The 62,085-nt window shown below is 64.0% G+C and overlaps 1 protein-coding gene across 2 annotated transcripts; it reads right to left on the minus strand.

Moving 5' to 3' along the window:
* Positions 1–2,518: 2,518 nt before the first annotated feature.
* On the minus strand, positions 2,519–58,255 carry Nup210 (nucleoporin 210). Of its 2 annotated transcripts, none has more exons than XM_046458692.2 (40): positions 58,077–58,255; positions 48,603–48,739; positions 46,994–47,125; positions 43,218–43,314; positions 42,092–42,242; positions 41,246–41,378; positions 40,390–40,548; positions 39,914–39,982; positions 38,882–38,988; positions 38,119–38,259; positions 37,472–37,609; positions 35,825–35,980; positions 34,125–34,323; positions 30,572–30,717; positions 30,029–30,250; positions 28,374–28,547; positions 27,569–27,761; positions 27,056–27,162; positions 26,733–26,837; positions 26,547–26,648; positions 20,302–20,430; positions 18,770–18,897; positions 18,524–18,659; positions 18,079–18,141; positions 17,734–17,913; positions 15,765–15,845; positions 14,837–14,968; positions 14,312–14,470; positions 12,962–13,053; positions 11,469–11,643; positions 10,220–10,395; positions 9,439–9,659; positions 8,907–9,043; positions 7,133–7,256; positions 6,748–6,894; positions 6,258–6,508; positions 5,690–5,906; positions 4,850–4,945; positions 4,673–4,756; positions 2,519–3,654 (listed from the first exon to the last, which is right to left on the minus strand). In XM_046458692.2, the coding sequence occupies exons 1-40, from the start codon at positions 58,238–58,240 to the stop codon at positions 3,554–3,556; spliced, it is 5,661 nt and encodes a 1,886-aa protein (XP_046314648.1). In that variant the 5' UTR covers positions 58,241–58,255; the 3' UTR covers positions 2,519–3,553. The 2 variants fall into 2 exon arrangements, with proteins under 2 accessions (XP_046314648.1, XP_046314650.1); XM_046458694.2 differs by lacking the exon at positions 58,077–58,255 and adding an exon at positions 56,271–56,291.
* Between the last annotated feature and the right edge of the window lie 3,830 nt (positions 58,256–62,085).

Consider the following 62,085-nt stretch of genomic DNA (forward strand, 5'->3'; position numbering starts at 1 on the left):
CCTAAAACAACTCAGCGAGACCCTGTCTGTAAATAAAATGCAAAATAGGGCTGGGGCTCCGTGGTCGAGGGCCCCTGAGTTCAATCCCTGGTGCCAATATATATATAAATCCATAAACCAGGAAGAGATGCCAATCCACGAGAGCCCTGACCTTGAGTCTTCACCCACCTTCAGCACCATCTACCTGTGACACTATAGCTCCTCACAGGTGGCCTCTGTCCCTCCAACCTTTGGTTCTGGATTCAGACGCATGGCTCGCGTTGTCCAGTTGAATGAAGGGCTTCACTGTGAATGAGGACAACATGCCCCTCCCGGCCTCACCCTCCAGAGGCGACCAGTGTTTCCACACATTCTCTGGCACCTGGGTTGTCACCATGGGAAAGACAGGAGGAGGAGGGACACACGGGCAAGGTGCTCTCAGCTGAAACTTGGCCTGAATGTCAGCTGACACCAGATATTGATTTGGGGGAGACATTTGTTACACAGCGATAGTTAACTGATACATCGAATGCTAAGCTGTTTTACATCTCTCTTTGGCTCTGACAAAGAAATAGCTTAAAAAAAATAAACATTTGGATGGAGAGCAGATAGCGCTCAGAGGGAAACAGGAATGATCAATAAACAAATAAAAGCTCATCCCTTTTTGTACCATCAAGGAATTTAAATCACTCATAAAATTCTAATTTCCATCTACCAAACCAGTAAAGATAAACACACACATATGGCGATATTGTGTGTTGGCAAGAGTGGTAGAAACAAAATCTCATCCCCAGCTGGTGGGTGTGCAGACTGATACAATGCTTTGCAAATATGGTAGCATCTACCAAATTGGTAATGGGCATGTGCCGTGACCCAGTAATTCTACTTCTAGAGAAACTCCCGCCTCTGCACCTCTATTAGTCAGCTTTGCATTACTGTAATGGATTACCTGAGAAAACTGACTTATAAAGAAAAAAGGTTTATTTGGGCCCATGGTTCTGGAGGGCCCAGTCCAAGATGGAATGGTTTCCTGGTTACATCATGAGCTCAAAAGCAAAGAGAGAGGATAGGCAGAGTCCCACAGTCCCTTTTTAAAAAATTATTTTAATTGTAGTTGGATGCAATACCTTTAATTAATTTATTTATTTTTATGTGGTGCTGAGGATTGAACCCAGGGCCTCGCATGGGCTAGGCGAGCGCTCTACCGCTTAGCCGCAGCCCCAGCCCTATAAAATAATTTTATGGGAAAATTCTCTTAGAAATTATTTTCTTGCTGGGCGTGGGGGGCGCACGCCTGTCACCCCAGCAACTCGGGAGGCTGAGGCAGGAGGATTGAAAGCTCAGCAACTTAGCGAGGCTCTGTCTCAAAATTGAAAAAAAATAAATAAAAAGGGGCTGGGGAGGTGGCCGTGACGTGAGAGCATTGTTTCTTAGGAAAATAATTTTTCTTTTTCTTTTATTTTTTTGGTCCCAGGGATTGAACCCAGGGGTGCTTAGCCCCTGAGCCCCATCCCCAGCCCTTTTAATATATTTACAGACAGGGTTTCTCTGAGTTGCCTCAGGGCCTCACTAAGTGGCTGAGGCTGGCTTTGAACTTGGGACCCTCCTGCCTCAGCCTCCGGGCCACTGGGATGACAGGTGAGTGTCACCTGACGAAATAATTTTTCTTATAAAAACTTTGGGGCTGGGGCTGTGACTCAGAGGCAGAGCGCTTGCCTCGCAGGTGTGAGGCACTTGGCCTGGGCTCGAGGCTGGGCTGCTGACCAGGCCTCCCCGCCTCCTCAGGCACGAGGCACTTCCTGGGCCGGCCCTGTGCCAGGTCAAGGTGGGAACCTCCCGCCTGGAGGGGATGTGGGGTGGCGAGTGCAGGCGGGCAGAGGGGCAGCCCTGCTGGTCCCTCAGAGCCTCCAGCTGGCTGCTTGGCCTGGGCGCTTGCCCACTCTGACCCTCAGTCTTCTCCTCTGTGAAATGGGCCCAGGGAGGCAGTGGGGCAGCACTCAGCCCGGGGACAGACCCAGCCCAGGAGGAGGATGGTGGCGCCCCAGCCGCTGTTCTGAAGGAGGCCGTGGGGAGGTCAGAGGGGGATCCTGGGACTGGCTGCCAGGTGGGCACCAGGTGAGGACACCATCTTTCCGCCAGATGTCCACGGTCACTTCTGCTCACCGTGACCACCACGTGGTCACCTGTCGATGCCTAGCAGCAAAGAGGGTGGGGAACCAGGTGTCCTGGGGACTCTTGGCCCAGCTCCAAGGCAGGTGGAGCTCAGACCCTTGGGAAGAAATAGGGACAGCGTGGCCGGGGGTGTCCAGGCTGCTGAGTTTAGCAGGGGCCAAGCAGGCGGGGGCCATGGCGAGGGGACGTGGTCAGTTGACAGCGGAGGACGTGGTGGCAGAAGAGCAGGCCCGTCCCCCGGCGCTGAGCCGCTGGCTCCTGTCCCCAGCTGGGCTCCCTGAGGGAAGGGACCCGGGCCACAGCGGCCTGGGCTCGCCTGGGCTTCGGCGACAGGACGCGGGCAGCCCCGCAGTGACCACAGCCCTCGTGAGAACAACCACAGAACTTTATTGACTACACCAGGAGCCGGGCTCCGCGACATCCAGGTCGTCGGTGTGAGCTCAAGTATCAGGCAAGGCACAAAGGTCCCCGTCCCCAGCTGCAGAGCAGTCAGTGCTGTGCCCAGCCCCACGGTGGGCCCCCGCTGGACCCACAGAGGCTGAGCACTCAGCAGACACGTGGCCTGCAGGTGTGGCTGGCTCCAGGCGCACGGTGCACAGCCTGGATCCAGGGCCTGCCCTCCCCGGCCCCAGACCTGGAGGAGGCGCTGGGCACAGCGGGGTCTGAGCTGTCCTCTGATGGAGTCCCCTCCTGGAGGGCAGGTCCTGGGCGGCCGCCCAGCCTCCTCGAGGCCAGGGTGGGCTCGGGGCCCCCAGGAGGCTGCCCGGCCGTGCAGGGCGGGGGAGGGGATCTCAGGCAGGAGGGGACACCGCGGCGGGGGGACACTGCAGCTGGGGAACACTGTGGCTGTGTCTGGCTCAGGTGGGCCGAGGTATTGAGCGCGGCACAGGAGCAGCAGGGACGCTGGGTCTCTGTGCTAAAGGGACAGCAGAAGGCCCCACGGGGGCTCAAGGACACTCCAGGGACAGGCTCAGGGTGTCCTGGGGGGGGCAGAGGTCACGCGGAACCAGGAGTTTCTACAAAGACGCAGAGCCCGACTGTCACAGTGGCCCCCAGAGGGGACAGAGCTGCCCCGGGTGCCTGGCTCTGGGCTCTGGTGTCCAACTGGCTGGGCTCCTGGTGGCGGCTGGGGACAGTTCCTGAGGTGGGCGGGGCTGGCCCAGGCTGTCCCCGGCCTGTCATAGCAGCAGCCACAGGGAGAGTCTTCACGGGGAGGAGACACACAGGCCAGGCGCCCCACAAGCCCCAGCGTCACAGGGGGCCCTTCCCTGAGACCACGAGGGTGACAACAAACACGAGGGTGTCCGGGCTCCTGGTGGCCACACAGAGTGGGCCGCAGGGCTCGAAGGAGGAGGGACACAGCACACTGACCGCGGGCTCCTATCCACTGGGCACTCGGGAGCTAGTGGGAGGCGTAGGCTGGGCTCCAGAGCCCCGAGGGGGGGCTGCCTCTGCGACCAGGAGGCAGGGCATTGAAGGAGGCCGGAGAGGAGGCTGCTGGATCTAGGGAGGAGGGAGAGAGAGAGTGAGCAAGGGACCCTCTGGGGAGTAGACGTGACTCCAACACTCTTAAGCCAAAAGAAGCATTTATGAAGCGCCTGCTGCATGCCTAGGACGCTTTCCTGATGAGGCCCGAGGCCTCCAGGAGGCAGCAAAGGGAGATCCTCAGGGGTATGATGTGGAGAGGGCGGATGTTGAGATTGTGCAGTGCCCAACCTGTGCAGCTGTGTAGGGCGCCCCTGTGTCTCCTGTTCCTACTCAGGGGCTCACCCCCTGTAAAGGGAGCCCCTGGGTTATTTCCCCACTAACCCTCTGGGGTGTGGACAGGCTTCCAGGGGTCCCTGGGTTTTTGGAAGAGGATGTACTTCTGTAGATAGAAAAACTCTTCCAGGTGGGAAGGGGTGAGCCCACTGCAGGCTCGGCTATAAGGGAATCGTGTCACCGAGAGAGAGAGCGCGGCGTCTCCTAGGTCCCGTGTCACAGGTGAGAGGCGCGGCAGGGGCCAGGACATGTGTGGCTTCTTATTTCCAAGGAAAATGCTTCTCTCTATGAAACTCTGCCCTCGTTCAAAAAGTCCACTCCCCAGCCCTTGCCCGTGGCTGCCCAGGGCCAGGCCCCGCAGAGTCTGGCTGGGGGCCCCTGGGTGGCGGAGGGGAGCCTGCACCCAGAAAGGGCCACCATGAACAGCTGCACAGGTTGGGCACTGCAACCCCATTAGATGGTGCTCCCAGAGGAACGTGCCTCTGCAGGCCTGTGGGGTCACCAGGCCTGTAGGGCCACCAGGTCTCAGGTCCCTCGGAGACGGAGGGGTTGTCAAAGGAATAGGCTTTGCCTTTTCTCCCTCTGGGGGACCCCTCAGGACTGCCCGGACCCCTGGCCTGACTTGGGGCCTACGAGGCAGTCCCAGAGTGGACACCTGGGCCAGCGTGGGCAGGAGCCCGGGGCTGTCCCCCCACACCCCCACAACCCGGCCCCGGGGCCCAGGGACCCCCCAGCTCTGCCCGTGGCAGGGGCTACTCACAGTGGGGACTGTGCCCAGGGCTGGCTCGGGGCGTGAGGACCACGGGGCCGGCGAGCTCCCGGGGCGCGTAGACCGCGTGGTAGGCTGTGAGGGTGGGTGGGTCAGCGTGGTCAGTATGGTCAGCGAGGGTAGGGCAGGCGGCACCCCCGCGACACCCCATGGCACCCCCCGGCTCACCTATGACGGTGACGGCCGTCCCGGCCAGCAGGGTGAAGAGCGAGAAGAACAGGGCCTGGTAGGAGTCCAGGAGGTGCTGGAAGAGGCTGGCCCCGTCTGCGCGGGGACACCGTCAGCAAGGCCAGGCCAGGGCCACCCCAGGCCCCGCCAGCCCCGCCCATCTGAGCCACCAGGGCAGGGGACCCGCTCAGAGTCCACCCTGTGTCCCCTCCAGGTGGGAGGTTTCCCATGGTGACCTGGGCCAGGGCCGGCCCAGGACGCACCTCGTGGCTGAGGAGGCAGGGAGGCAGGGAGGCCAGGAGCCCAGCCTCGAGGCCCGGCCAAGTGCCCGCCGGCCAGCTGGGGAGGCCCCGTGAGAACCCGAGCCATCGTCACGCTGCCCGTGACAGGCGGCTCTGGCAATGGTGCCCGGGGACAAGAGGGTCGAGGGGTTTGGGAGCCAGAAACAGCTCAGGAGGTTGGGTCCCAGGAGGGGAGGACGCTGGCCAGGGCCCCCCGGGAGGAGGACGCTGTGGCTGGAGTGGGGGCCGTGGGGGGTCACAGGTGGACAAGAAGCCAGGGCCTGTGGGGGCCTGTGGCCACTGAGGGGACCCAGGCCTACCAAGGGCCTCAGCGGGTCCAGGCACCTAGTGACCCCGACTCTGGATAAAACACTGGGGGGGGCGCAGGGGCCGGAGTTCAGTCCTCGGTACCCAAAAAAGGTGACTGTCACCTCCAGGGACACCCTGCACCTCCAAGTCGGCATCTGACCACAGGTTTCCACTGACCCCCGAGACCACGCTGGCCGGCCCTGCCCCTGCCCCCCAGGTCCCTCCCGTGACGTCCCGTTCCGACACTCACAAGGACCAGCCCCACGGCGATCCAGCACCAGGGCCACCGTCACCGGGATGGTGAGGGCCTGGTTAGTGGCAGGGCTGGAGAAGGTCAGGGCGGTGGACAGAGGGCCCTGGCTGCCCGCCCTGGGGTCCGAGACGCCGACCGTGTAGGTGACGAAACTGGGCAGCCCCAGGGACTTCTCCTTCACGAAGGCCACCACAGCGGGGGACCCGGACCTGACCTGGGAGAGACGTCAGGCTGCAGGGACGCTCCACAGAGCCGCCGGCCGGGGGACCCAGCACACGGACAGACAAACCAACAGACAAATGAGTAATAAATAAAAATTCTCTAAAACTCTGCAAAACCAAGCCGGGCGCAGTGGCCCACGCCCGTCCTCCCAGCAGCTCGGGAGGCTGAGGCAGGAGGATCACAAGGTGGAGGCCAGCCTCAGCAGCTTAGTGAGGCCCTGAGCAACTCAGTGAGACCCTGTCTCTAAATAAAGTATAAAAAGGGGCTGGGGACAGTCACCACACGGTTGGCCAACGTGAAGTCTGACTGTGGTCCCCGCGTCCGTCCTGACCCCACCGCTCACCTCCAAGCTGTCCAGGATCTCCGCGGCCCCGAAGACCTTGACCTCGCGGCTGGACAGGTGGTTGCTCAGGAGGATCTCGGCCTGGTCAGCGTAGAGCCCGGGGCTGAAGGGCACCTCGGCCCCCACCTGCTCCATGGAGGCCTGGCCCCCGGCCACCGAGGCCGTGACCACCAGGGGCGTCCTCCTCGAGCTCAGGTGCCTCAGCTGCCCGTCGGTCAGCCTGTGCATGGTGACCGAGCAGAGGTACTGGCCTGCGGAGACAGGGGTGTCCTGCTTGTCCCTGTCCCCTACCTGCGCTGACGCCCCGCCCTGTCCCTGACTCTCCTGCGGGTGCGGCAGTGGCTGGAGGCCAGCCTCTTGTGGGCACAGGAGTGACAGAGGCCAGGCCCTGGTGGCATTGCGCAGAACGGACTCCCAGGAGGCCCCTGAGCCAGGCCACGACCACCGGGCAGCCCAAGGCGGTGGGCAGAGCCCCTCAGCCCTGGCTCACCCAGTGTGACGTCGAAGTCCGGCTCGGCCGAGAACACGTCTGTCACCGGGAGGTCGAAGACGTCCTGCTGGAACCGAAGATGGCAGCCGAGGAGGGCCTCGGGGCGCAGAGCTGGGATGGCCGCCCTCTGGGCAGCGGAGCACTCGCCTGTGGACGGGCGGGGTCAAGAGACCTGGCCAGCGGCCACCACACCCAGCCACCCAAGGCAAGGGACAGGTGGGCCCCAGGGAGGCGAAGGTGTCGGCCAGGAGCAGAGTGTCCCCTGGGTGGGAACAGGTGGCCGGGCGCAGCTCGGAGGCAGAGCACCTGCCCAGCCGTGGGGTCCTGGGCTCTGGGTGGCCTCTGGGCTCAGGGACACCGGGAGCCACCTCCCCGCGGCACGGACCTCTCAGGTTAGAGCTTCTGTCTCCCACGGTGACGGTCACTCTGGAGGCTGTGGCCCCCTGGAAGCTGGCCTGGACCGTGTGGACGCGCCGGGCCACAATCCTCTGGGGGACACTGACCACGATCTGTGGAGGGCGAGGCAGCTGGTGAGGAGCCGCCCGCTGGCCGTCCATGCTGGGCCCCCGTGACCCCTCCTGAGCCTGCGGCCTGCGGACACCCGGCCCCAGGTGACAACAGGACCAAGGCCTGTCCACCCGGCCAGCACAGCGTACACTCAGTCCGCTGGACCTCATGACCCGGCCTGCGCCCCTCTCGACCTCATGGCACCTGTGACACCCAGATGGCCTTCCTGTCCAGGAGCGCCTGACCTGACCTCGCAGCCAAGAGGACCCACTTTAGTCTCCTGACCTTTACTCGGAGTCATCAACCCCCACTGCAGGCCACAGGCAGAGGCCACACTGACCCCAGAGCCCAGGCACTGCCTCCTTCCAGGTCCCCAGGGGCCAGCTGGGCAGGGCTGACCACCACGGCCCCGGACAGCACTCCTGGCCCTGGCTCCGCCCCAGTCCGTGTCCCGCTTGATGCCTGTGGCTGGGCCTCATCCCCAGCCCTGCGCCCAGCCCCCGTGTCCCGCCCACCCTCGGGGACATAGGAGGCCCAGGTTTCCTGACAGCCCCACGTGGAGGTGCGACCCCCACCTGGACCCCCTGGAACCCCCACTGTGCTGCCCACCCCCTGCCCCGGCTCCCCTCAGGAAGGGCCGTGGGCGCCTGGTCAGCCACGTGGACGGGGTCACCCCAGCCCTGCTCCCTGAGGCCACCTGCGCTCAGCCGCGGGACCAGCTGCCCAGACCTGACGCCTCTAGGATCTGACCAGAGACCGGCCAGGCCCAGGACGTGCAGCCCTCCTTCCAGCGGCCACCCAGGGCCCTGCGCCCCGGGACCTGCCTGCCCCCGACCACGGCTGGGCCCTTCCAGGAGGCAGGACACGCCCGGAGCACGGCACTGATATGCCACTGGGGTCCACGCTGACCCGTCCTCAGCCAGAAACACGGAGCCAAAGGGTTGCTGCCTCCAGAAGGCTCCAAAGGTGACCTGGTGGCTTCGATCTGTTGGTGACGTCACATCATTGAGCTTCCCTCGGGAAACACTGGTGGCTGCTGGGCCCTGGTGCATGGGTGCTGGCACCAACCCATGTGGTCACCTCCCGTCCCCTCCCTTCTCTAACATGGGGAGACGGAGGCTTGGGGACCATGGAGGCTTGGGGACCGTGGAGGCTTGGGGACCGTGGGAAGCTGTTTCCACCTCAGAGTCCGGGCGGCTGACCCAGCCTGTGGCACCCAGACCCCGCCTGCCACAGACGGCTCAGGTGGCCTTGGTGGCCTCAGGTGGCCTCGGTGGCCTCAGGCAGCTCAGGCGGCCTTGGTGGCCTGCGCGTCTTTCTCAGATTCCCCTGAGAGGAGCGGCCTCTGGGGAGGAGGCCCGGGGGTCTTGTCCCCCCTGAACAGCACAGCATGGTCACAGGGCACACAGTGCTTCCCTGCTGTCACCAGCCACCCAGGAACGACTCAGAGTGGACGCAGGGCCACACAGGCCACAGATCACACTGTGCCATAGCACGTGAGGGACCTGACTGAGCACCTGCAGGTTTGGGGACCCAGGTCCTGGCCGAGCCCTGGACACACGGTACTGATCTAAAGGACAGGCGTTCCCAGCCACAGGCCAGGGCGCTGCTGCCCGCGGAGGGTAGGCCAGGCCCGGCGCCCGCTGCCCTACCTCCTTGTAGGTCCTCAGGTGCCCAGGGACCTCGTAGTGCACCGTCACGGACCCCGCGTCCCGGGCCATGGCCACCCCCGTCTTGGGGTCGACCTGGAGGATGCTGTCGGCTGAAGAGCTCCAGGTTCCTGGGGCACCTGGGAGAAGAGGCCCCATGTCACCCTTCCCCCCCACAGAGGACCGGCCGCCTGCGACCTCGCTGGCCTCTTCCTGGCCCCTGCGCACAAGGGGCCTCGCGGTTCAGCCTCTCTGCCCGCCTCTGTGGCCACGTCCTGGTGGCCCCTTCTGGCACACCTGCTCTGCGGACTGTGGCTGCCCAGCAGACCGTCCCCAGGGGGACCATCCCCAAGGCCACCCTCCCCAGGCGCCCACTAGGGAGTGGCCCTGCTGCCCAGGCAGGTTCATCTCCAAAGCCGACATGGCCCACGTGGCCCTCTGGTGGCCGTTCCTGACCTCTTCAGGACACCCCGGGGTCCCCCTCCCACCCTGGCAGGCGCGGTGACCCCGAGACCACCCTGGTTGGCTCTCTCACCCTCGGGGCCGGTGAGCGCGGTGGCCAGGCAGAGGACATCCCCGACCACCACGGTGCCGGGCAGCTCTGGAGCGATGGCCGGCAGGACGGGCAGCGGCACGTAGTCAGAGAGGCCGGGGTGCTCGGGGTCCCACACGCGCAGCAGCGTCAGGCCCACGCTGACCGTGCGCAGGACGCAGGTGTTGTTGGTGGTGCCCTTGGTGACCTGCACGAAGTCCTCTCTGGGGACAGGGAGGCGCTCAGCTGGAGGGAGTCCCAGGGCCTCGCGGGCCTCCTCGTGCCTCACAGGACAGAGGCCACAGCCCCCGGCCACCCAGGGCCAGCACCGCCACCCCACACCCAGAAGGGAAACCGCGGCCAGGAGGAGTGACCCCCCAGAGAAGGCCTCTGCTGTGGGACAGCCTTGCCACGTCCCCTCTGTGCACCGGTGACACTGTGCCTGCCACGTGGCGTGACGGGTGCGCTAAACAGCTGGCGCTTAGAGAACAGCTGGTGCCCGTGTCTCCTAAGGCCCCGCTCTGCCAGCTCGGCCACCGGCCGTGGGAAGCACAGGCTGCAGTGGTCACCACCGGCCGGATGCTCCCTCTGCCGAGGCTCCCTCCCCCGGGCAAGGTGGCCCCTCCCTGGGAAACCACAAGTGACCCCAAAATAAAAACAGATTTGAATTGGACAGCACTGGGTCCTGTTGGTGGCTGAGCCCGAGTCCCCACCTGCCGCCGCGCCGGGTGGAACCAGGGGCACCCCGGGCAGGGCTGTGACAACAGTGTCACCCACACCCTACCTGTTGGTGGCAAAGCTGAGGACCGAACTGTGCGCGTGGAAGACGTCTCCAGAGTGGTCGTGAAAGTGGACGGTGAAGGTCACGGTCATCCCCAGGGGCAGGGCCGCCAGGGCCTCCTTGTCCTGGGTGTGCAGGACCGGGCTCATGGACATCCTCAGGTAGGAGATGGGGGACACCTGGAGGACAGGGGCAATACGATGACACCCCTGAGCCGGGGACGGGCCTCCAGAGCGCCAGGCTTATGACCCAGTTCCCGCCTCCAACCATGCAGGCCAAGTGCCCCGGGCACCACCCAGGACACCCACGTCAGGACCTGGAGTCACGGGAGCACTGTGCTCGTTGCTTAAGCACCACCGGCTGTCACCTGGCTCTTGGGGCACGTGAGGCGGGAACAATGCCCCTTGGGTCAGAGAGGAGCCCCAGGTGACGGAGGAACCCGAGTCCCATAAATCGCAACTCAACAAATCTCTCTGGATCTCAGGCAGAAATCTCCTGGCCACAAAGCCACCCCTCCCCAGTCCAAAGTCCCGGGAGGCAGTGGCTGGTATACAGTTAGCGCTCAGCATGTGCGTGCTGAAACAGGATGAGCACTTAGCCACTTTCATGAGGTTGACAAGTATCGTGGGGGGTCCCTGGCACGTGCACAGCGTTTGGTCAAGGATCGACCTCGCTCTTCCCTGGGTGGCCCCCGCAGGGGCTCCACTCGCGGGGGTGGCCCATGTTAGGGATCAGGCACGTCAGGCAGTGTACCCTTGGGCTGGGGGGACGGGGCACCAGCCCTGGGCCCCTGGGCTGATCCAGGCCCTCATTGGACTTGTTTCCCATCTATGAAACAAGGTGGGTGGAATCGGTGACCTCTCGGGGTCTTTGGCTCCAACGGCCACACACCTGCCCAGGATTTGTCCCTGGGTGACTCTTACGTAAATCCCTACCCACGGTTGGCAGCTGGAGAGTGAACACATTTTTTTTTTTGGTACCGGGAAACTGAACCCAGAAGTGCTTAACCCCTGAGCCCCATCCCCAGCCCTTTTTGTATTTTATTTAGAGACAGGGTCTCCCTGAGTCGCTCAGGGCCTTGCTAAGTGGCTGAGGCTGGCCTCCAACTGGCGATCCTCCTGCCTCAGGCCTCCTGAGCTCCCGGGATCACAGGTGTGCACCGCAGGCCCCCGGCTGGGTGAACCAGAAAGAGGAAAAACGTGCCTCTGAGCTTTAGATTTTGTTATCCAAAACAGGGCCAAGTGCCACCCACCTTCACGGCAATGATGATGGTCTGGTTGGCCCCGAAAGGCTCCTGAGCGGTCACTTCGACAGTGGACGTCCCGATCACAGAGCCGGACACCAGGAAGCCCCTCTCATCGGCATGCACGACAGGAACCTTCTCAGGCCCCTCCAGGACACGGTAGCAAAGAGCCGCGGCACCGTCCCTTGGGGAAGAAGACATCTGTTTCTGCAGATGGCTGCGGGGGTGGGGGACGGCCTCGGCGAGGGGCCCTGGTCGATGCCTCGAGATCGACCATCTGCCTGCAGTGCGGTGTGTGCCGTCGCCGTCTGCAGCCTCGTCAGCCACCCCCAGGAGACCTAAGCCAGAAAGCCTGTGGCTCTGAAGACAACGTGGCCACGCACTCCTCAGAGTGGCCGCGGGGTCAGCGGGCGGCGGGCGACAGACCCTGAGGACGGTTGCATCAGCGACACGGTCATTTATGGGTAAAGATGGCTTCTGCAGCTAACGGTCACTGAGGTCAGGCCGCCTGGTGCGGTGCAGAGTGCGGGGCGGGGGCAGGACTGGGGCGGGGACAGGACCCGGGTGGGGACAGGTCCGAGGTGGTCTAGAGCTTCCTCCGCCTCCTCTCTGGCCTCGGTTTCGTCAGCTCTGAAAGGGGAGGCCGAGTGCCCCGTCCTATTTCTGGGGCTGCTCACTGGACCCTGCGAGGGGTCACGGACACCGTCAGCAGGCACTGAGCCAGGGGACGTCCTGTGGTGTCCTGCGCCCTCTCCTCTGCGGCCAGCCTTCCAGGTGGTCTGGGCCGCGGCTCCCCTAAATCTGGGGGCCAGCGGCTCTTACTTGAGCCCTGGCTTGGCCGTGTGGCCCCTTTCTTGGGGGGCTCCTGCAGGATGTCTGCTGTCACCCGATGTCACCTCATGCCATCCACCTCTGCCTGCATTCTTGGGGCCTAGCACAGCGCTGGGCACTGAGTTACTTAGGGCTGAACACTCTCTGGGTGTGCGTTCATAAAACATGGAACTCGGCCCCCGGGCCCTTAGTAACCGCCACTCAAGCGCAAGTGCTCCTTAGGAAAAGTGTCCCTGTCCCTGTGAGGGGCAGGTGGGAATCACGTCTGCTCAGAGCCGTTAAAGATGCACTTTTCGGACGTTAATGTGCATGGCCACTGCCCAGGGACCTCATTACAGGGCAGCTTTGTCCTTGCGGGTCTGGGCAGGGCTGCGAGGCGCACTTGACCTGGTCCCAGGTGAGGCCGCTCTGGTTAATTCATGGGCTCCGCTGCTGAGTCATTTGAAATATTTAACAGTCCAAGTTGGAACTTGTTCCCCTTTTCAACCCCGAGCTTCCCCCGTGAGTGAAAGATGTTTCTAGGCTGCGGGAGGCGGGCGGCCCCGGAGGAGGCCAGAGATGGGCAGCGGCTGCCCAGGCCCGGCCCAGTGCCCAGAAGGCCCCCGGGGCATCCAGATGGGCATGGGGGGGCAGCTCCCAGCCCTGCTGTGAACAGGAACCGGGACACGTACCTGTTTGTCTGGAGCTTGATAAACGAGTTGGGGGACATTAATATTTGTTCTGCTTCTATCTCGGGGTTCAGCAGCCGCAGCTTCTCGAAAACCTGGGAAAGTGGGTGAGCTGGGTCTCCCACGGCACGCCCGAGGCCCCTTATCCACCAGTGGGGACTGGGGGCCAGGACGAGACCAATGGCAGACCACCTGCCCCATGGCCAGGGACACGATGGGGCTGGTGGCCCAGGAGCAGCAGCTGTCTGCACCCCGTGGGAGCTTGGCCACCCACCTCACTCTCAGCCTCGGCCCCCGTCACAGGAGACTCCACAGCAGGGAGATCAGGCCCGGCGTCCTGCTCAGGGGACCCCCGCCACTGAGACATCCTGTCCTCCCTGTCGCCATCTCAGAACAAGCCTCTCTCTCTGCTGTGGCCCATCTGGCTCCCTCCCCTCTGCCATGCTCGAGGGCTACCGGAGCACACAGGGGCAGCAGGACTCCTAAGGAGCCCACCACCTACATCCCCTCTCCCCACCACATAGGGCAGCTGGCTCCCTGCCCTCCAGGCAGCTGGTCCTGTGTCATGAGGCCCCACCCAAGGCCTGACCCCTGACCACAAGCAGAGCCCCTGACCACCTAAGCAGGCTCCACCCTCCCCTGAACCAGGCTCCACCCTCCCCTGAGCTAGGCTCCACCCTCCCCTGAGCAGGCCCCGCCCTCCCCTGAGCAGACTCCACCCTCCCCTGAGCCAGGCTCCACCCTCCCCTGAGCAGACTCCACCCTCCCCTGAGCCAGGCTCCGCCCTCCCTTGAGCAGGCCCCGCCCTCCCCTGAGCAGACCCCGCCCTCCCCTGAACCAGGCCCCACCCTCCCCTGAGCAGGCTCCGCCCTCCCCTGAGCAGGCTCCGCCCTCCCCTGAGCAGACTCCGCCCTCCCCTGAGCAGGCCCCGCCCTCCCCTGAGCAGGCTCCGCCCTCCCCTGAGCAGGCTCCGCCCTCCCCTGAGCAGGCCCCGCCCTCTCCTGAGCAGGCTCCGCCCTCCCCTGAGCAGGCTCCACCCTCCCCTGAGCAGGCCCCGCCCTCTCCTGAACTAGGCCCAGCTGCTGTTCCTGGAACCCACAGGCTGTTCCCGGTCACCAGGCCTTTGCTGCTCAGATCTGCAGCCAACCCTGCCACCGGCAGAGTCCCTCGGTGCAGTCTGGCGACACCACCCTTGGACTCCCCCCAGGGTGACACACACCCCCTCTGCCCGTCCTCCCCAGGCAGGCGCAGCCCCTCAGTGCAGCGAGGGTCCCCCACACCAGGGGCCCAGCCCTGAGCTCTGGGCCGGGCCCCTGCGCTGTCTGCTGCCCTCACGGCTTGTCCCGTCGGTACCTGGACCTGGATCTCGTCCGAGAGCTCCTTGGCAAGGCCGTGCAGCTGTCCCGCCGAGGGGTCCAGGGCCTTGACCACCACCCTCAGCCCCGTGCGGCCCTTCACCCGGCCCAGCAGGCTCATGGCGAAGTTGTACTGCGAGGGCAGCTGAATGGACGCCTGGAAGGCAGAGATCGGGCTCAGGGACAGGCCTGGGGGCACCCTCTTCCCCAAGGCCACTGCCCTCGGCCGGGGTCAGATCTGCTGACCCAGGGCCACACAGACAGCAGTCACCCACACAAGGCCACCGGCCACTCTGCATGGTGCCTGGGACGCGGGGTCACTGAGCGGGGCCTGGAGCCCTGTGTGTGCGTGGGAGTGTTATGTGGGGGCTGCTGGGTTTTGTGGGGTCCCCCGCAGGGCCCACTGCAGGACGTCTGTGATAAGCCACACTGTGTCCTGCAGCGGGCCCTGTGTCCCCTGCCCTGGGAGAGGCCCCCGGGGCGATGAGGCCGCCCGCCCTCCGGGAGGCAGGCTGGGCCCTACCTCATGGTGCCGCCCACGGAGCTCCAAGATGTCGCGCTTGGTGACCGACCAGTGGAAGGTCAGGCCTGGCACCGCGTTTGCAAAGGAGAAAGGGCTCTGGTTGTTGGTGATCCCGGTGACATAGACGGGCATCTGGGGGCGGGAGAGCCGGGCCTGTGACACCCATGCACCCAGGCTGGGGACCCTCCTCCAGGGGCTCTGCCTCTCTGTCCACGTCCACCCTGTGCGGACTCGGGCCGGACACAGGTTCTGGGAGCCCTGACCAAACACCAGATAATCCAACCACTGGGGACCGGCCCGTCCCTCCCTGCCAGGGGGCTGTGCACGACCAGGTGCACTTCTGGAAGGACCCCTGGGGCTGCAGGAGGCCTGCGGACACCCCCTGGCCACTCAGCCCACGCTGCCTGAGGTCCGCACCCTCCTGCTGACCCTCCCAGGCCAGCAGGGGCCTCTGCCTGTAGGGCGTGGGCACAGGCAGCCGGCCCCCAGCCCGACTCCAGGTGGCAGACTGGGGACGCGCGGTGCAAGCCACACCCGCAACCAGCTGTGAGGGCCTGAGAACTGTCCGACCTCGCCCTGGGGATGCTGGGGACACTGGGGACGACCCCAGGTGCCTGGGAGGACACACAGGCCCCTGCACCCACGGGGCGCTTCACACGAGGGACGTGGGCACACTTAGGTCTTGGTATTGGCAGGGATTCCGGGAACCAGGCCCCTCGGGTGCCAAGGGACAGCAGCCCTGGCTGTGCACAGGACTCAGGGTGTCCATGTCCATCCGCTGACTGGCCAACCTCACAGGGCCACCTGGCGCAGGTAGGGGGACAGGCTCTGGCACAGGGACAGGGGCAGGGGCTTTGGCGCAGGGAAGTGCCCTCACAGTGGCTTCGTGAGAACCAGAACATGGAGCCCCATCCCGACTGGTCCTCACCTGGGTGCCCGTCCTCATGCGCGTGATGGGAGCGCGGATCCTCACCGCCCGCAGCTGCACCACCTCTAGCTCCACCAGGTCCTGGGAAGAGACTGGGCTCAGGCTGCGGGCGCTTCGGAGTCCCCGCCTGGCCCCTGAGCCTAGCGGCCCAGCTGACCCATGTTAGCACGGCAGGCTTGCTGAGGCCTGCTCTGTCAGCGGGTGGCCCTTGCAGGACAGGTCTCTAGGTCCTCCCAGCCCCAAATCCAGCTCGTCCTTCTCCCTGACTCAGGACACAGGGAGGCACACAGGAGCCACAGGGTGCGGTGAGAACAGACCCCATATACTCCCACATTCTCAACTCCATGCTCCTGTTGATCTGATCAAAGGCCCACTTCAGTGGCCTGCTGACCTGCGCAGCTGACCTGGGCTGTGCTCAGGCTACTAACCCCTCCAGGCCTGCTGACAGGCTCCAGGGGACCCTGTGCCTCCTGACTGCTGTCAATCCTTGGCACTCAGCTGGTCCTGAAAAGCACTCACTCTCCCACCTGCCCCGGGTCCTCCTTCTCTGGCCCATTTCCACTAAGAGGCCTGGGCCACCCGGCAGGACCACCCAGCAGGTTGGGGTGCTGATTCTGAGCTGGGGTTGGACAGCTGGTCCTGGAAGCTTTGACCAGACACAGCTCGACGTGGACGTGGGTCCAGGGGGCGAGGGGGCCAGCAAGGCCAGGCCACAGGGAGGAAGGGAAGAGGGGAGGGGACAGGGCTGCCGTCCTCTGCCTGGCCCCAGAGAGGAGGAGCCAGGTCCCCCCCAGAGAGAGAAGCCAGCAAGGCGCCCGGGGCCTCTGGACCCCGTGGAAGTTTCCGGGCGCTCAGGGCTGCCCTGCGTCTGCTGGCACAGAAGAGGGTCATGGCGTCCCCTGGTGCTCACAAAGCCTCTGTGGTCACCCGGATGCTTGGAAGCCCGCACAGAAGCTGCGGGCGGAGGAGTCCATCCGTGGACTCACGGTTGGATCAAAGTCCACCTGGGAAGCAGGATCACAGGCCCTGAGCTCAGAGGGCTCGGGCTGCTCGGAGGGGACCCGCTTCTGGGCGAGGGACGCCGGCTGAGATCTGAAGAGGCCCTCCTCCCTGGTGGCCCTGCGCGCCCACGGGGCTGTCCTCAGCCCCCAGCGCTCAGTGTGGCTGGCAGCGGGACCCCAACCTGCACCCGAGGGCCTGAGTCACCACGGCCGAAGGATGCCAGGGGGACCCAGGGCCTCGGGGGTCCCCCCTGAGCCTCTCACAGCCGTGGAGATGACCCGGCCTCCACTCCAGGGGATGGAGGTGCCCGACCCCCGGGAAAGGCAGCGGACCTCAGAGGCTGACCCCCGGCCTGGAGCCCCCCCCCAGCAGGGACAGCAGAGGCTTGGGGACGCCCGACTGTGGCAGGTGGCTCAGGGTCCCTCCTGGAGGAGCCACCCCTGACTGATTCTCAATCTGCCACACTCGGGGCACGACCCTGAGCGCACGCACACTGTCACCCACACAGTGTCCCCTCTTCTGTCCCCGGCACATAATCAAACCCCACTGGGAACGAGCCAGCAAGACCGAGAGCCCGGCCATGTCCCTGACCTGCCACACGAGGACGGGGACACTGGCTGGTCACCTTGGGGGCTCTCTGCAAATGGGAGCCAGAGGCACACAGCTGAGGACCGAGGAGAGGAGCACGCAGCGTCCACCCACTGGGGGCACGGGGTGGGGTGGTGGCCTGGCCCCACACGGAGCAGGAGACCCGGGAGCCTCGGCCTGCAGGAGGCACCCGGGGACGGGGCCCACATGGGCAGTTTGTCCCAGAAGGGGACACATAGGGACGGCAGGTCCAGGGGGCAGGTCCCCAGGAGTGCCTGGCACCGCTGGCCACACGGGGCTGTCTGGACCCAGGGCACCAACCCGCAGGGCTCCCCACCCCAGGCGTGGCCAGTGCCGGCCACCACGGGGTCAGGGATACCTGGGAGACCACGATGACCCTGCCGGTGTCCGCGTCCGCCGCTTGCACGACGCCCGACACGGTGCCGCTGCCCACGGCCAGGCCACGGACCAGCCCTGTGCTGCCCACGGTGGCCACGCTGGCGTTGCTGACAGAGAAGAGGATGTGGGACTGCGGCTGGGGACCGCCCTCGGAGGTGACCTGCGGGGCAGACACGTGGCTTCGTGGGCACCTGCACCGCGCGTCAGGAACGTCCACCCTCGGGCCAGCAGAGGCCACAGGCGGGCTTGTCCTGAGCCGGGAGGGTGGCCTCCTTGCTGGGACCCACTGGGGATACGAGTGGGAAGGACAGGCCTCGGCTCCTACCTGCATCGTGGCCCCGATGATCAGCGTCACCCTCCTGGGAATCAGCCTGAATGGGGGGAAGACCTGAGGGGACGGGAGAGGACGGGTGGGCCACATGGGGCACGGCGCCCAGGCCTCAGGAGCTGGTGGGCAGAGGTCAGGCGGCGATGCTGGACAGTGGACGGCAGCCATGGGTGGCCACGGGGGCCTTGGTAGGACACGCCTCCTCTGGCCCAGGACAGACCCACAGAGCCCAAGGCGGGTCCTGTGACGGGGACAGCAAGCCCTCGGGGGCTCACACATGTCACCGTCTGCCACCTCTGGCTCCTGAGGTCCCCGACGTCCCTCCTGATCCCTGAGGACGTGAGGAGCCCAGCAGCCATCTACTCCAGCGTCCTCAGGGTTTCTGAGGTGTAAAAAGGGGCCGAGGGGCAGACCCCAGAGGGCGTGAGAAGGGCCGGTTTACTTCAATCTGCTGCGGGGTCGAGCTGATCCTCTGTCCGGCGGTATCGGTCACGCTTGCGGTCAGGCTGGTCTGGCCGATGGCCGTGCCGTGCACCAGGAACGCAGCCGTGTAGCTGTCCAGGGCTTCGTCCAGGGCCCTGAAACAGATGGGGCGCTGGGTTCCACCTCCGGGTCAGACCTGGCAGGGAGGGCGCAGTCGGGCCAGCACTGTCCCTGAGAAGCCCGCCTGACCCCCAGGAGGACTCACACCAGGGTGATGATCTGGGAGGCCGCCCGCAGTTTGAGGTCCATGAAGGCAAAGTACTTGGCCAGGAAAGGCTTCTTGTAAAAGTCCAGCACTCGGACGTGGGCCTTGACCGTCTTCCCAATCTCCACCTGCGTCGGGGGGACAGAGGCGTGAAGGACCAGTTCCCTCAGGTGGGGACAGTGACCTCAAAACCAATGCCCTAGGAGCTGGCGATGAGTCGCCCAGGATGACCTCACTCTGGACCAGGTCAATCAACAAATGAACACCAATTAAGTACTTACTGTATACAACAGGACTTGGGGACACTAAGAGACATGAATTCCACTCCCTACTCTTAATGGATGAACCACAGAATCCCGAAAATAAGGTATAGCTTAGGCCAGACGCGGTGGCACACGCCTGTCATCCTAGCAGCTCGGGAGGCTGAGGCAGGAGGATCGCGAGTTCAAAGCCAGCCTCAGCAACAGTGAGGCCCTAAGCAAATGAGTGAGACCCTGTCTCTAAATAAAATACAAAATAGGGCTGGGGATGCAGCTAAGGGGCTGAGTTTCCCTGAGTCCAATCTCTGGTACCCCCATGCAAAAAGAAAAAAAATATATATAGCTTATAACTCCATCATGCATTCAACAGGAGCTCAATAAGTGCTCACCAACTGAACAGTTCACATCTGGCAGTGCATAATAGCAAGTGGGGGTTGGAAATGCTTAGCAAAGAAAAAGGAGTCTAGTAAGCAAATGAGCAGCAGAAATCAGATTATGGGAGGAATATTTAAGACCCGGTCGGGAATGTTAGCTCTTTAGCTAATGATACTTTGTAGGTTAGTAGCCTAAGCTGCCTGAACATTTGCCTTTTAATTACCAACCATTATACCCACTGGGTCAAACAAGAGGCTGACAGCACCCCCCTGGAAGCCTGGCGTGGATTACCTCTGATATTTGAAGTCATAAAAATTTCCTGATGAGCTGGGTGCCTGTAATCCCAGTGGCACGGGAGGCTGGGGCAGGAGGATCGTGAGCCTCAGCAACAGCGAGGCCCTAAGCAACTCAGTGAGGCCCTGTCTCTCAATTAAATACCAAAAGGGCTGGGGACGGGGCTCAGGGGCCGAGTACCCCTGGGATCAGTCCTGATACCAAAAAATAATAATAAAAAAAGAAAAAGAAAAAATTTCCTGATGAGGCCAAAGAAAACCCAGATCTATTATTTACCATTTTGCAAGAGCAATTGGAGGCCCTGAGCTCTCCCCAGGGTGGTGAAACTCCAGAGGAGCACAGCAGCGCCGGGGGTGGGGGGCCCGGCTGCTGTGTGACCTACGGGCGCTGGAGGACACGGGTCCCAGGCCAGGCTGGCTTAGCTGACCTCGACAGGGTCTGCGGCTGAGCCCCGCGGATGTCGGCTGGACGAGGAAACCGGACAGCAGCGGAGATGCTGCCCCTCCCCGTCCAGCCAGGGAGCTCAGAGCAGCCCAAGGGCAGGAGGGACGCGGCAAGAAGTGGGAAGGCCAGCTTCAAGGCCACAGGGACGAGTCCACTGACCTTGTCGACCACGCGGACGTACAGCTCGTGGATGTCCGAGACGTGGACGGTGGCCTTGGCCGGGGCCAGGAAGGGCAGGCACAGGTCATGGATCAGGACGGTGGCCGAGCCTGGCAGCAAAGGGTGCACCTGCAAGACGCGGGGTGGGCGGGGTCAGGCCCCCACCTCTGGGGTGCCGCTGCCTGAGACCAGCGTTTGGAGGCAGTGGAGAAGGACATCCACAACCCAAGGGGTGTTCTGTCCACTTCCGAGGGCCCCACGGCCAGCCAGCAGAGGAGCTGGGGATGTAAAATGTCCGTGCTGGATCTCAGAGAGAGCGTCTATCTCAATTTTGTCCATTTTACAAAGAGAAGAAAATGGAAGCTGCTCAGAGAGGGGCAGCGGGCGGCCTTGGGACACACAGCAACCTGAAGGCAGAGTCAGGATTTAACCCCAGGAGGCCAGGTCCTGTTCTGGCCGTCTGTTTCTGCGACTCCATGGGGCGAGGCTGCCAACCAGGAGCCGGCAGAATAGGAGACAGGTGCTTTCAAAAGTGAGTTCTAAGAAACCCCCATTAGAGCTCACAGCATCACAGAACCTGGGGACCGACCCCAGAGGTCACTCAGGCAGATGCTCCTAGAGGCTCATCCATCCCTACGCCCTGGCTTTGCTTGAGGTAGTGACCACAGCAAATGCACCAAGTGAAGGAGCAAACCTGAGCTGGTGTTTTCTGGACTTTTAGCTGCCAATGTCCCCATTTTAACTCTTCTCTCCCAACCCCTTCCAGGGACCCCACTTTCTACAGAATCTCCCCCCTAACAAACGGCACCCCAGTCTCTCTCTTGTGCTGCCAGATGATGGGCATCCCCACACTGGACGTTTCTCGGCTGAACATGGACCAGCTGCAACATGTCATAGTGCTTAGGCGAGTATTTCAACTGGGGGTTTTCGGTTGGGGCGGGCAGGGCCAAGGGGGGTTGCGGCCCGTCTCTAGCTCACTTTGCTTCCTGCTCTTTGGGATCCCCTACTCAGGGGAAGGGCGATGTGCACAGCGAGCAGGTCAGTATCTGCTAAGAGGACTTTCAGTACTAAGAATCTGGAGGGGGAAAAAATCAGGCTTTGGACTCAAAAGGAGACAAGCAGCCACGATCATATCGCACCCTGGTTAAAACACATCCATGGCTTTCCAGGCCTCTGAGGTTGAGCCCGAATCCTTAACGTGTCCTACTAGAGACTGCAGTGGCCAAGGCCACAACCCCCCTTGGCCCTGCCTGCCCTGACTGAAAACCACTAAGTTGAAATACACGCCTAAGCAATATGACACTCGCAGAGCCACAGTCTCACTGCACCATCCCTCACAACCACCAAGCCCCAGCCACATCAGCCTTCTCTCCTGTCCTCACACTCAGCAGGCTCCTGCCTGCTGCTGTGTAGACCTTATAGTCCACCTTGAAGATCTGGGATACAGCCAGGCATGGTGGTGCATGCCTGAAATCCCAGCGGCTTGGGAGGCTGAGGAAGGAGGATCGTGAGTGGGAGGCTGGCCTCAGCAAAAGAGAGGCACTAAGCTCTTCTCCCTTTAGCTGTGCCTTCTGGCTCCAACTCAGCCTCCACCCTGTACAGGGGAGGCCCTTCCATTACTTTGCTGACTTCTCCCAGGGGCTCCTGTCACCGTCTCTAACACAGCCTTAGCAGGGAGTACCGCTCAGCATCTCCTTCCCCTCCTGGCCTCTCTGCCCTATGCTGGGCCTGGCGCCTGGCACAGCCTGGACACTGGGAACCTCCCTCATCAGACGGAGGCACCGAGGGATTCTCCAGACGCACAGACACCTGGTCCTTGAGCCAGCCTGGCTGTCCAAAGACTGAACCCGCCTAGTGAAGACGTGGAACTTCCGGAAAAATCCCCGTGCACCCTCATACATGCAAGAAGTGCTCCCCATCGGGGCTCCTGGTGCCAGCAGAGTCGGGGGATGCCTGTGGCAGCCAGGACAGAGGTGTCGGGCGGAAGGACGGGCGGCCCGTGGGGAAGTCCAGGGGGTACATCTGCCCCCCAAGGAGAGCCCATTGGGAACCGCAGAGAAGAATGAGAAGCTTCAATTTTTGCATGTTTTAAACAGAGGCAGAAAAGGGCAGTGGGAAGGTCACTGTCCCTCCCGCTCAGCTGCCAGAGGGTGGACATGTGGCCACCTTCTGGAGGCTGGCCTGCCCCGCGTCTGGGGTGCCCTGGCTCCCTTCACCTGTATGATGACGCTGGGGCCTCACAGGCCACGTTGGGTACAAACTGGTGGCCATGGGGACCTGCACCGGACCCTCCCAGGGCCACGTGTGGCTCACAACCCCTGCTTCTCATGGCCTGGGCCCTGGGCTCCTCGGCCAAGCTGGAGGGACAGAGTTGGGGACCAGCCAGGCCTGGAGTGAGCCCTGGATTCCAAGAGCTGGAGTGTCACCCGAGGACATTGGCTGACGGAGCCCAGGGCAAACTCGTGTCACCGGTTTGCAGGTGACGAATGCAGTGCTGTCCTGAAGAACCAGTTGCCATCCCAGGCCCCACCTCCTCCCCAGGCCCCGCCCTGCTTTAAAGTCCCCCGATAGGTGGCCTTCGCAGAGACCAAGGACACGGGGATATCTCTGCCTCTCCACGGCCGTGGGCTCCTGTTCTCCGCAAGCCTGTGCAGGCTCCGTGGTGGGCCAAGAATGTGGGACGGAGGGGACCGTGTCCCTTCCTGTGCCCCATGAGTCACACTCAGCCCAGAGGACGACCTTGGCTCGCGTGACAATCTCAGGCTCTGAGGCGAGTCCTGGTCTGGGTGCTGGGCACGTGCCCCTCTGTCCACAGACCTGCATCACAGAGAAGTAGGGCCACCTGAGCTCAGGCCCAGCTGCTGCCACCGCTCCCTGCCTGGTCCCCAGCCTGCGTCCGCAGCCTATGTCCCCAGCAGCAGTGGCACCAGGCCCTGAACTGCTTCCCAGGACCTAGGAGACAGCGAGAGGCACCACCGTGTCCCCTGCTGCCCTGTCAATGTCATCCCACACCCAGCAGAACCCCTGGCCTGACAGGCATGCCACACCACAGAAGGGACACGGCAGAGAGAAGTGGCAGTCGCTCAGGTGGCAGGGGACGCTTGGCCCTGCTCCTGTGACCACGCAGCCTCGGCTGGAGGGCTCACCTTGACCCGCCAGGATATGTCAGTTGGAGAGGGACCCGAGCTCACGTCAGGGAAGTGCCCCTCTGTGCGCCTGCTGGACACGGGGCCGAGTGGCCGAGCTGGCCGTGGCCTGCACAGCCTGGCTGCCCCGAGCACAGGACAACAGGTCCTATGCCTCCCTTCCAGGGGCCCAGGGCTGTCCCTGAATCCTCAGTGTCCAGGAGGAAGAGGAAGTGTCCCAGCAGGGGTGAGACCCAGCAGGTCTCCGAACTAGCAGCTGAAGACCAAGGAAATGTGTGAAGTGTCCTCTGGAGGAGGCTGGGAGGACCTGCAGACGGTCAGCACTGCAGGGGACATCCCTCCCGGGGTCACAGGGGCCCACAGGGCAGGGCCCCGTCTCCCTCTAGAGCCTCAAGAGTTCCTGCAGGAGGAGGAGGAGGAGAGCAGAAGGAGGACGAAGAGGAGGAGGAGGGGGAGGGGGAGGAGGAGGAGGAGGAAGAGAAGGAGGAGGAGGAGGTTGTTCCTGGGAACTTCTGGGGATGAAGCCGTTCTCAGGGGGCCTGCCTCACAGGTTATTCTGCCAGAGGGCTGGGTGGGCCCACCCTGGGGTCCTGCCTGCAAGGGGACACTGTTCCCCTCAAGATCCCACAGAAGGGAAGACACAGGGACGGCCCAGTGACCAGTGCATGTTCCAGGGACAGGCGGCTAGGGCTCTGCGGCGACCTCTCCCCTCAGCCTCCTGACGTAACGGAGACAGGCACCAGCTGCCTACATCTCCGGGCTGACTGGGAGGGATTTTTCCTTTCTTTTTCAAAATTTTCAAAAATACTTAATTATTTTTTTTAAATGACGATGTGGCCCAGTGGCAGAGCGCTTGCCTAGCATGCCTGCAGCCCTGGGTTCCATCCCTGGTACCAAAAGAAAAGAGAGAAAGAAAGAAAATGGAGTCCTACCTCACCCCACAAACGCAACGTTTTGTTTCAAAGACTGAAGTGCAAGAGCTGCAATTTTAAGTCTAGAAGAAAACATGGATCTTCACGACCTCGATTTTTAACAGATTCTTAGATCTCACATCAAACACAGGAGCAAGGACACAAGGAAACAGAGACACCGCACCCCTCAAAATGAAAGCCGTGAGCGCAAAACCATGCTACCGAAAAATCAAAAGATGACCTAAGGAACAGGAGACAGAGGGCTGGTGTCATCAAGAAAGCGTGACAGTAAACCTGGGGCTGGGGCTGAGCCGCAGGGCCTGGCCCAGCATGTGGGAGGCACTGGCTCGATTCCCAGCACGGCCCCTGAATAAGTAAAGATCCATCAACAACTAATAAAAATATCTTTAAAAAGGATGAAATATGGGCCCAGGATCTGAGCAGACATTTGTTTAACAAAGCCACAGACACACACGCGTGACAAGCACAGGAACAGTCACCACACCATCAGCCATCAGGCAGATGCCAACTGTCACCGTAGTGTGAAACCGCTGTCCAAAGATGGCTAGAACTTAAGTCTGATAAGTACAAGTGCTGACAAGGACGTGGGCAGTTGGGGCCCTCACGCAGGTAGGGGACATGAGGAGCCGGGGCCCTCCCTAGGCTCCGCCGCAGGAACGGGGTTGCTGAGCCACTCAGAAAATCCGCCAGGCAGTTCCTGGACAGGTTCCACAGTCCCTGCAGACTCGGGGACCGCATTCCTGGGTACAGGGACGACAGAAGCGAGAACGGTCACTGAAGTTGGGCCTTGTGAGACAGCGGGTGACGACAGGAAGGTGGTGGCCACAGGGCCCCGGTTTCTTTGGGAGATAATGACAACGCTCTCGACACTGACCGTCGTGGTGGCCGGGCCTGGGTGTGGACACTGAAATCCACCGAGTCCCACCTTCAGGGGAGCGACACCCACGGTACCCGAGTCGCACTGCCGTCTAGATGTCACCGAGTGACAGGAACCAGCCAGGGGCACGGTGCAGCCCCCAGGCCCTCCCTGCTCCTCGAATTGCCTCCGTCCCATCACCTAGCACCAAGGTCACACCCAGGTCCCCTTAGGTGACACTTCCAAGTGTGTCCCTGACAGTGACTCGTGCCCCTCACTTTGTACCTGTCCCAGCCCACAGGCCGTGACTTGGGGACCCCCACGTTGAGACGGTCAGGAGGTGAACGGACTGCGGGGCTCACTGGACACCGCCCACGGTGACACGTGTGATCACTGGTGACACCACGGATTCCCTGCGGCAGTGGGCGAGGCCACCCGCGGGCAGACGGCTCAGCCCCTGGACGCAGGCTGGGTCTGGTCAGCTAATGGCCCAGGAGGGCTGCCTGCTTCCCCAGGCCAGGCCCAGGGCAGGGGCCAGCGGAGGACTGCAGGTGGCCCCCAGCCAGGTGCCCACCGCTGGGCCAGGGCCCCGGGAGTTGCACCAGCACCCACACCAGGTGACCACCCTGGCCACCTTGAGGTCCGGGGCCCAGTCCTGGTGGTGGCTGCCCTGTCCACCAGTGGGAACCACCCCTTGGAACAGGGAGAGCAAGGCCTGGGCTCCGAGTGGCCCAGAGGCAACCGGCCAGCTGTCCCTCAGCGGCGCTGCCTGGCTGGACACCCCTGCTGCGTCCCCTCGGGCCGCCCTGTGTCTGACTCACTCAGCAGGAAACGGGCTCCTTCTAGAGAAGGTTTGGGCCCAGGTGACGCCCGCCTGTCACCTCAGGACTTGGGAGGCTGGGGACGGAGGATGGAAAGTTCGAGGCCAGCTGGGAAACTCAGGAGGACCCTGTCTCAAAATAAGGACCACGAAGGGCTGGGGATGTGGCCCGTGGCAGGGACCCCAGAGACGTGGGGACAGGGAGCAGCAGGTGTGTCCTGGGTCTGAGAGGCATGATGGCTGCTAAGGTGCTGCCCGTGTGAGGATGTGTCACTCTCAGCAGGACACTGAGGGACACCACTGCTGACGGACAGGGCACGCAGCTGTGGACACGGACTAGAGATCCCCAGGTGGCCTGGCAGTGACAAAGGTCCCAGAGTGACCCAGACGCACTGGCGCTGCTCAGTCCCAGCTTTGGGAACGATCGGCCATCGAGCCCAGGGGACGGCCCACTGAGGAAGCCACCCCGTGCCGGCCGAGGCCCCGCTCACCGTGGCGATGCCCCTGGCCTCCTGGTAGGCCACCCTGACCACGTTGGCAGCGCTCGTGTTGAGGAAGAAGTAGCCGGAGCCCTCCTTGACGTGCAACTCCGCCTGGGGACGAGAGGCCAGGGGCAGCGGTCAGGCGGGGCCAGGGCCCAGGGTCTCCCGGGGGGGCGGGGCTGGCAGGGGGCCCACCTGGACATCAGGGTGGTTGTAGAGGGTCACCACGTCCGGATCCACACGCACGTCCTCCACCAGGACCAGCTCCACCGAGGCGGACACGGGCGCAGGTGGGCCAGGCTGCAGGGACAGGGCAGGGCCATCAGACCCACAGGCCACCCCGGGGACAGGGGCGGGATCCCAGTCCTGGCATTGCCCCAGGCCCCCGTGATGTCCAGGACACACACTGGGCCCAGGGCAGCCACCTTCCCATGAGGCCCCAGACCCCACAGCTGGGAGGAGCCGTTCCCGGTGCCCAGCGGGCAGCTGTCCACCCCCACGGGTGGCTCTGGACATACCAGCGGCTTCACTCTGGCTGCACTGAGGTGGGACAGCTGGTAGCCGGTCACCATGGCAGAGATGGCGGTGGTCCCCGATGCCTCATGGACAGCAATGGCCTGCAGACCTGGGTCCAGAGGAGGACACCGACGTTGGGCCTCTGCGGCCACCTGCCCCTCCATCATGGGCAGTCCCCAGTGTGAAAGTCGAGGGGAGTCAGGAGTCGCCAGACCCTGAGCGGGGCCCGGGGAGCAGGGCTGGAGGGGACGGGCCAGCTTTGGCTGCTGAGGGGCCTGGGGACACACAGGGGGCACCGGGGACTCCCCACTTGGGACCTCTAGCTCCAGTGTAAGACCGCAGCCCAGGGAGCTGCCCGAGCTTCGGTGCTGGACGAGGGGACCCCAGCTCGCCGAGGGGCGCCCCAGCTGGATGAGGCTCTGACAGGTGCCACGCTGCTTGGGACACTCATCTGTCAGGGTTTCCCTGGTCCCCAGCCTCCTGTCCAGGGCCCCAGGCCCGCAGCCGCGGCTCACCGTGAAACTTCCTCTGGCCACTCCCGTCGTCCCGGGACACCAGCTGCATGGGCAGGTCCAGCTCGATGCTGGCCAGCGAGGGCCGGGTGGATTCCCACTGGACGCTCAGAGAGCTGAAGTTGTCGAATTGGCGGCCCTGCTGGTCATAGGCGGCCAGGTCCAGTAGGGGGTTGCGGTGGCTGGAGACTGGAACCTACAGGAAACAGAGGTCAGGACACCCAGGCCTGGGCACAGCCACGGCTGACCACATGGTGTATCCTGAAGCTGGCGGGCTGCCTGTGGGGTCCTGATGGGGGAAGGGATGAGCTGAACACCAAACCCTGCAGCTGCTGGCCACCAAGGCACCCTGCACTCCGGAGGCTGAGGCAGGAGGATCGCAAGTTGGAGGCCAGCCTCACCAACTCAGCAAGACCCTGAGCACCTCAGCGAGACCTTGTCTCTAAATAAAGTATCAACAGAGCTGGGGACGGGGATCAGGGGTCAGCACCCCTGGGTTTGATCTCCAGAGCCAAAAAAAGTTGGTACCAAGGAATTAAGGAGCCGAATAGTGGTCAGTAGAGGCCAGGGAGGCAGAGGAGGATGAAGAGCAGAGGCCAAAGCAGTCAGCCAGGAGCAGGGACTTCCCTGTCCCCCATGGCAACACCAGAGTCCAAAGGCTCCTGGCCGGGGCCACGTCCCGGATACCCAGGTGAGCTCAGGGGACGACAGGCGGACAGTCCCACCTGCCCAGCACCTGGACTGTGCTCTGCTAGTCCCCGGCCACCTCTCCAGGCCTGCCTCCTCCCTCAGCCCCTCCCCCACGCACCACCTGCTTGTCGTGCTGCAGCCGTGGACAGGACGGGTCCAGCGGGGGACCGGCGTGGACAGGCGTGAGGCTGATCCTGGACGGCGGGGCGCAGACGACCTTCACCACGGCGGGCTCCACGGCCGGGAAAGGGTTGGTGAGGCTGGGCTGGTTCCCCACGGAGAGGGCGATGACCTGGGGGTAAGGGGACGGCAGTCAGGGTGCGTCCCCCAGGGCGTGTCCCCTCCTGTGCTCTGCTCTGCAGGACGGCTGTGATGTGGACACCCACGCCCGGTGGCTGCGGACCCAGGGGGCACGGCTGCACCTTCTCAGTGCAGGGCGCTGTGGACGCTGTGGATCCCAGGGCCTCTGTAGGGGACCTGAGCAGACCGGGGCACTGTGGCCTCCGGGACCCAGGAGCCCCCAGGATGCCCCAGCACACGCAGACATCCCCGATGTGCAAGGAGGGGACATGCTCACTGCTCACAGGCCCCATTCTAGGGGTGGGTCAGAGGGGCTTCTCAGGACACAGGAGGGCAGAGGGTCAGCCTGCAGGGTCCGGCTGCCCACTCACCGCCCGAGAGGGATCTCGGGGGCCAGATCTGGCCCGTGTATATGCCCTGTGGGATGGGCGCCCAGGCCACCGCAATGCCACACCCCTCTGCAGACGGCTGGGGTCTGGTCCAGGCGCCCCGCAGGGCCACCATGAAGGAGGGGGCGGGTCCCCTGGACTCCCTTCTCCGTGCGCTAATGTGGTCACACCAGCTCAATCCTGGGCATCCTGGGAGCTGCCCGTGGGACTCTGGACTCCACCGGTGCCCTCTGTACTATTAAATGTGCAAGGGACACCCCCCGCCTCTCCGGGTCCACTCTGACCTCCTGCTCACTTTCTGTGCCCTCTTTGGGGAACCCTGGCAATGGAGCAATGGACCCCACAGGAAGCTAAAGGGGTGCAGAGCCCGTAGCTTCCGCCTGGCTGGAGGGCGCGGGTACCAGGCACCAGAGGACCTGCACCTCGCCACCCGCCAGGCCAGCCCAGAGGCTCAGGCCACACGTCCACTCAGTCTTCTGATATTTCTCGATTTTCACATTAAAAAATAAATAAATAAATATGAAGAGCCAGGCACCCGCGTGACCCACGCCTGTCATCCCAGGTACTCAGGAGGCTGAGGCAGGAGGATCACAAGGTGGAGGCCAGCCTCAGCAACAGTGAGCCCCTGAGCAGCTCGGTGAGACCCTGTCTCTAAATAAAATTCAAGACAAGGCTGGGACGGGGCTCAGTGGGCGAGGGCCCCTGGAGTCACTCCCCGGTGTCCCCCCCAACAGGGATCCCAGGGGCAGGAACACAGGCTGTGCCGCGTGCTGAGCCCCAGGTGACCCACCTGGTCTATGGCCTCCTCACTCACGAGAGGCCCAACTCTGGGGCCGTTGGGTTTCTGCCCTGACCCCCGTCCAGCCAGGTGGGGGATTCTGCGGCCCTGAGAGGGACCCCCGGGGCTGGCTCCTGGACAGCTGGTGGCCTCGGTCCCCGCTCAGCCTGCCCGGGGCACACCCTCGTCCCCTCACCTGGCCTTCACTTCCCGTCTGTGACGTGGGCACAGCAGGACCAGAGCCCCCAGGGTCACCCAATCTCTGCGAGGTCCCCCACCTAGAGGCCCTGAGCAGCGGCCACTCACCTGGTCGCCCAGGGCCCGGCAGGTGGCGCGGATGCTGTGCTGCTGGTGACTCCGGGAGGCGGGCGGGCCCAGGAGGGCCAGGCTGATGCTGTCCCCGTCCTCAGAGGTGAGGTTCCGGAAGAACCTGGCAGGCTCCAGGACCCAGGGCCGGGGGCCTCCTTCAAACAGCATGTCCTTTGAGGAGCCCAGGGTGACCACAGCTACGGAGGACGGGTCCACGGCCTGGGAGGGAGAGCAGGGCCTCAGCCTTCCCCGGGCAGGGCAGGGGACAGGTGGGGTGGGTCAGGGGACAGGCGGGGCAGGGGACAGGTGGGGCAGGGCCTCGGGGCTGCGTCCTCGCCCTCTCTGTGGGGACAGCCCAGCGCCCGAGTCCTCTGTGCACCCCTCCATGTCTGGGAGACCCCAGGACGCAGTGGGCTCTGGAGGGAACCCAGCCTCGCTCCCCCCGGCCTCTGGGGGACCCTCGGCTCGGCCTCCATTGGGACACCTGTGGGAAGAGCCCCAGGGAACCCTGGGCACGGTGGCCAAGGGCAGCCAGCTCACCCTGAGGGGCAGGTAGGCGGCGATGGTGAGGCTGGCGCTCAGGTGGACGTGGCCATGCCTGTAGCTCACCAGGAGCGTGGTGGAGCCCCGGGCCTCGGCCTTCACCCGGACGCCACCACAGTGCTCGGGCCCCGGGGGCAGCCGCCCTGTGCCAAGGAGAGAACCCAGGTCACCACGGGAAGCTGGGGGGGCACATGGCCAGCTCAGGGCCCCTCCACCTAGCTGGACACACAGCCGATGCCAACTTAAGGACCTGGGGGCTGGGGTGTAACTCAGTGCCTGACACCCGACCCCCAAAACAGACAAAGAATCAAACGAGTCACCCACCCACTCAAGACGTCTTAAGGGAATGACTCACGGTCTTGTCTTTACCCCACAGACTTAACATGGCCTGTGGCTAAGACTCAGGTCAAGAAGCATAAGACAGCAGGGCGGTGGCCCATGCCTGTCATCCCAGGGGCTGGGGAGGCTGAGGCAGGAGGATCGCAGGTTGGAGGCCAGCCTCAGCCCCTCAGCAAGGCCCTAAGCAGCTATGTGAGTCCACATCTCTAAATAAAGTACAAACTAGGGCTGAGACTGGGGCTTAGGGGTCCAGTACCCTGAGTCCAATGCCCGGTACCCACCACCCCACAAAAACGACATTTCACTATGGGCACGAGGGTCCTTTTCTAGGTCGGGTGTTCTACCCCGTGGGCCTCTTTAGAGGCTTTATCCTGGCCAGGACCACCGTCACGATCTTCGGCCTGCAGCTCCACAGCCTGGAAACAGCAGTCACCAGCCCGCCATTTTCCCAAGAGGGCTTGGCCCACTCGGGTCCTGGACGGTCCACGTTCCTGCCCCTCCGCTGGGTTCACTTTGGTCCTTTGGCTCCTCTTTGGGACCTCGGGGGTTTTCTCCATGGACGATGATGTCCCCGGAAAAAGACTCTCATGGATCTGTTTATCTCTGTAGCAATGAAGTCCTGTGGCTCACTCCTGATTTTAGGGACCAGTCCTTTATCTGAGACGATCTAGCCAAAGGGGTCTCAGTTTTATTGATCCTTCAAAAGAACCAACGTTTGGTTTCATTGATTTTCTCTTGTGTTTTTTTTTTTTTTTTTTGCTGGGGGAGGAACCAGGGATTGAGCTCAGGGGCCCTCAACCCCTGAGCACATCCCCAGCCCTATTTTGTATTTTATGAGAGTCAGGGTCTCACTGAGATCTGTAAGGTCTTGCCATTGCTGAGGCTGGCCTCCAACTCACGATCCTCCTGCCTCTGCCTCCTGAGCCGCCGGGATGAGAGGCATGGGCCCTGGTGGCCGGCTCTCCTCTGATCTGATCTGAGTGATTTTCTTGTGTGAGACGGCACTGGGTTTAGCCTGTTCTTTTTCTGTTTCTGTAAGTACTGAACTTAGGTTGCTGAGTCGAGCTCTCGGTCTTTTTGACTAAGCAGCCACAGCTCTGCGCCCCCTGGAACCCAATGCTCTTGCCACATTTCCAAGTTTCGGTCCCTGTTTTATTTTTGTTTGTCCCAAGGACTCTCTGCTCCCCCGTCATTCACTGGCTGATCCACTGTGTGAACAAGCCGGTTTTCCTTCTGTCCCGGATTCCCTACGGTGGCCTGGTGTGGCCTGGTGTGGCCGAGGGGACACTGGAGGGTGCGGTCACACTGAGATGCGGAACAAAGAGGCCGGGTGACAGCCGACAGCCGACACAGAGACCTCAGAGGGGCAGGTGCTGCAGGCCCTGCGTTTTTCCTCTACACCCCCATCAATGTCATTCTCAGTGTGACAGTGTGACAGTGGCATCTATCAGCAAGAGTGACTGAACAGGACGAATTAACACATCAGTCCCACAGGAGCGCCCTTCTGATCTCCCTTCTGTGGCGTCTAACAGTGGAACCTCTAGAAAGGGGCAGCAGGACAATGGTGCTCAGGGACAGGGCGTGGGAGGGACGGGGCTGGCAGGGGTGTCCCTAGTCACAGGGAACAAAGGGTCAGACAGAGGGGAGACAGCTGTGGCAGCTGTGGCACAGCAGGTGTCCATGTGTGTTTCCAAGTCTCCCTGCATCTGAAGTGGTCAGCCAGGGCCCTGAGCTCACGGTGGGGGACGCGCTCAGGAGGGAAGCAGGCAGGACTTAGAGGCCTCTCAAGGTCACCAACGGCAACACTGGTGAAAAGTGCTTTTTTCTTTGGTGCCAGGGACTGAACCCAGGGGCGTCCTGAGCCCCATCCCCAGTCCTATTCTGTATTTTATTTAGAGACAGGGTCTCGCTGAGCTGCTTAGGGCCTTGCTGAGTGGCTGAGGCTGGCCTCCAACTTGCGATCCTCCTGCCTCAGCCTCCCGAGCTGTCGGGATGACAGGCGTGTGTCACCACACAGTTAAGAGCTTCTGAAGAAACAAGGCTGAGGGACACACGCACAGAGCAGGACACATCCCTGTGTTGAGTGACTGTGAAGTCACTTTCTGTCGTTGACAAAACTTACCCAGTTTAAGAAACTCTGCCACAGCAGGCGCAGGGACCGGGGACGGGGTCCCACAGATCCCTGTGAATGTCTCTGCACTGACCAGCCGTCCCTGCCTAAGACACCTATTCCTTAAGCCAACTGAGTCCAAGGCCACACAAAGTCCTGCGCGCAGTCACTGGGGAGCCTACAGGCACTTTCTGAGGGAAATCCTGACCCCAGGACTCCTGTCTCCACAGAATCCCCCTAAAGACGCGAGCGTCCTGGGGTGACAGCCAGGCCTGGAGACCCGGCCACGGCTGGCGGCAGTGGCCAGGGCCTCGGCCCAGGAGGCTGAGACAGACTGCAGCTGAGGGGGACCGGCCATGGCCACCCCACTCTGGCGCTCTGCGGCCTCGGCCCCACCCTCAGGCAGGCTGCCTCACCTGGGAGGGGCTGGAACACGCCCCGCCCACCGGCTGCCTCACTTGGGAGGGGCTGGAGCACGCCCTGCCCAACCCTGCCCCGCCCACTGGCTGCCTCACCTGGGAGAGGCTGGAGCACGCCCCGCCCTATCCTGCCCCGCCCCACCCCGCCCCACCTCGCCCCGCCCCCGGCTGCCCCACCTGGGAGGGGCTGGAGCACGCCCCGCCCACCCTGCCCCGCCCCATCCTGCCCCACCTCGCCCCGCCCACCGGCTGCCCCACCTGGGAGGGGCTGGAACACGCCCCGCCCTATCCTGCCCCGCCCACTGGCTGCCTCACCTGGGAGGGGCTGGAGCACGCCCCGCCCTATCCTGCCCCGCCCCACCCCGCCCCACCTCGCCCCGCCCCCGGCTGCCCCACCTGGGAGGGGCTGGAACACGCCCCGCCCACCCTGCCCCGCCCCATCCTGCCCCACCTCGCCCCGCCCACCGGCTGCCCCACCTGGGAGGGGCTGGAACACGCCCCGCCCCATCCTGCCCCACCTCACCCCGCCCACCGGCTGCCCCACCTGGGAGGGGCTGGAACACGCCCCGCCCTATCCTGCCCCGCCCACTGGCTGCCTCACCTGGGAGGGGCTGGAGCACACCCCGCCCACCCTGCCCCGCCCCACCCCGCCCCACCTCGCCCCGCCCACCGGCTGCCCCACCTGGGAGGGGCTGGAACACGCCCCGCTTCTCCACCTCCACCGTCAAGTCGAAGTGGGAGCAGTCGCTGAGGGTGACCACCTTGCTGTCCCCACTGGGCATGAGGCCGTTGATCCTCAGGGGCAGCTCCAGGGTCTGGCCCACTGGAGCCTCCACCCGGCACGGGGCGAAGTCCATGCTGCTGGGCTCGATCACATACACCTGCAGGAGGGCCAGGCCTGGGCAGTCAGCCTCTGCGGGAGGCGGCCTGTGGCTCAGTGGCTCAGTGTGCCAGGTGTGCTGTGGTGGCCCTGAGGACACACCAGAGGGCAACCAGGCTGGGCACGGAGGATGCAAGCACAGAGCTGACTAGGAAGGGGACTGGTCTCTGAGAGGGGACCTAGGTGCACAGACATGAGCCCGTCAGCCCTGCCAGGTAGAGAAATGTCTCCCTGGGGGACAGTCAGGCCAAGGATGGTCCTGAGATGGGCTTAGCTGCTCAGCTCCTCGTAGGCACACAAAGGAGGCCAGTGTGGCCACACACGGTGGTGCACCCTGTCATCCCAGTGGCTCAGGAGGCTGAGGCAGGAGGACTGCAAGTTGGAGGCCAGCCTCAGCAAAAGCAAGGCGCTGGGCAACTCAGAGAGGCCCTGTCCCTAAATAAAGTACAGAATAGGGCTGGGGACAGTGCTCAGGATTTGAGGGCTCCTGGGTTCAATCCCCTGAACGCCCCATGGAAAGGACAGTGTGGCCACAGGGGGAGGAGGCCCAGAAGGCCGTGGTCAGGGCCTGACCCCATTTTCACTCTGGCTGAGCTGGGGAAGCTGCAGAGGGCGCCACACTCTGGGTCCTGTGCAAAAATCAGCCACCAGGCGACTAACGGGGAGGCCACTGGTGGGCAGCAGCGGCAGATCTGAGGGGCGACCCTGGACGGACAGCTCAGGTGGCCTGGGGCAGGGCAGGAGGCCAGAGGGGCCACTCACTGCCTGCAGCTTCTTGGCTTGCTCACCTGGCCCTCACTGTCTCCTGCCAGGCAAGCCCAGGGCCACCAGCCCAGTAGCCCGAGGACCAGGAGGGGCTCTGACAGCCCAGCCCCCTCTGGGGATGTCCAGGAGGGGACAAGCTGCCTGGCCCAGGAGCTGTCCTGGGGCTCCGGGTGGCACAGGAACTGCAGGGAGGAGGGAGGCCGGGAGTGGCCACCGTGGACACCACACTGCACAATGGGGCTGCCCCCCAGGGCCTCTGTCCAGGGTGTCCACACGTGGCCTGGGCCGTCTAGTGGGTGTGTGGTTCCCAGCAGGAGGGGGGAAGGACCTGCCACTCACGTCCCAACCACAGGGCCACAGCCTGTGTCCTCTGCTGTTAGTGGGTCAGGGAGGGAGCTCAGAGCGGTGGTCAGGAGGGGCTGGGGGCAGAGGCCGTGGGGGCAAAGGGACGGCCATCTGCCCCGCATGTCAGGGAGAAAGTCCCGGGCGCAGCGTGGCTCTGGGGTCTCGGGCCCGGGGACCTCTCCCTGTGACCCAACAGCCCAGGGCAGGGTGGCCCTCTCTGGACTGGCTGACCCTCCAGGTCCTCGGGGTGATCTGGTCTCCTCAGGACCCCAGCCCTGGGGCACTGGCCCTTCCGGCTGGGGCGAGGGTGCCAGGTCGCGGTCCCACAGGGCAGGCTGGGCGCTCCTGGCCTCCCGGCCACCCCTGGCCTACTGTCCAGCCCTGGGTCTCACCTTCATCTCACCGAAATGCAGGGGGTTCTGGACGTCCTGCGCCCGGACCACACTGAGGCCCGTGTCGCTGCCCGTGGTCATCACGCCCTTGACGGTGACGGTGGCCACCAGGTGGCTGGAGGAAGACCAGCTAAAGTTCCCGCTGCCCCCGTGGGCCTGGGGAGGAGAGCCACCAGGGAGCATGTGGCCATCGGCCGGCCTTGGGGAGTGGCAGGTGGGGGACGGGGTGCCCACTGCCGCGCTGGCCAGGGACACGTCCACGCCGTGTCCACACACTCGCCAAGTCATGCCCACGGCCACCACAGTCTCCCAGTCCACCTGCACCTGCCCATGCGCGCCACCGGCCCCCGGGAACGCCACCCACTCGCGCCCTGTTGCCCCACACGGGGACACGCACAGGTCCACAGACCCGCGGAGATCGGGGGCTGGAGGTGCCCATGGGACCTCAACCCCTCGTTCCCATCTCCCTTCTGGTCCTCGTGTGCTGGGGACTTCCTGCTCTGGAGACGTTTGTGCTCTGGGAACATTTGTGCTCTGGGGACCTCGTGTTCTGGGGACATTTGTGCTCTGGGGACCTAGTGCCATGGGGACATTTGTGTTCTGCGGACCTTGTGGTCTGGGGATGTTTGTGCTCTGGGAACCTGGTGCCTGGGGACGTTTGTGCTCTGGGGACCTGGTGCCTGGGGACCTCGTGCTCTGGGGACCTCGTGCTCTGGGGACCTCGTGACTGCCAGACACGAACACAGAACCCTGGCCCTGGTCCCAGAACCAGTGGCTGTGCCTGGAGCTCAGCTGGAGCAGCGACCGGCCCTGGCCCCGGAGTCACCAGCAGACGCTGTCTCTGTGACCAGACATGAGCACAGGCCCTGGCCAGGTCCTGACCCCCTGCTGGGGACAAATGCCAGACCCGCTGTGCCCAGGTCAGGGGTCACGATCCTGAACCCCAGAGGCCAAATCAGTGCCAGGTCTGGGTGGGCAGGGGCAGGTGCTGGCACAAGGACAGGCCACCTGTCATCACCAGGGGACCCACAAGGCCCGGGGACTGGGCTGGCCACAGGGCGCGAGCCCCCGTCCTAGGCCACTCCCTGTGGGAACATGGACGCCAGCAAGTTCAGACGCTTGGCGTGGACAGGGTTGCAGAGAGTTTTCCCTTAAAATCTCAAAGTTCTCTCTGGTGCACTTATGCTGCTCCACATGTTTTACACAAGCGACTGCCGAGTGGGACTCCAGGGCCTTCCAGGGCTCACTGTGGTCTCCGGCTAGTGTCCACTGTGGGCTGCTTCCCTGGCAACCCAGAATGCTGCAGTGCCAGGGACCTCAGGGAACACAGGACCACAGCCCCTGAGACTCGGTCATACAGCAGAGAGCAACGCCGAGTTGCAGAACAGCACGTACATTGCGCCTGGAATCCCAGTGGCTGGGGAGGACGAGGCAGGAGGACCAAAAGTTAGAGGCCAGCCTCAGCAACCTAGCGAGGCCCTGAGCAACTCAGCGAGACCCTGTCTCTAAGTAAGATATAAAAGGGCTGGGACAAGGCTCAGGGGCCGAGCGCCCCCAAGTTCAATCCCTGGTTACCAAAAAAAGTCACGGAGCGGACGGAGGCCACACGCCCGGGAAGCCCAGGGACGCCCGGGCTGAGTCCCGTACCTGGATGGTGTACTGGTAGGCGCCAGTCTTGGGCTGCCACGGGAACGTCAAGATGCTGGGGTGGAGGGTGATGGGGACGTGGATGTCCACCTCCTGCTGGCTCCACACGGGCACCGGGAGCATGTGCACCCCTCCGTCCTGTCAGGGGTGAGGTCACTGCGTGTCACTAGGACAGCAAGTCACCCGCAGCTGTTCCCAGCCCCCTGCCTCGCCCTGGGGACTAGGCCTCAGGTGGACAGGGAGGTGCTGGACGGGCCACAGCCCTCCCTGGCTCCGTGCGGAGGCCACTGTGCACAGCCGGCCACAGCGAAGCCCAGGGTGGCCCAGGGTGGAGGAGGGGACCCGCTTCCCAGAGGTGACGGGAACTTGCAGCCCTTCACTGATCCCGGGGCTGCGGTGGACGGGGCAGCCTGGCCTGCGGCACAGACCACAGTCTGCCACACCGATGGCCCTGGCAGGCGGGGTGGCACAGGCCCGGGAAGGGGACACCCTGCCAACACGCAGCCCAAAGCACTGTCCCCATCTGCAGGGAGGACGGGGGGGTGGCCTCCTGGGGGGCGGCTGGGCTCCGGACCATCAAGGACACGGGACACCTGGTACTGCGCAGGGACAGGAGGTGGCCCGGGCAGGGGAGGGGCCCCACGTGCCTCGTCCACCACGGAGGTGAGCGCCGCACGGATGGTGGCCTGGCCCCGCTGCACTGCCCGGACGTGATGGTGCGACCCGTTCAGGGACGACGAGAGGACCTCGAGGAACTCGTGGGGAAACACGGCTTCGATCCGGATGTTCTGCAAGGCACACGGGCGGAGCTTGGGGACTCGGGGACTCAGGGACTCGGGGACGCGACAACAGTGGCCAGGACGGGCCAGAGAAGGGGCCTCTGAACACCAGGAAAGGCTGCCCGAGCCCTGGGCGGTGCCCTGACCACCTGGCCACCAGCCCTCCCGGGACCCTCCACCTGGCCCTCCAGCCACGGCCACCGTGGCACTGGGGCAGCGATCATAGGGACAGAGGAGGGCCACCATGCTCCACCTGTCCCAGCAGCGAATGTGCCCCTCCACAGGCAGGAGCCTGAGATGGCCCCGTCACCGAGGGGCCTCTGGGAGATGACAGGCATCCTGGGGCGCGGGGGAGGCGTGGACTTGGCCCCTGAGACCAGGCAGGGGCCAGGGGCCCAGGCGGAGTCCCCACCGCTGCCCACTGCCCGTCTGCCCCGCGTGGGACCACAGCACACCGCGGCTCCCACAGCGAGCGGAGCCCCATGGCCCCGTGTCAGTGTCCCCACGTCAGTGTCCCCACAGACCGGACACCCTTGGGGGCAGAGGACCCCTCCTACGTCTGCCCTTTGGCCTGTCACTGCCCTGGGAGACGACCGTGCTGGTCACCTGCCAGGCCCCCAGGGACACTCACGTCAGACAGGTGGACCTTGTTGCCGGACTTGTCAAACACTTCGATGGTGACCTCGTACAGGCGGCCAGTCTCAAGGACCCACCTGTCACCAGGGTGGACTGCAAACCCTAAAAGCAGGAGGGGAGGGGCCTGAGCACCCAGGTGACCAGGGCAGAGGGCCCAGGAGACGATCGTGCATCAACGCGGGGGCGGCCACCACCCACCTGGAGGTGGGAGATGAGGCCTACACCCCAGGGGACCCCGGCTGGCCTTTCTGACTCCCAGGACCAGTGGGCACAGCCCGCTCTGGCTGCCCAGGGCTCGTGACAGCGGGACCCTGTCCTCACTGCACTCGACAAAGGCCACCGCAGGCCTGGGAAGGGCCAGGCACCGGGTCCCCAGCTGGGCCAGCCTGAGGCTCTGAGGCTCGAGGCCACAGCAAGGCACAGGACAGGAGCAGGTGGGGCCTGGGCCAGCCGAGCTCGCAGCAGGTCCACCCGGGGCCTGGGCAGGTCTACACTGAGCCGGCCCTGCCCTCAGGTCTCACTGTCCCCACGGGGTGCCACACGGGCACCACCTCCCCAGCTGTCCCCTTGGCTGGACGCCCTTCCCACCAAGGCTCCTTCTAAGATGACGCAGGCCTCGGTGACGTCCCCCTGCTGTGTGGCACTGACTGACCCCTGGCTTGCTCGTCCCTGCCTGTGGTCCAGGACCAACCTCAGCCCCCACCCCGTGCCCAGGAGCTGCATGGAGAAGGTCCAAGGGCAGCTCCTGGGACACGAGGCCACGTCCCCACCGCCCCCAGCCTCACCACAGTCAGGTGGCATCCACACCAAACCTCGGCCTCTGGGGCAGCGGGGAAGCCCGCGGGTCACGGTGCGCCAGGGCAGCACCCCCTGACTCCAGGGTGTCAGCAGGCGAGTCCCCTCAGGCCCAAGGGGACGCTGTCCTGGGAACCCTGTGGTGCCTGGCCCTGCCCACGCCTCTCCGTTCCTGAGACTCTCCAGGTGACACACAAGCCAGGCCCAGGAGGTTCCCGAGGGCCACACTCACCCAGGTACCCGGGTTCCACCACGTAGATGGTGCCGTTGGGCAGCCTGGTCGCGCCCTGCATGCGGATGCCTGGTTCCTCGTTAAGGGGCAGCACCCAGGACAGCACGTGAGCCAGCTGGCCCCCCCACGGCCTGACCGTCACCAAGGCCACACAGACCCTGGAGGAGAGGGAGACACTACTCGGGCGCCCCGTGGCCCAGGCCACCGAGACCAAGGGCAGCTCAGGGTCAAGGGCCCCGCTGTGCTTTCTACCCTAGTAAACGGAACCTCACGGGGCGTGGTGGCCCACGCCTGTCATCCCAACGGTTTAGGAGGCTGAGGCAGGAGGATCGCAAGTTAGAGGCCAGCCTCAGCAACTCAGCGAGACCCTGTCTCTAAATAAAATACAAAAAAGGGCTGGGGACGGGGCTCAGGGATTGAGAGTCCCTGAGATCAATCCTTGGAACCCCCCAAAAAAAGACAGGGCTAGAGGATACTCCGGTAGTCAAGGACAAGGCTGCTCCGTCCCAGCTGCACCGCGGTGACAGTGGACGTATCCTGGGCCAGGACGGCCACAGGCCGAGTAGCGTCTCCTCCGGGGCCCGGGACGCAGTCCTGAAGCTGCAGCTCGTACTGATCCGAGGGCATCGAGAGCTCTGGGCAGGGAGACAGGGCGGGTGGAGCCGGGAGACGCGGCGACCAGGCGCACCCAGCCCCATCTCTGCGCCCGCCCAGCTGCCGGCCAGCAGCTGGATACAGCCCGCCTGACCCTCAGGGCCTCTGCCCTCAGCGGTCCTCTCCACCCCAGGGCACAGCCACAGCCTCGAACTTGCAGACACAGTTTTCTTTGTGACTCTCTGTGCACCCCAGCAGCTGAAGGCTGTGCACCCCAAGACCTAGAGGCTGTGCACCCCAGGAGCTGAGTCCTGTGCACCCCACATTCAGCAGTGTGGGCCAGACGGAGGAGGCCACCCTGTGTGCTCTCAACACGCGACCGTGCAGTCGGCCATGGAGTCTGACCCACCACTGTGCAGGTCGACCTCGAGGACGTGGCACTAGGGACACGCCTGCTGTCACAGACGGGAGGCCCCAGAGCAGGCAGGTCCTTGGAGTCGGAGGGCAGAACGGGGGTACTGGGGGCCAGGGCTGGGCAGGGCACCAGGGAGCAGGGTGAGCCAGGTCAGGGTCCCAGTTTGGGAAGGTGGGAACATTCTGGAACTGGGGATGGCTGGGGACGGCTGGGGACACTTGGGGACGGCTACGTGGGTAACGCATCCGATGGTGCCGACCTTGTCTGCGTCTCCCCGACTCAGACCGAGGGGACGGCTGCGCACGGCTCCCCAGGCCCCGCACCTGTGATGGTCCCCTGCCTGATCTTCTGCACCCTGTAGCGCAGGGAGGTCCCCACCAGCAGGTAGACGTCGGACGCGGGGCTCAGCAGGATGTTCTCCAGGATCAGCAGCCGGACCTCGGCGGGGCGGACGTTCTGACAGAGGGGAGCCCAGACGTGAGGTGGGCAGGGGACGGCCCCGGGGCAGGGGATGGCCCCAAGGAGCGGCCTGGGCAAGGGACAGGGGCTCGTGGGGTTTGGGGAGCTGGGCTGGAGCCCAGGCCCTGCGCGCTAGGCCAGCTCGGCCACCGAGCCACAGGCTCCTCTGGGACCAGGGACGTCAGGGTGGAGAGACAAGCCGTCCCTCCGCCCCACACTGCAGACCTGGGAATCCTGGGGAGCCCTGGGGGCACGGCGGGCATGTCCCCAACGTCACTGCCAGACCTTGAGGTGGGTCGGTGAGTCTATCTCTGCCCCTGTGCCTGCCCCGTCCCCGTCTGTGGGGACGTGCCCCAGGCCCCTCCCACCTGCCAGGTACAGGTGAGGCTCGAGGAGGCGGGTGGCCTGGGCAGGGCTGGGGCTGGCCACCTCCACCAGTGGCCCTGGGGTCTCTGCCCGGGGCCGAGGAAGGCAGCCGGGGAGGCCTAGCCCCAGCAAGGTCCCTAATGCTGGGGCGTGTCCCAGGCCAGGGTGGGGACACCAGGGAGAACAGGCAGGGAGTGACAACCCGCTGCTCAGGATCCACAAACTGAGACGGGGCGCATGCTGGGCACATTCCCTGCGCAGTGACCAGCAGAAAGGCCCGAACGTCACCCGGCCCAATAGCCACCCCCGCCCCGTGTCCCTGAGTGCGAGCAGCGGCCACCCACCCCGTAGACGGCCTCCTGGATGTGCGCCCTCAGCTTGGAGCTCCCGGTCTTCATGCCGGACACCAGGATGGTGTCCCCCTGCTTGGCCGCCTTCTCCATCTGGGAGATGTAGGACGGGGGTGTGTACGTGGACTCCGAGAAGGTGAGGATGCTGGGGAAGGAACGCGGCGTCACAGCCAGCCTGCCCCTCCGACGTGTCCCCAAAGGTGTCCCCCATGTCCCCCAGGGTCCCCTGCAGTGTGGGCTGCTGGTCACTGCGTGCCTGCTGCTTCCTGTGACAGATTCCTGGTCGGGGCCTGGGGGTTGGCCCTGCATCACCCTTGATGGTGACCGGTGACATCAGAGACCAGGACAGAGACCACCGCTGGGCCCACATGGGACAGGTGAGGCCTGCAGGAGCCAAGCCACAGGCCCAGGACCCCAGCCCCAGCCCCAGCTCAGGAGCACGAGTGACGCCCTTCTGATGTCCCCAAGGAGAGTCAGGGGAAGTGGCCCTTGAGCGCAGGCTGGTGGCAGGGCTGGCTCAGGGGCCGCATAGCCTCCTGGACACTGTCCCTCCCCAGGAGACGCGCCTCCTCCCCCAGCGGGTGGCCCAGCACCTCGGCAGCCCGGGGACCCTGAGTGACACCCGGCCCCCTGCGGAGCAGGGGGGGACAGGCTTCCTGGGGCAGGGGACAGGCCAGCAGCCCCGAGGTGGGTGGAGGATCAGCAGCCCCCCGACACCTCGGGGGTGGGCACAGCGGTGACCCGACTCTGCCTTACAGAGGAGGACCGTGGGGCTCAGGTGGGTCACGCTCCTTGACTAAGGCACAGGACAGAGGGACAAGGCCAGGACTGGAAGAGACCATCCGAGTCCCAGGCCCAAGTCCTCACTGGGTGGGACCCTGGGACCCTGAGATGGTCCAGGGAACGGGGGAGGGGGGGTGCCACCTGCAGAGAGCTGACCCCAGGGCGGGCTGTGACGGGCTGTGACGGGCTGTGACGGTGGCGCCACATGTTCCCCGCCCAGAGCCAGGGTCTTAAAAGTGGAAATAAAAGGCCAAACTCTTAGGTCCCCCGCGAAGCACCTGTCAATTACCAAAGGCAGCAGTGACCTCGCGGTGGCCAGCGGCCTCACGCCTCTTACCGCAGTGCATTGTGGGAGTCTGAGAAGCCCTCCGCCTCGGTGTCCGTCACGATCGTCCACTCAAAGACCAGCCCGGCCAGGGTGCTGAAGGTGTTCCCTGCAAGGGCAGATGGGTGGCAGGGGCAGATCACAGCCGTGTCCCCAGGAGCGCCACCCTCACAGCCCACGGTGCTCGCTGGCCAGCGCAGGGCAGGGGCAGCAGGCTCACAGCAGGTGACCAGCAGGGGCTGAGGTAGGGTCTGCACCCAGACCTGTCCCAGGTAGAGCCGGGCTCTTCCTGCTGTGCCTCCTGCCACCCGCTGGGCCTGGGCAGTTGTGACACCAGACACGACCATGGTACCTGGGCCAGCAAGTGCTCTGCCCTGGGGCCTGAGCCTCCTTCCTCCCTGCCAGCCCCTGGGCAGGGAGGGCAGCAGGGCAGGAAGTGCCCACGTCTGGTCTCCTGTCTCTTCACCTTGGCCGTGACACTCCCAGGGTCCCAGGGTTGGGGACAGAGAGCCAAGCCCAGCCAGTCTGCGCTCCCAAGGCCAGGACTGCCACCGGCTTCTGCCACAGACAAACCCGACTTCCAAGTTCCCCAGAAAAACCCAAAGATAAGGCCCCTGGGCCTGGGCCCTGCTGACCACTGTGCCCCGCAGAGGCTGCCCCTGCACCAGCCCCACACTCCTCATCCCAGTCCCGGCCTGGTCACCTGAGACACCCCTGGGGCCACGGAGTAAAAGGCAGTCAGCCTGGGCCTCCACTGCCCTGACTCAAGATCTCCATGGACAGTTAACTGTTTAGAGAAAGCTCCAGAAAACCCCGCTGCCTGCGCCTTTCGGGGCATCACTGAGGGAGGAGGCCTCTGGGGAGAGCCCCTGCGGTGACTCTCCGTGGACGTGGGCCACTGACCGAGGAAGGAAGGCCACCTCGTCGTCCACGACGGGTCAGGTCCCAGGATTTCATTTTCTTAGAGGGCCGAGAAAAAATACCCAGCCGATGCTTTCAGACCTGAAAGCACGTGGACAGAGCCATGCATGGCCCTCCATCCCCTGCTGACCAGCGCTGGCCAGGGGACCTCATCCCCACAGCCACCTGGGATGGGACGCCCCCAGCCAGCGGGCCACAGTCCCCCTGCAGGGCAGGGCCCAGCACGCTGATCTCGCAGGACACTCAGAACAACAAGGGCAGGTCCCCTCGATCCCACCGATGTCCCAGCAGGAGGTCTCCTCCTCCTAAGCCCCGATGGGCCTCTCCTAGGGCCCAGCAGCCACCAGCTGTGACACCGTCACACCTCAGGTATGACTCTACGCCTGCCCTGGGGTTTCCATCCAGCCAGGGTCCAGGTGCTGGTGGCCTCTGACAAACAGAAATGGACACAGTTCTGGAAGGGTTGCTGGGCGTGAAGGAGGAACTGGAAGTCGTCCTCCATATGAAGGCACAAGGGACTCTACTGTCACTGTCCTCCTTGTGAGGCAGGAGGCCAGCCAGGCGCTGACCCTCAGGGTGTGGGGCCGGCCCACAAGTAGAGAGAGGAGCCGGGGAGCGCGCAGCATCACGGGCCTGCAGAGGCCTTCAGGTGCTGGCCACGGGGTCCCGCTGCCGCTGTCCCTGCATCCCAGCAGGGCTGTCTCTGGGGCGCTGAGTCAGCCCCTCCTCTCAGGCGGCTGCAGGTGGGGACCCCAGGGCGCCTGTTGCCCCTGCACCTCGCCCAGACCGCGGACAGGTGTGGAGAGGCGCCTCCCAGGGCAGAGGCAGCCTCCAGACCAGACCCCTCTGCGGCTGCACGCCAAGTGCCACCGACGGCCACATGCGTGTCCACACGCTCCTGCCCTGGCCTGTGTGCCCGCCTTCCCCCGGGACAAGCACGGAGACGACTGAGAGCCAGGAGGGAAGGAGGGCACAGGACAGACGGCCCAGACGCTCCCCGGGGGCTCAGAGTGGCAGCAAGCAGGCCCTCCCTGTGGGTGAGCAGGTCCGACCCCATGTGCAGGCCCGTCCTGGGGGGTGAGCAGGTCTCTCCCCGTGGGTGCTCAGGCCCCGCCCCATGGACACGCAAGCCCGTCGTCCCCCTGGGTGCGCAAGCTGGACCCCATGCGCAGGCCTTTCCCCGTGCCTGAGCAGGCCCCTCCCCGAGGGTGCATAGGCCCCGCCCCGTGCCTGAGCAGGCCCCTCCCCGAGGGTGCATAGGCCCCGCCCCGTGCCTGAGCAGGCCCCTCCCCGAGGGTGCATAGGCCCCGCCCCGTACCTGAGCAGGCCCCTCCCCGAGGGTGCATAGGCCCCGCCCCATGCCTGAGCAGGCCCCTCCCCGTGCCTGAGCAGGCCCCTCCCCGTGCCTGAGCAGGCCCCTCCCCGAGGGTGCATAGGCCCCGCCCCATGCCTGAGCAGGCCCCTCCCCGAGGGTGCATAGGCCCCGCCCCGTGCCTGAGCAGGCCCCTCCCCGAGGGTGCATAGGCCCCGCCCCATGCCTGAGCAGGCCCCTCCCCGTGCCTGAGCAGGCCCCTCCCCGTGCCTGAGCAGGCCCCTCCCCGAGGGTGCATAGGCCCCGCCCCATGCCTGAGCAGGCCCCTCCCCGTGCCTGAGCAGGCCCCTCCCCGTGCCTGAGCAGGCCCCGCCCCGTGCCTGAGCAGGCCCCTCCCCCAGGGTGCATAGGCCCCGCCCCGTCCCTGAGCAGGCCCCTCCCCGTGCCTGAGCAGGCCCCGCCCCGTGCCTGAGCAGGCCCCTCCCGTGGGCACACAGGGCGCTCCCCCACCCTTTAAGCCGGCCCCTCCCTGTAGGCACACAGGCCCCTCCCCGTGCCTGAGCAGGCCCCTCCCCGAGGGTGCATAGGCCCCTCCTCAAGCCTGTGCAGCCCCTCCCCGTGGGCCAGCAGGCCCGTCCCTGTGCGCAGGCTCAGGGGACTAATCTCTGCCTGACAAAATACCATGCGACGCCGCAGGGTGTCGAGGTCATCATGACCCCTGGCCTGCTGAGAGGGAGGAGACGGCCACACACAGCAGAAATGGCCGCAGGACTGATACTCAGCGAGGGCTCTGGAGGTTCCAGGGAGATGGGGGCTGGAAAGAGTCTCCAGGAACCTCCGCCCAAACTTTCACTTTTTCAGCTCAAAAAGTAGCCACAAACCAGGCGCAGTGGCTCACATCTATGGTCCCCGCAGCTCAGGAGGCCGAGGCAGGAGGATGGAGAATTGGAGGCCAGCCTCAGCAACTCAGGGAGACCCTGTATCTCAATAAAATTTAAAAAGGGCTGGGGACGGGCTCAGGGGTTGGCACCCCTGGGTTCAATCCCTGGTACCAAAAGAAAATAGTTTAGGTCTTGAATGTCCCCAAAGGCACTGCATCTCAAGCTTGGGGCACTGTGGGGAGGAGGTGGGACCGTCAGGAGGTGGGCCTAGAGGAGGTGCCGTGGGTGATGGGGACGCGTCCTGGGAGGGGATGGGGGCTCCTGCCTCTTCCCGCCTCACCCAGCCCAGAGCCACCAGGGCTGTGCGTCCGCAGGGACCTTCCTCCTCAAAAGTCCATCATCCCAGGCATTTTGTCACAGTAATGAGACTGACTGACACTGGGTGACGGCTGGGGTCAGGTCCTGGGCTGCCCCTGCAGGGCTGGCACCACACAGCAGGGGACAAGGCAGGAGAGGGAGGCAGGTGGGCGGGCAGGTGCGCAGGACAGACACCAGGGACAGCCCCTCTCTGCTTCTCCCTGTCACCAAGGCCCCGGGGCTGGAGCGCCAGGGTGGGATGGAGGAGGAGCCAGACGGGGCCGCGTCGTGGAGGGAGGTGACCTGGGGACACTCACCTTCCGAGTCCAGGGCCTGGATCTTCAGCTCCAGTGGGGAGTCCTCGAGGTAGAGCTCGCGGGTGGTGGACACGATCTGGATCCCGTGGATGAGGTCGACGATGGCGTCGCAGCGCAGCACCTGGCCTGTGGCTGGAGGGACAGCGGGCGGTCAGCGCAGGACGGTGACCTCGTACCCTCACAGAGACACTGCCTCAGGGACAGCGGGGCCCAGCAGCGCCCTGGGGATGTGCGCGGGCGCTTGGGTAGGACGACTGGGAAGAGAATTTCTCCAGGAAAGTCCGGGCTCACTCAGGGTAGAACTGTGGACCAGTGACGCGCATCCCAGGTGACCGGCACGCGAGGTGGCCCAGTTCTGTCCCCACACTTGGCACTAAGGACTGCGCCGATGACTTTTCTGTTCCCTTTTTTACTCAGGGGCGCGTGGACGCCCACGGGGATTCTGCTTGCTCCGTGAGTGAGATGTGCCACCGCGTCACCTCGCAGCCACCAGGGTCAGGGTGACAGCACATGGCACCAGATCACCCAGGTCACCTCCAGGTGCCACATGGAGACACCGTGCACTGCTACCGTATAGTCAGGGAGCAACATGGCAGCGGCCACTACGGGGAGCCACCCATGGGTCACCTGCGGGTCTTCTCGCGGTGGGCAGCCAGGGAGGGTCAGGTGGGACCGCGGGAACTATCGGTGGCTTGTGGAGCTGACCTCCACCCCGCTAGGAAGAGCCCTCACGGTGGTTTTGGGAACTGACAGCCCACTCTCAACCTTTTCTGGTGAAGGACACTCTGTGGGTGGCCTCTGATGGTCCCCAGAGCTGAAGCAGGCGCCATGTGGCCTCTCAGTCTGGAAGCTCTGGGCATCTGTCTGGAGGTCACACGCAGACACCATATCCTCTCCAGGCTTGAGCGCCTGCAGATCTTGCTGGGAACCGACCCTCCAGGGACACTGAGGGGCACCTGCGTTTCCCAGTGAGGTAAATCAAACACGGGCAAGTGTCACAGATTGGATGTGGAAGGTCCACGGGGAACGGCTCACGTGGTGGACCCTGGCCCAACGTGGCACTGTCCCAAGGCCCGACCACTGAGCCCTGTCCCCAGCCCTTTCCATATCTTATTTAGAGACAGGGTCTCTCTGAGTTGCTCAGGGCCTCTCTAACTTGCTGAGGCTGGCCTCCAATTTGCGATCCTCCTGCCTCAGCCTCCACAGCCACTGGGAGGATTTACGCGCCTGGCATAAATCAGAACCCCAAAGAATTTGAGGCACGTAGCCCACTGACTACTCGCGCCCGATGCTGCCCCAGCAAAGACACCTTAAGCTTCCCCAGTGAGTGGTCTTTGTAAAGTTTAGCCCCCGGAGTCGTCCGTTTGTCTGTCCTGCCCTCAAGGGAGCCCGCAGGACGGAGCGGAACAGTCAGGTGTATTCTGAGTACCACGCAGTGGAATTCGCACGTTAAAACAAAGGACAGACAGACGGACGGCAGGAAGGACTGTCGGATCCAGAGGGGCGGCTCCCAGTGCAAACACGGGACCTCAGCCCGGGGACTGGAGGTCAGGGGGGCCTCCCGTCCCTGGTCACCAGCAGGATGGCCCGCGTCCCTCAAAGCGCTTACTGATGTCCTCTGCGAAGATGATGCTGGTCAGGCGGGCGGGCTGGGTCAGGCGGGCCTGCACCACGGCCTTCTGGGAGCACGGTTGGTCGCTGGGGCCCAGCGGCTCTATGCTGGCCACCTCCGGCCGGGTCGATGACCTGCAGCAAAAAGGGGAGGACTCAGTCCCTCGGGGGAGCCGTGTCACCCACTGAGATGGCCCGGGCTAGCCAACGTCCCCCCAGTTAGGACCTCCGCAGCTCAGGGCTGGGGGACCAGACACACAGTTCGGTCCCCCCACCCACAGTCCAAACAGGGGACCCAACAGCTGGTGACAGTCTTGCTGATCAATAGACGTCACTGTCCAAGGCTGTCCTAGAGCAGAGGTACAGTGGCCTCCGTCATCGACAGGCTCGCAGGGGACACTCAAAACCTCGGTGGCACTAGACCCTCCGCATGCTGTGTCCTCCTATAGGGACACACGGTGACGTCAGCTCGTGGAGGAGGCAGGACGCGAGTTGGGTCATGACAGTCACTAAAACACAGAGCATCGTGACAATACGCCGCCATCGAGTCATTGAACCTATGAATTCTTTCTGGAACTTTCCATCTGGGATCTCCAGACCGAGGCTGACCGAGGGGAGCTGAAGCCAGGGAGGGGGAGCAGCAAGTCGGGGCTGTTGTCACCTGCTGGCAGGAAGGCTGCTCCTGGGACCCCGGGAGATCACTGACTGTCACCCGGCTGTCACATGTCCCTGCACCCGGAGCTGACGCTGCGGCCCAGCCGGGGAGGAAGGCAGACAGAGCCACCCTCAAGGGACCCAGGGTGGTCAGAGGCCACCTCCCGCGGGAGGACAGGGAGCCCAGATGTGCTGAGCCATTGTGTGGTGCCACTTGTTGGTCCTTGTCCTTGACACAGGTGGCCAGGTTCTGCCCAGGTTCAAGGGACGCGGCACTGCGAGCGCCATCTGTGGACGGGCACCAGGTGGCCCCAGGTCAATGCCACCGCGGAATCCAGAGGCCCCGGGGGGACAGCTGAGCACCCGAGCAGGGGGAGTGGCCACGGAGTGTGACCAGGGACCACGGAGGGCGCACTAGGGCAGTGGCCAGCACTCAGCCCCTGGGCCCTGCCCAGAAGTGTCCCTCAGGATCTGTGCGTCGTGCCACGAGGCTGTTCCGGAGCAGTAGGAAGGTCCCTTCCTGTCCCCGCTACAGAGCCACCGTGCAAAGCCTCCCCACTCCACACCAGGTGCCCCAGGGACAGGGACAGCAGAGTGGTGTCCCCAAACACCCCCAGGGTGCCACCAAGCACCCAGCCAGGTGTGCACAGAGAGGCTGGCAGGAGGCCTGGACACCGTCCCCTGCCAGCAAGGGAGACATGGAAACCCCCCAGGCCAGGCATCGGGGTACCCCGTACCCTCTGGTCTCCTCGTCTGGGAGCCGGGCAGGGGGACAGGCCAGGCCCTGGCAGGACACAGGGTGGGCGGGTCAGAAGCCCGGGGTGGACCAGGTGGGGTCCCGGCTCGGATCAGGGACCTGGGAGAAAAAGGGACCAGAAACCCCCACAGAGCTTCCCAGGAAGCCTCGCGCCACGTCCACCTGCCAGCCGGACGCACGTCCTTGGAGACACCCACGCCCAGGTGCCACCAGAAGGTGGGCGGGACTCTCGGTGTCACCTCTGTGACTTCCTAAGCCTAAGATGACCCAAATTCTTCAATGCAGGATGGGGGAGGGGAGGGGAGCCAGCAGGGCTCAGGGGATGGCAGCGGGTGACACCGACCTTGGGGACACCGACCCTAGCATTTTGTCCAGCTGTAGATGGACACAGACCTTCGTTGTCCTCGTCCATTTCCATGTGACACTGAGGGCGGGGCCTGCGCCAGGCCAGCGCCCCACCACGGAGCCTCATCCCAGCCCCCATGGGGACCCTGAATGTCTCCTGAAGGCCCAGGGCTTGGTCGAGGGCTTGGTCCCCAGCCTGTGGCACTACTGGGAGGTGGCCCTGGGCCTAGAGGACAGGCAGGTCCTGGGGGTGCCCCGATGGGGCAGTGGGGAATCGGCCCTCCTCTCTCTTTGCCACGCGGCCACCATGCAGTGACCGGGCCTCCCCCACCAGGTGCTCCCCAAGGTATCCCGTGTCACTGTCCTCTCCCTCTCCCTCAGTTGGTCACAGAGATCCCGTGGGGACACACGTCGCCACACATCTGTCCAAACCCACAGCACGGCCACACCAAGGGGGACCCTCACAGCCTGCGCCATGGCACTCGCCTGCAGGCCTGGCGACTCCGCAGGTTGTCTCACGGCCCCCCAAAGTCCCGGCTCCGCCTCCCAACCTGGACAGTTGCTGAGGCTGGCCTCCAACTTGCGATCCTCCTGCCTCAGCCTCCCCAGCCGCTGGGATGACAGGCGTGGGCCCGGCTAGCGGGTCATTTTTAATAAGATGTGCTTGGACCCACCCATCCCAACACCCCGGTTCTGCAACATGGCACATTTTAGGTGCTCGCTGCCATAAACCTCAGTCCCCCTGGGGTGCTAACAGAATGTCCTCAACAGGGCCATAGACAGCAGCAGCCGTCACCTGTGATTCCAGAGGCTTCAAGTCCAAGATCAAGGACCAGCGGACGTCCACCCTGACCCCAGGCTGGTGAGGAGGTCTCCACAGAAGACGCAGGAGACACCTGACATTCAGACCCCTGGGGTGGCCTCCTCTGCTGAGGCCCCAAGGTCCCCGCGGGGTCCTCCAGTCCTAGCCTCCAGTCCCTCCTTGGGCTGATAAGAGCAACCACGGAGAAGATCCAGGGCCTCCCTGGAGCCTCCCTGCCTCCCCTCAGGGAGAGGCTGGGACTCCTGCCCTTTCAGTGAGGCACTCGAAGCCCTGGGCCGTGGGCAGACCTTGCAGAGGCACGGGGTACCCCAGAGGCTGGCGATCACATGTCCTTGGGCCTCAGCGTCCTTGCCTGCGACACAGGGTCAGCCTCCAGCCCAGTGGCCTCCCCTCACGGGAAGCCTGGATACGGGGTGGCCAAGCCCTGCAGGAAGGGGCCAGGGCGCGGCTTGGTGCAGGACACTGGCCTAGGATTCAGGTTCTCGCCCTGAAAGTGCATGAATAAGACACGCTGGGAAGTGTCTGTCACCCAGGGGAAGGAGGCCACCAAACAGAAAGTGGAGTCCGTAGGGAAGAGGCTAGAGGAACTCCCTCTAATTTGGAAGGTCACTTCTCTTTTTCTCTTTAGTGCCTTTAGGGGTGGACAGACACGACCCCTTTATTTTACTGATTGATCTTTGTTGGTGCCGAGGACAAAACCTAGGGCCTCCAAGGTGCCCGGCGAGTGCTCTGCCCCTGAGCCTAGCCCCGCCCCTTGGTTTCATTTCTCAGAAAAGAAATGAAAAAATCCAGTGTATGTAAGGTCGCACGATGGCCGACTCAGAGGGTAGGAGGAGGAGGGCTCACCATCTTTTTAAATGTAATATAACTTAAAAAAAAAAATTCTGCCGGGTGCCTGTCATCCCCGCTGCTCAGGAGGCTGAGGCAGGAGGATCGTGAGTTCAAAGCCAGCCTCAGCCAAAGTGAGGCCCTGAGCAACTCAGGGAGACTCTGTCTCTAAATACAAAACAGGGCTGGGGATGGGGCTCCGTGGTCAGGGACCCTGAGTTCAATCCCTGGTGCCCCCCAAAATTAACTTCCCCTCAATAGTGGGCGTGGCTTACAACCACTGTTCCGCCCTGATCTCCTGCAGGTCAGGAGAGCGAGGCAGGAGGCAGAGGGACTGGATTACAGAGGAACCAGAGGCAGCTCCTGCACAGGCCTCAAGGCCAAGTACAGAGGGCTGCTGGAGTCCCTCCTGGCCACTGCTGTCACTTCTGGGGGCTGTGCTGGCCCTCTTGGCCCTGTGGCTAGGCGGGGAGTGGCCGAGCTGCCCAAGGGCTGCTGCTTCCAGCGAGAGAAATCACCTCCCCACAGGGGAGGGCGGGGGACACCCCAGACCTAATCAAACTGAGCCAGGCGAAGCCGCAAGGGTGTAGGAGATGAGAGATGGGTGGCAGGCAGGACCGTTCAGTGCAGAGATACCCGGGGACAATTTCTTGTTTCAAAAATAAAAGTGTGCCACGCAGGTTACCCGCCCAATGTGGGTGGGCCTCGCCCAATCAGTTGAGGGTCTGAAGACAACAAAGGGCGGAGCTAGAGAATCCGAGGTCCCCCCAGGGTGTCAAGGCCAGGACATCAGCACCCCACCGTCAGACTCAAAGGGAAGCCTGGCACTTCCTGGGTCCCAACTCCGCAGCGCCCAGGCTGAAACTACATTGCTGGCTTTCATGGGTCTCCCCCCAACCACAGATCTGGGGTCTTGTGGCCCCACAACCATGTGAGCTGATTCCAGCTCTCCCCAGGGACCCTCCGTCCCTCCCTCTCCCTCTCTTGTCCTTGTCAAAGCCACAGGAAACAGACCACGGCTACTCAGACCACGTGAGAGCGAGGAGAATAGACGTGCAGAGGGATGAGGGGGAAAATCGGTTCTGGGAACACACGTGCACACACAGGTGCACATGCACACACACGCATGCACACACGCACGCACACAGGTGTATGCACACACGTGCAGATACAGGTGCACATGCACACACGCACGCACACAGATGCATGCACACACGTGCAGACACAGGTGCACATGCACACACACGCATGCACACACGCACGCACACAGGTGCATGCACACACGTGCAGACACAGGTGCACATGCACACACGCACGCACACAGGTGCATGCACACACGTGCAGACACAGGTGCACATGCACACACACGCATGCACACACGCACGCACACAGGTGCATGCACACACGTGCAGACACAGGTGCACATGCACACACGCACGCACACAGGTGCATGCACACACGTGCAGACACAGGTGCACATGCACACACACGCATGCACACACGCACGCACACAGGTGCATGCACACACGTGCAGACACAGGTGCACATGCACACAGAAGTGCACACGCACAGGTGCTCACACACACATGCACACCCACACACACATGCACATACACCAGAAGCCCCCACGTCTAGTCTCCTGGTCTCTGGTCGGCAGGGGCCAGCTGCTGGACTACAGGGTCCCTGGGCAGCCCTTGCCGCTGTCGCAGGTTGGAGCCTAAGTGCCCCCAGGGCCACAGGCAGAAGCTCGGTCACCAGCACAGGGCATCATGGGAAGGTGGCAGAACCCTCAGGAGGAGGTGAGCTCCTGGGGACATGACCCTGAACAGGAAGCGGGGCCCAGGCTCTTCCTGTGTGGGGGGGAGGCCGCAGCCTCTGTGCCGGGCCCTCCCTGCCCTGCGCCTCCCCTGCAGCCCCATCTCCATCAGGCCCCTGCTCGGTACAGTCACCTCTGCGCAGGACGCCTCCTTTTCTGGGGGGGGGGGGTACCAGGGATGGAACTCAAAGCCCCCGACCCCTGAGCCCCGTCCCCAGCCCTGTTCTGTATTTTATTTAGAGACAGGGGCTCCCTGAGCTGCTCAGAGCCTCGATGTTGCTGAGGCTGGCCTCCAACTTGTGATCCTCCTGCCTCAGCCTCCTGGGCCACTGCGCCTGGTTCCTTTTCCTCCTCAATGGATTCTTCTTGACTGCAAAAGCTCTTTAAAGGGAAATCTCATTCCCACAGACACCCAGATGAACCCCGTGTTGTGAGGGCAGGGCGTTGGTCCCCAGGGGCTGGCGTGGGAGGAACCGGGGAGCCGAGCCCGGAGTTTCAGTTTTGCAAGACGAGAAGCTCTCTGAGACGCGTGGTTGTGACTGTCACACAGCCACCGGCCTGCGGTTAACGCCACTGGGGGGCACCTCCCTGCAAATGGCCCAGGTGGCCAATTCCACCTCCTACATATCTTAACCACGATTTAAAATAAAAAATGACACACTGAGGCTCGGACGTGGCTCTGAGGAGGTTGAGGCTGGGGACAGGCTGCGATGGGCTGGTGGCGGCTGGTGGCCGGCCCCCACAGGCCCAGGCTCACACCCCAGCCCTGCAAGGCCACAGGGAGACTCGGCCTCTCCTCTCAGCGGCCACCCCCGCCCTGGGCCACCCTCAGCAAGGCCCAGGGAGCCCAGGCGCAGGAGGCCAGGGTGACAGAGACACGGAAGTGAGAGGCCGAGGGGAGGTCGGCGTTGCAGGGAGGGCCCTGGCCATCTGCAGGCCCAGCCCCGGCAGAGCCCAGGAGGGTGGAGGAGCAGAAGCCACCCAGGGCTGCCCCCCTGCCAGAGCAGGGCACCCGAAAAGGAAGAGGAAGGACACAGCCCGGGCGCCGGGTCAACTCGGGGTAGCGGCATCTGCCCAGACTCCCCGCTGCAGCCAGAGAGGGGAAGCAGGCACGGCCCGCCCGGCACACAGGAGTCCCCGGGCACAGGGGACAGTGGGACCTCCCCAATGCCCATCGCCCAAGCAGAGCCCACAGGCCCCGTGGCACGGGCTGCGACCTCTGACCCCACGTGCTGACACCCGACCTGGCCAATGCTCTTCCCCAGGGCCTTTGCACCTGCTGTGAGGGGCTGCGCGTCCCTGTGGCCCTCACGCGGGCACACTGCTGCCCAGACGTCCGGCAGCACGTGCGTCCACTGGCCTCCCCTTGGCCAGGAGGGTCACTTCCCCAACAACCACGTGCTCCTCAAAAGCAGGGCACCGTCCAGGCCTTCTCTGTCCCTTCCCCAGGACCCAGGGCAGGACCCGTCGGGATAGGTGCCACCTGTCAGTTAAGGGACTGTCCAGCTCTCCTCTGTGCCATCCACGTTTCCCCGGGGGACCCACACTGACTCTGTGCCCTGTCCTGGGCCCCTCTAGTGACCACCTCACGGGACGCCCAGGTGACAACTCAGCAGACCAGAGGCTGTGATTCCAAGGCCACCGGCAGAGGAAAGAGACCTGACGGAGGTGTGAGGGGACGGACGGGCACAGTCCCGAGTGGACCAGGGACAAACACCGTAGACGAAGGCCCATAGGTACAGGCATAGGCCGAGACGTGACCTACCAGGAGGGGCCTGTCCCGCCTCATGCAGGGGCACACTGCAGAGCTTGGGGGCAGGGAGGTCCCCGGGGACTGAACCCAGGGGCGCTAACCCCGGAGCCCCATCCCCAGCCCCATTCTGTATTTTATTTTGAGATAGGGTCTCGCTGAGGTGCTTAGGGCCTTGCTAAGTGGCTGAGGCTGGCCTCCAACTCGCAATCCTCCTGCCTCAGCCTCCTGAGCCGCTAGGATCACCGCCCGGCTGGCTTACAGTCCCTCACTGACAACAGGGCTGCTTCGTCCTGAGGCCAGGAGGTTGCACAATGCCTGTCCCCTCCAGGGACACGGGACTGGGGCTGGGCTCAGCAGCAGGGCGCTCGCCTGGCGTGTGCAAGGCCCTGGGTTCCGTCCTCAGCACGGCCTCAAAATAAATAAACACAATGAAGGTTTCTGTCCACCTACAACTAAAAAAAAAGGCCAAAGAGCAAAGCCACTCAATCAACTCCAGAGAGTCCGAGGAAGAGCCCAGGCCACATGTGACCTGAGAGCACACCTTGGCTCCTCTCCCAGGGTCCACAGGCTTCTGGGCCAAGCACCTTCACAACAACCACCTGTGACAACCCGTCTCCGCTCTACTTCCTGGAAGCTAACGTCACTTTGTGCATACAGGGGGGGCCTTTCCAAGGGGCTAGTGACACGTACTTCATGAATCACCTTCGATAACAAAGTTTCTATGAGAATCAGGAGCCTGTCACACACGAGCCACTCTGGCTGGCGGCCACTGCAGGATGAGTTCTTCTGGCCAATGAGCCCGAGGCTGCGCGTCCCCTGGCCTACTGGTGGGGACAGGGACAGCTCCCAGAGGCTCCCACCAGCTCCGTCTCTGCGGCTACTGGAGAGGACTTCGCAGCCATCGCGTCCATCTGAGTCTCGCTTCTGTTCCCGACTGAAATGCAGGCAGCTTAGACTAGATGGCCTCTCCAAGTCCCCTGGGCCCAAAACCGTCCAGTCATGTGACATGTGACGGTGTCAGTCAAAAAGCAGGACGCGGCAAATTCAAGGATAAGCAATGTCCCCGGGGTTGGGACTTAGATGCTCTCTATGTTCCAGAGGCTTTGCTGGGGACTCCTGGACAGAGAGGACCTCTCCTCCCGGGTGGAGGTGACCCGGGCACACAACTCCAAGTCCCCAGAGGACAGTGTGCAAAACCAAAGCCACAGTGGCTGCGCTCAGGCAGCATTACTCAGACGAGGACATTTTGGGGACCTGGTTGACGAACGTCTTCCTGTGGCGGGAAGGGACGTGAGCCCTCCCAGCACCTCCGAGAGGGCACTTGGCAGTCAGTCACCTCCGCCATCAACAGGCACTGAGCGATTCCCCTCCTCCCACCAGGCTGATCAGAATCTGCCCGCGGCCACCAGCTGTCCTCAGGGGGGGATAAAGGCTCGTCACTTTAGGAAAGAAACAGCCCAGTGCGGGGTCCCAGGAAGGACCAGCCATGACCTCAGGCACACACTGGGAGCCCTGGCCTTAGCCACCCGTCCCCAGCCTGGCCGTCCCCAGCAGCAGGGCCCCTCCAGAGAGCCGAGCACCAGGGTCGCAGAGCCACTGACCGCCCACCGTCCACACGGGACAGGGGGACCCCAGGTGGCTGCACAAACCCTGAAGCCCAAGTTCAGCCTGATACAGGCGCAGGGTCCTGATGCCCTGGGGACTGAGCCAGCTCGTCCCTGTCCAGGAGGCCGACTCTTAGGGCAGAGCCAGGGCCCGGCCACCACGAGGCCCCTGATAGTCACAGACTGGCACAGCCGGGCTCTGCCACCAGGCCAGACCCGCTAAGCCCCAACTGCAGCACAGGGGCTCAGCAAGGGTCCCCTGAGCGTGGGAGGGAGCCGGCGGCCCTGGTCACTCCCCCACCGTGCTGCCTGCGGGGATGTCCCCTGCTGCCCTGCACTGGGCCACATGCCCCAGGCCGCGGGCCATCCCCGGGGGCCACCAACGCATCCCCATCTCTACTGGATCAGGTGGCCCCGCGTGTTCCTCCCGACCCTGCTGCCAGTGTGACCCACGCGGACGCCGCTGCAGTCCCCGCGGCAGGCAGGCGACACTGCTGGGCCTCAGGCCAGGGCTGTGCAGGGCGCCATCAGGGCAGGAGCGAGTGGCGCGGGGACCTCGCGGCCTGGCCTCCCGCAGAGGCCGGGCTCCGCATCCCGGGTCCACGCCCGCGGCCACCCAGCCGGGAGGGCCCGCTGTCCCCGCCGCCCGCGCTGTCCCCGCCGCCCGCGCTGTCCCCGCCGCCCGCGCTGTCCCCGCCGCCCGCGCTGTCCCCGCCGCCCGCGCTGTCCCCGCCCCGGCGTGCGCGCCGCCGCCCCGGCCGCCGCCTCCCGGCACCTGCCGCCTGCCTCCCGGGCTGCCGCCGCCGCGCCCCCGCCGCCCCTCCACGGCCTCCCGGCCTCCTCCCGCCCCGGCCTCCCCGCCCGGGCCTCCCGGCCTCCGCGCCGGCCTCACCAGCGGTAGCAGCCGGCGGTCGCCTCCAGCGTGAAGTTGACGCGCGTGGCCCGCGTGAAGGGCAGCAGCACCTTGGGGATGTTGAGCGTGGCCGCCGCCGCCCACGGGCCCAGCGCCAGCAGCACCCAGAGCGCCAGCAGCGGCCCGCGGCCCCGCGCCGCCATCCCCGCGGCCCCGCGTCCAGCGTCCAGCGTCCCGCGCGCGCGCCCAGCGCAGGTGCCGACCCCGCGGGGCCGCGCCTCTTCCTGGGCCGCGGGAGGCCGGCGCCCCGCCCCAGGCGCAGCCGCTCGTGTGTGTCCCCGGCCGGGCTGTCCCCAAGCCCGGCCCAGGCTGTCACCAGGCTGATCCCAGGCTGATCCGAGGCCGCGCTGTCCCAGGCTGTCCCCAGGCCATCACCAGACTGTCCCAGGCTGTCCCCAAGCCGTCCCCAGGCCAGGAGTCCCGAGGCCGTGCCCAGGATGGGCTGTCCCCAGGCCGGTCTGTCCTCAGGCCGTCCCCAGGCCGTCCCCAGGCTGATCCCAGACAGGGCTGTCCTAGGCTGTCTTCAGGCCGTCCCCAGGCCGAGCTGTCCCCAGGCTGCGCCGTCCCAGGCTGTCTCCAGGCCATCACCAGGCTGTCCCCAGGCCAGGAGTCCCGAGGCCGTGCCCAGGCTGTCCCCAGGCTGTCCCCAAGCCGTCCCCAGGCCAAGTGTCCCGAGGTTGTGCCCAGGATGGGCTGTCCCCGGACCGGGCTGTCCCCAGGCCATGCTCAGGCTGATCCCAGGCCATTCCCAAGCCGTTCCTAGGCCGGGCTGACCCCAGGCTGATCCCAGGCTGTCCCTAGGCTGATCCCAGGCTGATCCCAGGCTGTCCCCAGGCCAAGCTGTTCCCAGGCCATCCCCCACGCTGTCCCCAGGCCATCCTCAGGCCAGGCTGTCCCCAGGCTGATCCCAGGCTGTCCCCAGGCTGATCCCAGGCTGTCCCCAGGCCAGGCTGTCCCCAGGCCATCCCCCACGCTGTCCCCAGGCCATCCTCAGGCCAGGCTGTCCCCAGACTGATCCCAGGATGATCCCAGGTTGTCCCCAGGCCATCCTCAGGCTAGGCTGTCCCCAGGCTGATCCCAGGCCGTCCCCAGGCCAGGCTGTCCCCAGGCTGATCCCAGGCCGTCCCCAGGCCAGGCTGTCCCCAGGCTGATCCCAGGCCGTCCCCAGGCTGATCCTAGGCCGTCCCCAGGCCAGCCCCAGCCCCAGCCCCCACTGATCTCTTTTATTCTTTGGTGGTGCTGGGGATTGAACCCCTGGGCTTGGGACTGTATCCCCACCCCCGATGGACCCTCCTTAAGCAGGTGACACAGTGAGTTCCAGCTGAAAAGGCTCCACAGGGCTCACGGTGCAAGGGATTCTCTGCCCTGTGCCCCTGAGTTCCCTTCCCCTCAGCAGCCAGGGCTTCCTCCCGGTGCAGACCTGAGGGTCGGTCACGTGTGTGCGCATGCGCTGGCTCCTCCCTCTGCATGTGCACACGCCCCTCTCCCCCTCCTCCCTCTCCGTGCGCACACGCCCCTGCTCTCCCTCCTCCCTCTCCGTTTGTGTGTGCACACACAGACACACGCTGTATACACCTGTCTGTATCCCCTTGTCAGAGAGCAAATAAATACATGAGTGAAAGGGACCGCACAGGGCACAGAAGAACTGGCACTCTGGTGCCTTGGGATCATGAGCCCCTGTGGCCCCACCTTTCCAAGGCTTCTGATTAGGGTGGAGAAGGCAGTCCCATGGATTGTGGGGAACACATCTTGGTCGTGAGCGGTGGCATAGTAGTTCATTAAACAGGAGTGTTGGGCTGGGCTGCGGCTCAGCAGTGGGGCGCTGGCCTGGGTTCAATCCCCAGCACCACACACAAGTAAAATAAAGGTGTTGTGTCCACCTACAACTAAAAGAAAAGCAAACAAACAAAGAAAACCAAGTGCACCAGGCGCGGTGGCGCACGCCTGTCATCCCAGGGGCTCGGGAGGCTGAGGCAGGAGGATCTCGAGTTCAAAGCCAGCCTCAGCCAAAGGGAGGCCCTGAGCAACTCAGGGAGACCCTGTCTCTAATAAAATGCAAAACAGGGCAGGGGATGGGGCTCAGGGGTCGAGGGTCCCTGGGCTCAATCCTAGGTACCAAAAGAAAAAAAAAAGAGCAGTGTGTGGGCCCAGCAGGACTCCCTGGGTGGACACCTGCCCCCTCCTCTGTGTGACTGCGTCTCTACTCCAGCCATGGAGCCCCTCTCCCAGCACCCTGAAGTCTGTCTTCGTGACATCTGAAGGCCACCTGTCTTCCAGTCGAGGCGTTGACATATGTTTTCTTAAGAGGCAAACTTGGCTGCTTCTGTCAACAGAAATCCAGCCCCAGCTGCCAAAATAGAAGACTACGTGAGATAAACACAGGAAACAAAGGGGTGCCGTCTGGGAGGGGACACGGGGACCGGGACACATGACTCCCTGCCAACAGCTCAGGGCCCAACGCTGTTCTTTTCTTTGTTTGCTACTAGGGATTGAATTCAGGGGCACTGGACCACTGACCCTCAGCCACAGCCACTGCCTTTACATTTGATTTAGAGACAGGGTCTCCCTGAGTTGCTCAGGGCCTCACTAAGTTGCTGAGGCTGGCCTCCAACTTGTGATCCTCCTGCCTCAGCCTCCCGAGCCACTGGGAATCAGGTGTGTGTGCCTGGCCAAGGCCTGTTCTTGCAGGAGAAGATGCCCACGCTTGTTTGTACCTTTCTTTTGAGATACAAGGATTAAGAGGCCGCTCAACCAACTCTCTCCCTGGGGCTTGTCATGCCGGGGCTTATCCCCTGCCCATGCGTGATTCCTAAAAATCATCTTATAAGGCAGAATAGATAAGATGGGATTGAACCAATCTTATATTCACAAAAGTAAACAATACAGTGAAGCCACATGACCTTCCCGTCCTGTGCCACTGTCTGAGACCAATTCTGTGCCCCCTACAACTTGCACAACCCTGTCTCACTTTGAAACCAGCCCAAGACATCTTGTCACCTTGTCTGGATTGCAGTGTGTCTCTCTGAGATGAGGCCCCCTGTCTGCATCATTCACATCACGGCCACCATGCCTGTCATCCCAGTAGCTCAGGAGGCTGAGGCAGGAGGATTGCAAGTTGGAGGCCAGCCTCAGCCATGGTGAGGCCCTCAGCAACTCAGGGAGACTCTGTCTCTAAATAAAATACAAAATAGGGCTGGGGACAGGGCTCAGGGGCTGAATGTCCCTGAGTTCAGTTCCTGGGACCAAAAAGAAATCATGGTTCTGGGTGTGGTGGGGTGTGCTGGCATGTCCCAATCATCCCCACCAGTGGCTTAGGCCCAGCAGTCTACAGCCAGCCTGGGCCACACAGCAAGACCCGTCCCCAGCACCAGAGCGAGGCCCCTGCGTGGTGGCTAATGGGATGTCCCCCAGGCCCTGGCTGTGCCCCATTTCTCCTTCTCTTGGTGACTCGGGGAGGCCCCTCCTCCGTGGAGAGACCTGCTTTCAGAGCACCCCAAGCCGAGTCCCACCAGCCCTGGTGCCACGGGAGCTGTGACATGGGGGTGCCGGTGATCAGGAGGTGCCGTCCTCCTGCTGCTGTGTCCCGAGTGCGCTGTGTGGCTTTGGCTTGGGGCCAGGGGTCCGGGCAGGTCCAGGCAGGTCCAGGCAGGCACTGAGGGACGCCCAGCCCTGTCCCCAAGGCGGCCCTTCCTGGATCCATGGCTGCTGGCCTCGGCCGGTCACGGAGCTTCCCAGGGGCCACTGGACGGCTGCCCCTGATGGACAACAGCTGTCCCCGGAGGACAGCAGCTGTGAGGCGGCAGCTGGTCACCAGACCTCCTCCCGGGCCAGACGTGGGCTGCAGCAGATCCTGGAGGCCCTGGCTGGACACAGGAGAAGGTCAGCAGCTGCCATCAGAACCCTGCTGCTCACTTGGGGACGAAGGGACTGTTATAGTCCACCAGCGGCCAGGCCCGGGAGGGTGCAGGGCCAAGCCACAGGTGGGTCA

The sequence above is a fragment of the Marmota monax genome, unplaced genomic scaffold (genome assembly GCF_021218885.2).
Source record: "Marmota monax isolate L192 unplaced genomic scaffold, Marmota_monax_Labrador192_F-V1.1 WCK01_AAM20220418_F8-fsc00370, whole genome shotgun sequence".
Classification (NCBI taxonomy): Eukaryota; Metazoa; Chordata; class Mammalia; order Rodentia; family Sciuridae; genus Marmota; species Marmota monax.

Coding starts and splice junctions, on each gene's coding strand:
- Nup210 (XM_046458692.2), bottom strand. CDS start 58,240: ATGGCGGCGCGGGGCCGCGGGCCGCTGCTGGCGCTCTGGGTGCTGCTG. Junction 41,379..42,091: donor TCCAGGAGGCCGTCTACGGG/GTGGGTGGCCGC, acceptor CCCCTCTGTCAG/AACGTCCGCCCCGCCGAGGT. Junction 18,660..18,769: donor TCCCAGATCATCACCCTGGT/GTGAGTCCTCCT, acceptor CATCTGTTTCAG/GGCCCTGGACGAAGCCCTGG.